General features: G+C 48.5%; 2 protein-coding genes across 2 annotated transcripts; both read right to left on the minus strand.

Annotated features, from left to right (window-relative positions):
- Nucleotides 1-5,983: 5,983 nt before the first annotated feature.
- Nucleotides 5,984-34,824, minus strand: FBXO41 (F-box protein 41). The gene is made up of 12 exons (XM_087723747.1): nucleotides 33,826-34,824; nucleotides 27,322-27,535; nucleotides 24,357-24,436; nucleotides 23,154-23,509; nucleotides 22,090-22,325; nucleotides 17,793-17,908; nucleotides 16,862-17,014; nucleotides 11,657-11,752; nucleotides 10,444-10,562; nucleotides 8,864-9,022; nucleotides 7,417-7,532; nucleotides 5,984-6,505 (listed from the first exon to the last, which is right to left on the minus strand). The coding sequence occupies exons 1-12, from the start codon at nucleotides 34,569-34,571 to the stop codon at nucleotides 6,443-6,445; spliced, it is 2,454 nt and encodes an 817-aa protein (XP_087579873.1). The 5' UTR covers nucleotides 34,572-34,824; the 3' UTR covers nucleotides 5,984-6,442.
- Nucleotides 34,825-65,713: 30,889 nt separating this feature from the next.
- Nucleotides 65,714-67,060, minus strand: EGR4 (early growth response 4). The gene is given in 3 exon segments (XM_014061174.2): nucleotides 65,714-66,654; nucleotides 66,657-66,792; nucleotides 66,794-67,060. Coding segments are annotated over 3 exon segments (1,338 nt in total). The 5' UTR covers nucleotides 67,055-67,060.
- Nucleotides 67,061-70,555: the final 3,495 nt, after the last annotated feature.

Here is a 70,555-nt window from a genome sequence, read left to right on the forward strand (position 1 = left end):
AACCCCCTCCCTCCAATAAATAAATAGATAAATAAATAAAGGTGCTCAAATCCTTGTCCTTCTTCTTCTTTCTTTCTTTCTTTCTTTCTTTCTTTCTTTCTTTCTTTCTTTTTCTTTCTTCTTGGTTCTCTGTGCATCCAGTCTTTTTTTTTCAGCTGAAAGACTGGAAGGAGGGCCAGGATGAACAGACGGATGCGATGGCTTTGAAATCAACCTCTTTCAGCTCTGGAAAAGATGAATGAGGAACGAACAGAATTCCATCCCACCCACCCCTCCAAAAAGAACCCCACAGCGATCTTCTTTTGCACCCCCCCCTGCCCTTAAAGGAAACGCCTCACTAAGGACAAAGCTTTTAGGACACATGCTTGAATAAATAAGCTTTCGGAAAACCTCTCCTGGTTTTGGTCTGCTGCTTTGAAACGCCTTCAAAACGCCACTTTCTCGCGCGGAAGGAAAAGTTTTGTTGGAATTGTCCTGCGGTTTCGGAAAGTTTGGCTCGCAGCGATGAATGCTCGTGATCCGAAACGAGGTTGGTTTGCAAATATCAAAAGGTGAAAACTCAAGAAGATGGCTTTCCCGTCTCCCTGGTTAATATCCATATATATATTTATATATATATATATATCTTTTTGCACTCTGAATTTAATATTTAATTAATTTATTTTTTTGCTGGTTTTTGAGGCATCCTTGACTCTTTCTGTAGTCCGACAACGTGGCTACCTTTTTGTGCAAACCGGAAGGTGGCTTGTATTTTTTTTTTCCTTTTTTTTTTCACCCCTCCGAAGAGTTCTCATCCCAGCACCATCCGGCATCTCGGTCCATGGTGAATTCTGGAGCTGCGTGGCCTCCTTTTCAATCCGTCTCCAGGAAGCTTCGGAGAACGTCGGCCGCTTGTGCTCCACACCCACCCGCAACAGAAGAAAGTCGAAGCGTGTGCAAGTGTGCAAACAGAAGGTACAAAAATATTTCTTTCCGGCAAACTAATTTTTAAAGAGCTTTGACGCTGATGAGGGCTGCGATTTGATGGAGGGGGGCAAAAAAATAAATAAAAAATAAAAGGATTTTGGCAGCTCTGAAACCAAAGATTCCCTTTCGCTTTTGGAGCCGATTCTGCGCGTTCTCTGCTAATATTCTGCTTTTGCAAAGAAAGCAGACTTACACCTATTAACCTTGTCTGGACTTCAACTCCCAGAATCCTCCAGGCAGCAGGGTGAAACGGGAGGCTGGGGATTATGGGGGGTGAAGCCCCAACAGGTTCTGGAGGCAGCCGATCGGAGGCCGGCTGAATAATGCACTGGGAAAGAAAAAAAACCCAAGGGGGAAATATTATTCCTGTTATTTGGCCACTAAAGTCGGCTTGCCCTCAAGTACAGGTGGTCCTCGACCTACGACCACAACCTTCTGTTGCTAAGTGAGAACCACTGAATTTTTTTGCCCCGTTCCACCACCTTTCTTGCCACACGCTGTTAAGTGGATCGTGCAGCTGTTAAGCAAGCAATTTAACGGTTGCTAAATGGATCTGGCTCCCCCGTTGATTTCTGCTTGTCAGAAAGTCCGATCATCTGACACTGCGGCCGTCGTAAATATGAAGCCGTCGTAAATATGAAGCCAGTTGCGAAGTATCCAAATTCTGATCATGTGAACCCCCACCCCACCCTTCCAGGGATGCTAGATTGGTTGCAAGAATGAAAAATGGTCATTTACGTCACCTATTTTTTTCAGGTTCGCTTGCAAGGTTGGATGGTTACTAAATGAACCGTTGTAAGTCGAGGACTACCTGTATGGGCATAAGAGAACGTTTCAGCCCGATAAATATCTCCCAAATCTCTGCCGGTGCGGCACGATTCTGCAACTCCGACGTTACGCTTTTTGAGTAGGGAAATCTGTATCCTGGCTTAGCTTTAGCAGACAAGCCAGGGATGGGTGGCTTTATTTCAAACCTGACATTCCAGGCTTAAAAACCCTGGTCTCTTTTAAAAGCTTGTCCGTGAGGATTGTGAAAGCAACTAATGAAGGTTTTAGAATAGTTGTTTTTTTAAAAAAATTGGGTCATTTTAAGATGGGGGGACTTCAACTTGCAGAATTCCCCAGCCAGCTTAGCTGGCTGGGGAATTCTGCAAGTTGAAGTCCCCCCATCTTAAAGTGATAATTATGCTAATTATTACTCTATAAATCTGCTTATGGAATCCTGGCTGGGGGACCTCAAACTCGCCTGCTAGCAAATCAACACATTTTGATGCTGGACGAGGATTTGTGACAAGTTTCGGAGCTGGGCCCAGATTTTCTCACTAAAAATCTTAAATCTCCTCTATGGAGCTAGGCCTAAAATTGAAACAAAGATCCAAAGTTTGCAATCCTTTTTTTCCAAACCGTCTCTCCGAAGGAAAACCTGCCCACAGGCTGAAGAAATTGTGCATTTGGGAATACAAAGCCGGCAACTTTTAAGGTGCATGGACGGACTTCATCTCCCAGAATCCCCCAGAATTCTGGGATTTGAAGTCCACTGCTCTTTAAAATGGCCAAGCGTGGGAAATTGTAAGCTAGCCTGTTCTTGGCACCTACTCTTTAACTTTTCTTTCGGGCAACAAATAAATAAACAAATCCCTCCAAAAAAGGAGATCTGGACAACTTCCTCAGGCTGGTTTGAAGGAGACCAGTCCGGGTGCAAATCCTCCCACCACCACCCGCTTCCAGATATACGAATTTTGCAATTGCCCTTTTCAAAAATAATAATAATCAAAAGAAATTCCTCCTGTGGTCTGAAGTGGCCGGTTTCCCCCTGGCTGTTTCTCCATTCCACTTCCAGGGGTGTAGTCAAGACTAAGCCTATCCTAGGAGACTGGACTTCTTTTAAAAACAAAACAAACCACTAGGGGGCAGCAAAGCGGTGCGGAATAATTTGCATTCTTTGCTGCCCCCTTGTGGGCATCTCAAGGCTTGCAGCTCAGATCTGGAGCTTTAATCACTTGCAGTAGCGCCTGAGGCAAACACATGAGGATGCCTCAAGGAGACATCTTCAGATGTCCTTCTGATTTTCTGAGTGCGTCTCATGGATGCAGGAAATGGGCACCTGGACTGGTCTGCTCCCAGGGCACCCCCAGCACTTTAACCAGAAGTGGGATCCACTTACGGTTACTACCGGTTCGGCCAACATCGGAAATGTCAGCGTGCATGCGCTCGTCCGAGCATATGTGCAGCAGGAGTGGGTTGCTGCCGGTGTTACAGCCACTTTGCTTCGCGTGCCAGCCGCACGTTGCTTGCGCATGTGCAGTTGCCTATAAATTATTCTGCACATGCGCAAGAACATTATAAAATAGCTAAAAGACATGCCGGCAATGGCATGGGTGACCGGGGAACCGGTTTGGGGGCGTGGCGAGCCTACCATTCCTACCTGTTTGATGACCCAGTCGCCATTTCCACTACTGGTTCGCCCGAACCAATGCGAACCGGTAACAACCCACCTCTGGTGTGCGGCATCACAAAACAAGAGCATTCGCTCGTCCGTGCCATCCGTACATGCATGCAACGTCAAAAACACAGGGATGTAAGACAGGACTGCCCTGCAGGTCGCCACTACCGGTACGTACGAACCGGTTCGAATCGGCTGAATCCCACCTCTGACTTTAACTTGATGATCAACTGGGGGGGCCCTGCCTGTCTTGGGGTCCAGAAGAGACGGCTTGCAGCTGGACTTAAAACTCCAACTCTTGATTTGCAGCTGGTGGGGGAGGGGTTGTCTCTCTTTCCTGTCTGAAGTTCCTCTTAAACCATAAAATTGGTGGTCCCTGTTTCCCCTCCACACGGACCTGAAGTGTTAAGCCAGTCATCATTTCCTTTCAAAGGCTCCTGAGAATTTTTTGTTTGGCCAGGATGCTGAGCTTCTGGTCCAAACCAACCCTGTATCCCGCGGTCCTTGGAGAAGAAGGGAATGACCGTTCAACCACTTGAGGCCTGCGGTCCAAACGAAGCCTGGACTTCAAGCTCCGTTGGCGGCTGTTGTGTCTCCTACGATGCCTTGATCATTTTGGGCGCTAAGCGGTCTCACCTGTTTAATGGAACAAGCAAAAAAGCACTTCTACCCCACCCCCCGTCCTGAACAGTGAGATTAGGACAACTAGTGAAAACGAGAGATCTATGCCAGGAACTAGGAGTTCCTACCGGCGTTGGTATCGGTTCGCTTCGCGCACGCTGCCGGTTCTGCGACCCGGGCCAAATTACCAGTAGAAACCTGCTTCTGATCTACACCAATTTAGGGGTGGCTCCTGAAAATAGACCTTAGGAGGGGTACAAAAAGGGTAAGATGGCAGCTGCACCAGCAACGCCCTGGTGAGAAGGCTTTAGTGGCGCAATCTTGACTTTTTTTTGGGGGGGGGGAATGATCCTGGCACCTGTATGCCCTTGGGACGGGGCACCTCACCTCCAATTCTCTAACCTTAGCCTGGGCAACCGTCCAGATTCAAAGGGTCCAATGGGACTCGGAGCATTTGTGAGCAGAGCTGTGTCTTTTTGTATGTGTTGTGTGTGTTTGTGTGCCACTCCCAAAAGCCAAGCTGCAAGGGAGTTCTCCTATCAGCTCCGGGCCTTGAGAACCCGATTTTCTTGGCCTCGTTTATTCTCGAGGCAGAAGGCTGAGATGATGCCAGCTTTGGCTTTGAAAAAAGAGACGGTTGTTTCTTGAAAGTTGTGAGTCACACAAGGAATAGGGCAGCCCACTCTCTTTTTAACAAGGCTCCGGGTGTGACGAGTCGACGTCGAACAGATCGGACGTCCTCCTTTGTTTTCAAGAGTCCTGAGATGTCTTGGCACAGCTGGATTTTCGGACCCAATTCTGGAGTTTGGTTGGGAAAGAGTTCTTCGAAGGCCTTCAAGTCTTCCCCCCCACAAAAAAATGGCTCTTCGTAAAAGAATAAATTTAGAGCAAAAGCTTCCGTTCGAAACTTTGAAACCAGATCACTGGGCAAGATGTGCTACTCCCGAGTAGGAGCGACCACCTTCCAGAAGTCAGCTTCCCCATCCTGACAGCTGGCTTTTTTTTGCAAGCTTCTCCTTGTGAGACCAAACCCTGTGAGTTTCGAACTCGCTCCCCTTCAAGAAATCAAAGCGATGTTGTGTAAAGGAGACGGGAGGGAAGCGATCCCCGCCTTCCTTGATCGGCGAGATCCCTCAAAGGTTGAACTAGAAGACCTCCAAGGTCCCTTCCAACGCCGTTATTTCAGTTGGCAGAAGCCAGCAAATACAGCAACGGGCTAAGATTTGTCCAGAATAATAAATTTACAGAGCTCCCAAAAAAAAATTAAAAATGGGAAGTTGGTGGATCTGGTGTCTCTTTACAAAGCCAGCCTTACTCCAGAGAGATGCCTACACCCGAGAAGGCTATTTTTTTTTCTAACACCCCTCCAGCGTCCCGGGTCTTAAATTTCACAGGAGTCCCTTGCTGAAGCTGCCATGGGGAGGGGGACCAATTTATCACAGTCTATCAAAAAAGATGAAGCGGCTGATAGAAGATAAGACGAGGCCACCAGAATGCTTGCGTAATGCTTTTTTACACCGACGAGGGGGTTGAGCACTCCGGCTCAAAAGCAGGGACGTCCGCGTGTGTGAATGTTCCCTTTGGAGAGCAGAAAAAAACATGGATTCCGTTAAGCCGTATCCCGCAACATTTCCCACGCTGCAGAGAGCGATATCCAACCTGCCCAGATGTTGGAGCGGAGGAATTCTGCTTAATTAATGCTGCTTTATCCTTTCGAAATAATAATAATAATAATAAAAAAAAACCCGACAGCGGTTAGATCCATGTCCCTTTACACCGTAGAAGCTCACCCATCCTTAAAATACATAAATAAATCCAAAATAAATGCCGGTTTGGGGGAAAAAAATATATGAAAAGCAAGCAAGAGGACAGAGGCCAGCCGTGGCGGAGTTTTGAATTGGGGGGGGGGCAGCAAGAAACTATGGTTTGTCGTCAATGCAGGAGGGCCGTCCCCCGCCCAAGTAAGGAACTACAAAAACCACTTTTCCTGCACGATCCTGGCCCTGGTGAGTTCTCGGCCTTCCGGCAGAAAACCGCTCCCAAATTTAGGCGGGAGAGGAGAACGGAAACGACGCGGCGGCGGGAGGCAGGTGGTCGCGCAGCCGCCTCCGCCAGAGGAGCGAGGGGAAAAAAAACGGCGAGGAGAATGACGGGAGGACGGATCTTCTTCTCAGTTCTCGGGTGAGTTTCGGTAGCACCGTCAGCCTCTCTGGTGTTCCTCGGCTCTTCCCGCCTCGAGAAGGAGCCCCATCTCTTCCGGAACTCAAGACCTGCTCCCAAATGAGGAGGCCTCGGATGGGCCTTGCAAAAGGAGCCAGTTCAGGAGGAACTGAAGCCGGCATCGGAATCCCGGACAGTCTTTTCGGAACGGGATGTTAAGCGACGGTCGGTCGGGCTCGTCCCTCACCAAGGTTAGCAACCGGATTCCACCTTAATGTGTAAAATTTTTGAGAAGCCCGGCCTCTTCTTCAAAGCCTGGAGAGAGAGAAGAGGAGGAGGAGGAGAAAGAGGAGGAGGAGGAGAAAGAGGAGGAAGTAAAGGGACGGTTGTCTTTGGCCGGAGTCTCTAACCTTTGGCAACTTTCAGACTTGTGGACTTCAACTCCCAGAGTTCCTCAGCCAGCAAAGCTGGCTGAGGAACTCTGGGAGTTGAAGTCCACAAGTCTGAAAGTTGCCAAAGGTTAGAGACCCCTGGTCTGCTGGAAAGGAGGACTGTGGGGTCCTTGGTGCTCTCTGAGCTCGGTGGTTTTCTTGCAAACGTTTCATGACCCAACTAGGGAACATCATCAGTGTTAGAAGGGAGTGAGGTGAGTGGAGAGGAGAAGGAGAGGAGGGGGAAAGCAGGAGGAGGAGGAGGAGGACTGTGGGATCCTTGGAGATCTCTGAGCTTGGTGGTTTTCTTGCAAACGTTTCATGACCCAACTAGGGAACATCATCAGTGCTAGAAGGGAGGGAGGTGAGTGGAGAGGAGAAGGAGAGGAGGGGAAAGCAGGAGGAGGAGGAGGAGGACTGTGGGATCCTTGGAGATCTCTGAGCTTGGTGGTTTTCTTGCAGACGTTTCATTAAGAAACTAGGTAACGTCATCCATCCACAGAGCACTGATGACGTTACCTAGTTGGGTCATGAAATGTCTGCAAGAAAAAAATTACCAAGCTCAGTGACCCGGTGAAGCCCCTTTTGGAATTTAGCAGCTGGAAATACAACATCTGCCCTCAAGCGTGTCTTTCCTCAGCCTCTTCTCGCTCCTTTTCCACACATCCCCGTCAGGTTGCACTACCTAAGTTTCTAGTCCCTGAGACTGAAGGGCTGGAGGCCTGTTATGAGGGGGACACCCGCCGTTCCCCTCCTTAAGTCAAAATGGGGTGGGGGAGGGGAAATCCCTCGTACCTGGAGTTTGTTGATCATTTCATCAAACATTTTCTTGGCCTCCGAACTATTTGGTTCCTTAAAGTAATCGGCAATCCCGACTTGGACCACAATGGACTTCAGGTTCCGGCAAACACCTTGAAAGGGGAGAGAACTTGGTTTGATCCAAGGTTCAATAAAGTCAAGATGGCGTCTGTGATCACATGATTCTGGGCGCCACCTTGGCTTTTTTTACACACACACACAAACACAACTCGCAACAGAGGGCCTAGTGGTGTTGGTGCAGCAGGAAGGAAGAGTTTAGTCAAGCAATTTTTTAAATATTATATATATATATATATTGCCTTTATTTATTTATCAGCACAAATATAACACAAACACACACATATATATATGGTCCTCGATTTATGACCACAATTGAGCCCAGGATTTCTGTTGTTAAGTGAATCACTGAGGTTGATAAATTGAACTGGTTAATCTATCTACTATCTACTATCTATCTATCTATCTATCTATCTATCTATCTATCTATCTATCTATCTATCTATCTCTATCTATCTATCTATCTATCTATCTATCTATCTATCTATCTATCTATCTATCTATCTACCATCTATCTATCTATCTATCTATCTATCTATCTATCTATCTATCTATCTATCTATCTATCTATCTATCTACCATCTATCTATCTCTCTATCTCTCTCTCTCTCTCATCTTTCTCTCTCTCTCTATCTATCTTCTATATCTATCTATCTATCTATCTATCTATCTATCTATCTATCTATCTATCTACCATCTATCTATCTATCTATCTATCTATCTATCTATCTATCTATCATCTATCTATCTATCTATCTATCTATCTATCTATCTACCATCTATCTATCTATCTATCTATCTATCTATCTATCTATCTATCTATCTATCTACCATCTATCATCTCTCTCTCTCTCTCTCTCTCTCTCTCTCTCTCTCATCTTTCTCTCTCTCTCTCTCTATCTTCTCTATCTATCTATCTATCTATCATCTATCTATCTATCTATCTATCTATCTATCTATCTATCTATCTATCATCTATCATCTATCTATCTATCTATCTCTCTATATCTCTCTCTCTCTCTCTCTCTCTCTCATCTTTCTCTCTCTATCTATCTTCTATATCTATCTATCTATCTATCTATCTATCTATCTATCTATCTAATCTATCTATCTATCTCTATCATCTATTTTATTTGATTAACGGGGCTGCCAGTTTCTAATTACATCATTGATCAAGAGCTGGCTGGGGGATTCTGGGAGTTGAAGTCCACAGCTCTTAAAGAGGCCAAGTTTGAGCATCTCCGGCCTGGCTATTTGCCGCCACCTAGTGGCTGACCCAGATGTTTTTCACAGCCACGCCCTCTCTGTCCCATCAGCCCCCCCCCACCTTCAGGCCCCCCCTCCCCCTTCCTGAGCTCCTACTCACTGTTGAAGTGCAGTAAGGCTTTCGGGGTGACCGGAGTGGATGTGAGGACCAGCATCTCCAGGCCTTTCAAACCTTCGCGACACACCTCGGCCGCCACCTCTTGGTTGACCTCCGCCACGTGATCCAGCTCCAGCACTTGAAGGCGCATGCAGTTGCGGGCTGATAGGGGGAAAAACAGAAGAGAATGGAGTGACGGAGTTGGAAGGGACCTTGGAGGTCTTCTAGTCCAGCCCCCTGCTTAGGCAGGAGACTCTATAGCATTCCAGACAAAGGGCTGACCAGCCCAAGAAAAAACATTGGAGAGTCTGACCGGCCTGGATGTTGCACCTGGATGGTCAAGAGGTCACAGTCCTTGCATACTAAACTGGTCAAAATCCCCCAGCCGGTGTGTTTTAAAGGTAGTGGACTTCAACTCCCAGAATCCCCCAGCCTCCATGCTTTAAGAGGGATGGACTTCAATTCCCAGAATCCTCCAGCTTCCATGCTTTAAGAGGGATGGACTTCAACTCCCAGAATCCTCCAGCCTCCATGCTTTAAGAGGGATGGACTTCAACTCCCAGAATCCCCCAGCCTCCATGCTTTAAGAGGGATGGACTTCAACTCCCAGAATCCCCCAGCCTCCATGCTTTAAGAGGGATGGACTTCAACTCCCAGAATCCACCAGACTCCATGCTTTAAGAGGGATGGACTTCAACTCCCAGAATCCCCCAGCCTCCATGCTTTAAGAGGGATGGACTTCAACTCCCACAATCCCCCAGCCACCATGCTTTAAGAGGGATGGACTTCAACTCCCAGAATCCCCCAGCCCCCATGCCTTAAGAGGGATGGACTTCAACTCCCAGAATCCCCCAGCCCCCATGCCTTAAGAGGGATGGACTTCAACTCCCAGAATCCCCTAGCCCCCATGCCTTAAGAGGGATGGACTTCAACTCCCAGAATCCTCCAGCCTCCATGCTTTAAGAGGGATGGACTTCAACTCCCAGAATCCCCCAGCCTCCATGCTTTAAGAGGGATGGACTTCAACTCCCAGAATCCCCCAGACTCCATGCTTTAATAGGGATGGACTTCATCTCCCAGAATCCCCCAGCCTCCATGCTTTAATAGGGATGGACTTCAACTCCCAGAATCCCCCAGCCTCCATGCTTTAAGAAGGGTGGACTTCAATTCCCAGTATCCCTCAACCAGCATGCTTTAATAGGGATGGACTTCATCTCCCAGAATCCCCCAGCCTCCATGCTTTAATAGGGATGGACTTCAACTCCCAGAATCCCCCAGCCTCCATGCTTTAAGAAGGGTGGACTTCAATTCCCAGTATCCCTCAACCAGCATGCTTTAAGGTAGGTGGACTTCAATTCCCAGAATCCCCCAGCTATGATGCTTTAAGAAGGGTGAACTTCAACTCCCAGAATGGCTGGCTGGGGAATTACTGGGAATTGAAGTCCATTCCTCTTAAAGCAACGGCCGTATATGGCCACCTCTGCCTTAAACCGTGGTCAGCCTGAAGACATGAGAAAACCGCCTTCCGCGTCTCTTTTCCTTCCTCCTTCCTGGCCCAGATAAGGTCCCAAATCTGGACTTACCTAAGGAAGCCAGTCCCTGCAGGCCGCAGCCGGCTCCTCCGACCCCCAGCGCTCTCAAGTGTGGCCAGCAACGCCCAATCATCTGCAGGCAACGGTTGCTAAACCTGGTGGGTTGCTGGCTGGAAAATATTTTTAAAAGAAGAGAGAGAGAGAGACAAAGAAAATAACTGGGAAGATCACGTCACGGAAATACAAATGAGGAAGAGAACCAGTCACCGGAGCTGCTTGGAGCTTCTTCCATAGCTCGGGGGTGTCAAAAAGACAAAAAGAGGAGACCTCTGAATCAGGGTTTCACAAAATTTGGCTACCGGTTCGGTGGGCGTGGCTAGATTGGGGTGGGGAGCATGTGACTGAGTGGGCATGGCCAACACTCAGTCACGTGACTCCCCCTCACCAAGCCATGCCCACTGAAACAGTGGTGAAAAGTTTTGATGGGGGTGGCCGTCCAGCCTGGCTGGAGCTAAGGGCGCGCCTGCAAACTCCCCAGTAAGAAAAAAAAACATCTTTTTGTTCTCCCCGGCCCTGAGGAATACTCTGCAGGGTTCAGCAGGGCTGCGGGAAGGCAAAAATGCCCCCGTTTTTGCAAAAAAATGGGCTGAAAACCGGCCGTTTTTCACAAAAACGGGGGCATTTTTTGCCTTCCCGCAGCCCCGCTGAACCCTGCGGAGTGCTTCTGGAGGTTGGGGGAAGGCAAAAACACTTCCGTTTTTGCAAAAAAAGGCCCCATCTCTGGGAGCCCTCTGGGACCCCTCTGGGACTGGGATGCCCACACTATTAAAAAGGGGGAAAATACGTTTTTCCAATGAAGATTGTTCTGCACATTTGCAGAACAGAAAATAAAGATAGCGATAGCAATAGCAGTTAGACTTATATACCGCTTCATAGGGCTTTCAGCCCTCTCTAGGCGGTTTTACAGAGTCAGCATATCGCCCCCACAGTCTGGGTCCTCATTTTACCCACCTCGGAAGGATGGAAGGCTGAGTCAACCCTGAGCCGGTGAGATTTGAACAGCCGAACTGCAGAACTGCAGTCAGCTGAAGTAGCCGGCAGTGCTGCATTTAACCACTGCGCCACCTCGGCTCTGTAAGATGGCGGTGCCCGGGATACAACTGGTACGGTCCCGTGTCCGGCTGAGTTACTACCTATTCGGCTGAACCAGTCCGAAGCTGTAGGAACCCCCCCTTTGCTGTGAATGTCCTGGGGTGCCTCTTACCAAGGGTGGAGGGGTGCCACCTGCAGAGAGATGATATCTCGGCAACCTGCTCCCAAGGCCCAGATGACTTCATGCCCCACGGGATCGGTGGAGCTCCTGGAACGGAAAACAGAAGAAGAAAAATATATAGATTATTTCTTCTAGAAAGTTGGCACAGGTGAGGTCTGGTAGAGGAGCTGCGTAGGAAAACGAATATTGATTTTTGTCTGGTTTTTTTTAAAAAAAATCACAGAATGAGGGCAGAGTTGGAGAACAATTGGTTTGCAACTTAATTTTTTGGGGGGGTCCCCAGTTGCCTGATCTGTATGTTCTCAGAGGCTGCACTTGTTTAATAAGCCAGGTGTCCGGCCTGCAATTATATTCCTTTTAGAATTTCGGCCTGCCACACTTTCTCTTATTTCATTATGCTGTTTTATTAGTATAGTTGATGGGAGGGGGGAGTAGACAGGAGTAGGATTGTGGAATGTATTGTTTTCATTCTTGTCTAGAAGCCAAGGTAATCTTTTGTCTCCGCACTTTTACACCTGACTGGGAGCAGCTGGGTGTGGATGCCAGCGTGGAAGAAGGAGATTGGACCATGTGATGGATTGTGGGTTGTGGGGACAAGATCATGAACTTTTAACTGGGTGGGATTGTGATGTCATTTCCAGAATTGGGATTAACACAGATGTGCTAAGATGTCTGCTTGATTAAATTGGAACTTTAAGGATCGTTTTGCCTTGGACTCTGATTTAATTCTACATTTGGAACGGTGACACCAGGCTTACTAGATGTTGGAGGACAGGATGGAATCGCCTTAATTGCACCACAGATTGGCAGACATCACTTTAGTTTTCCATTAGGAAGGTGGTGAGCATCCTAAACTAACCTAAATCCCCCCCCCCACAAAAAAACCCTCCAGGGGATTCTTGGAAGCCTGGCATTCAGACAAATCGGCCATCGACTGGCACATAGAGATAAACAACGGTTAGCCACCTTTCCAAAGAGACAATGAAAAAGCTAAAAAGGAATCAAGATGAAACTACCTTCTTGATGACAATCAACACACAAATAGGACAGCCATTAACACCAGGATTAAGACTAAACCCTCAACAAGCCATAAACAACACCTCAATCAAGGAACTACCATCTCCGACTACCGATCCAGCAGTAAATAATTAAGCCTAATTAAGGAATCATCAAGAATCATCAAGACTTTCAGCATCTCGCTCCCTTTTTCTTCTTCACCCAACATCCGGAAGCATGTGACCCCCCCTTTTCTGTTCGAGCCACGTGGTCCTGCCCACCATTAAACCATCTTTCCAAGCAGCCTCCATGTTTCCAGTGTCTTTTCCCCCCACTTTGAGCTGAACCCAGGTGCACATTTCTTCTGACATCGCCATGAAACGGTAAGCATTATAAATTCCCGCGCATCCCCGCCAGTCTTCGAGGTGGCAAATCAATCAATCAATAATTTTAAAAAAACAACCCAACCTTTATAAAACTAGCTTGGCCCTTTTTGTGGGTGTTGCGTGACCCAATTCCACACTAGAGAAGAGCCTAAAAATAAGCAAGCATGAATTATCTGGGGGGAAAAAAAATTCACCTGCCTCTCCAGCCCCGGGCTCTGGAATTGTTGGGCATGGCCTTAATTAAAGGAATGAGTCATCTTGACAGATTAGAAAACTGCCAAATTCTGCAGGTACATCTGACTATCCAGAGTGAAAAAGAGGGAGGGAGGGAGGGAGGGAGGGAGTGGAGGATGGGGTATTTGCACCCGGAAGGACCACAGATCTAATAGCAATAGCAGTTAGACTTATATACCACTTCATAGGGCTTTCAGCCCTCTCTAAGCGGTTTACAGAGTCAGCATATCGCCCCCAACAACAATCCGGGTCCTCATTTCACCCACCTCGGAAGGATGGAAGGCTGAGTCAACCTTGAGCCGGTGAGATTTGAACCGCCGAACTGCAGATAACAGTCAGCTGAAGTGGCCTGCAGTACTGCACCCTAACCACTGTGCCACCTCGGCTCATAATGTGGGGCATTGCTCCCAGCCAGACCGTTAAACCCGAATTAAAAAATAATCCTCGGCTTATGACTGCCATTGAGCCCAAGGTTTCCTTTGCTAGTGTGGGAAGTAGTACACCCCAAAAGGACAGTGCCAGAAACCTCCCAGCAGCAGAAACCTAGGAAAATAGTGCCACGAGATTCAAGCCAGCCCTTCTCCCTTTAAGAAAACCGCAGGCGAAAGCACCAGCTGAAAGGAAAACTCAGAGCAGCCCCCGCTAAGGACTGTTACAGAAGTAACAAAGCTGACCGCAGAAAGACTTAAGTAGAGCCATTAAGATAAGGGGAATCAGGCTAAAAAGAAACTCTCTCCAAGGTAAACTGAAACTCTCCTTTCTTGCCCCCTGACCTTAATTAATCCCTTTTATTAATTGACTGTGAATACTGCTCCTTCACATCCAGCAAAGTCTTTCGAGAGAGGATTTATAGTCACCGACCTTATCTGGCTTGGAGAGCTGCCAGGCCGATCTCTGCAAAATTTGGCCAGGAGTCTCAAAGAGTCATGAACCAATGAAGCGAACTAATGGTCTCCTGCAAACTCCACTCCCCTTTCATTCCTCTTTTATTTCCTCCCAAGTCGACCCCTGTTCTTTAGCCGTTCCCTTCGTCTGGCAGCTCTGCGCATGCGCACACTGGGAACAGGCTCCAGCTGTTCTTCTGCCTCACTGATGTCTGACTCCGAAGGCAGCTGATAACTGTCGCACGGCCCTGGCCACACGATGCCCTCTTAGATACCAACACTGAGTTAATCTCCAGGCTGGCTGGAGTATAAGAATGGCAGGAACGGAGATACCAACTCAACAGATGCCAGGGGTGTTGTGTGTTTCCTTTCACACCATCTGCTCTGGAAAATTCTGCAGTGGAGAAATTGTTCTGTGCTCTCCTCTCTCCTGCCAGCGATGTGTCCCCGGCGCCCTCTATTCTTAGAAGCGGCGTCATGTCTGAACGACACCTCGAGCCCGCGCCTCGCCGCGGCCGCCTTTGATAAGAGCCTCGTTGTCTATGCCGCTAATTTCCTCCGGCAGAAACACAACGGCACAGCAAATGAGTCAGAGAAGGTTGCAAAGAGGCACCAGCGGAGGATTTGAAATAATCTCCCACGCCTGAATCACGGATCAAACCTAAACAGGATAACAGACTTGGAAGGGGCCTTGGAGGTCTTCTAGTCCAACCCCCCGCTGCTCAGGAAACACTGAGAACGACTACAGGACGGGTGCTCCTCGGTTTACGACCACAATTGAACCCCTGCTGCTAGGAGAGGGACAGTTAAGTGAATTTTTGCCCCATTTTACAACCGGTTGTTAAGGGAATCTGGCTTCCCCCGTTGACTTGGCTTGTGAGATGGTCGCAAAAGGGGATCGCATGATCCCAGGACACTACAACCGCAGGGGTGGGTTCCGGCAGGCCGGTTCCAGTTACCCAGGCCGACAAACCACTTCCGGTTCAGACGAACCGGTATGAACCGGTATGAACCGGTACAAACTAGTACGAACCGGTACGAACCCACCACTGTACAACCGTCTTAAATACAGGTCAGTTTCTGAGCATCCGAATTTTAAGAAGGGAATGAATAACCATTGTATGGGCCAGGATTTCCTGCCTGGGCAGTGGGTTGGGCTAGATGACCTCCAGGGTCAATTCCAACCCTGTTATTCTTTGATTCTATATTTTGAGGGCTGCCCCCTCTTTTTTTCCCACTCCCCTTCCCCCGGAGACCGTCTCAATGCCTGATTCCAGCTGGGCTAATTATAAGGTGTCTCCCTTCAAGCGTGACACCACAATAACCCGTCACAGCCCACTGGGGGAGAGCCTGTCTCCTTGGCAGTGCCAACGGTGCCAAGAGCGAAGCCCTATTGAGGTGGGTGCCACCACCACCACCACCCCCTCCCCAATCTTTTGTTCCCTTGCTGCTTCTCCAGCCCCGACGGAGAGAGAGAAAAGGCTGTGATTATTTCACACCGCCTCTCCCTTCTCCGTGCGGTGCCAAGGGCTGTCTGGTTGGCATCGCTGCCAACTCCGCCGTTGTTCTCCCTTGGGGCTCACACGCGTCTCTGGGGAGGACGGCTTCAAATCCGCAGCGCTGAAAACAGAGCTGACGGGGCAGGGGGGCGGGAGGGGAGCTCCTCCCCCCCCCCGTTTCCATTTTGACTGGTCCCAAAGGACAAGACAGGTTGTCCTCAACCACCCTTGAGTCCAACATTTCCGTGGCTGTTCTGGAGGCAAATTTTTCCACTGATTAATTGTTTTAGCTGCCTGGAAATTTCTCCTTCATTCCAAGTTGCTTCTCTCCTTGATTAGTTTCCACCCATTGCTTCTTGTTCTACCCTCAGGTGCCTTGGAGAATAGCTTGACTCCCTCTTCTTTGGGGCAACCCCTGAGAGATTGGAAGATGCTTTCATGTCTCCCCTAGTCCTTCTCTTCATTAAACTAGACATACCCAGTTCCTGCAACCGTTCTTCATATGTTTTATCCTCCAGTCCCCTAATCCTCTTTCTTGCTCTTCTCTGCACTCTTTCCAGAGTCTCCGCATCTTTTCTACATCGTGGTGACCAAAACGGAATGATAAACTCTGATTTATAGCAATAGCAATAGCAGTTAGACTTATATACTGCTTCCTAGGGCTTTCAGCCCTCTCTAAGCGGTTTACAGAGTCAGCATATTGCCCCCAACAATCCGATAGATAGATAGATAGATAGATAGATAGATAGATAGATAGATAGATAGATAGATAGATAGATAGATAGATAGATGATAGATAGATAGATAGATGATAGATAGATAGATAGATGATAGATAGATAGATAGATAGATAGATGATAGATAGATGATTGATAGATAGATAGATAGATAGATAGATAGATAGATAGATAGATAGATAGCAATAGTAATAGCAATAGCAGTTAGACTTATATACCGCTTCATAGGGCTTTCAGGCCTCTCTAAGCGGTTTACAGAGTCAGCATATCGCCCCCACAGTCTGGGTCCTCATTTCACCCACCTCGGAAGGATGGAAGGCTGAGTCAACCCTGAGCCGGTGAGATTAGAACCGCTGAACTGCAGATAGCAGTCAGCTGAAGTGGCCTGCAGTACTGCACCCTAACCACTGCGCCACCTCGGCTGATTTGGTTGGAGGCCCCCCAATGCCCCCCTGCTTACCGATAGGTAACAGCTTGGAGACCTCGGCAGTAGCAGCTGGCCAGCCAGAGGGAACGATCCGTCAAAATGTTGGGGCAGTGGGAAACCCGTAGGATCAAGAGGTTACTCCCGGAGGCTTTGAGTAAGGACTCCAGTCCTGCTTCGAGGCATCCCCTAGCAAGACAAATTCCCCAAAACAGGAAGAGAAAAGTTAGAAATGATTTAAATCGATTTAGATCAGTGTTTCTCAACCTTGGCAACTTGAAGATGTCTGGGACTTCAACTCCCAGAATTCCCCAGCCAGCATTCGCTAATTGCATTTTTACCTGCTTTCGAACTGCTAGGTTGGCAGAAGCTGGGACGAGTAACGGGAGCTCACTCCGTTACGCGGCGCTAGGGATTCGAACCGCCGAACTGCCAACCTTTCTGATCGACAAGCTCAGCGTCTTAGCCACTGAGCCACCACGTCCCTCCTATAATCACATTAAAACGAAAGCCCAATGGAAACACCAAACCCTAGGCCCATGTGCCCCTGCCAGGACGACCAAGACTAGTGCCCTGTCTCTGTGCCAACAGCAGTGGCTGATGGTCTTTGGCCTGGAACATGTCAGTACCTCCTCTCCTGACCCAGGAAAAATGGATGGTACGACCAGTCTCCCCACTTTCTATCGATCTTATCAGAATTGCAGTTGGCAGGGACCTTGGAGGTCTTCTAGTCCAGCCCCCTGCTCAAGCAGGAGACCCTACACTATTCCAAACCAATGGTTGTCCCAATCTCTTCTTCTAAAACCTCCAGTGATGGAGCACCCGCAACTTCCGGTGGCAAGGAGTTCCACTGGCTAATTGTTTCCTAACTATTAGGAAGATTCTCCTTAATTCTAGGTTGCTTTTCTCCTTGATTAGTTTCCACCCATTGCTTCTTCAGATATTGGAAGGCTGTACTCTTCCTCACCGTGTGCTTTTTATGTAATCCTCCTTCGTCTCCTTCTTCCCCCTCTGCCTGGGTTTGAGATTTTGGAGGGTGAGAGAATGCGTCTGGGTGCACCACTGTGACAACATGACCAGGAACTGCGTAAGAAAAACAAAAATGGAGTCAGAGACGCCCTGCACGAAATTGTAGTTTTCTCTAAATAAATATATTTCACATGTATAGGTAGTCCTCGACTTACGACCACAATTGAGCCCACTCAGCAATGTCTGTTGCTAAGTGAAGACCTATGTTCAGTGAGTTTTGAACCAACTTTCTTGCCACCGTTGTTAAGTGAATAGCTGCAGTGGTTGAGTTAGTAACTCGGTTGTTAAGGGAATCTGGCTTCCCCCTTTGACTTGGCGTGACAGAAAGTTGCCAACAGGGATCAAGTGATTCTCCGGGACGTTGCGACCATCATAAATAGGAGTCAGTGGCCAAGCAACTGAATTTTGAGCTCGGGGAAGCTGTAATGGTTGTAAGTGTGAAAAATGGTTGCAAGTCCCCCTTTTTTCAGGGATGGGGTAACTTCCAATGGTCACGAAGGGAGCTGTTGTAAATCGAGGACCATGTGTACATATACAACAAACAAGAGAGTCAGGCACATTGCTACATTGTGAGGTAAATCGTGAGGTAAATTACAGAACAGCATACAGAGCACACAGAAGGGAAAAAAGGCGGGAAAAAAAGGAACCACCCCTTTTATACCCAACAACCAATCATAACATAGATTGCCTCATGCAGGAGCCCACACTCTCCAATCAATCAACTACAACGGTGGGTTCTGGCTCATTATACTGTACACTTCACAGTAATCTTTAATCCTTAATAAGATTAAATATCTTATCGGAGCCGCTATTATGCAAAGACACCGAAGGAAAAAGAGAGCGATGGCCTCCTGCCACATGAGCCTGCTTTGCAACCGCAATAAACTGATACAAGTAGTCCTCAATTTACGTTGTTTAGTGACCGTTCAAAGTTACAACATCACTCAAAAAAGTGATGCATGACCGTTTTCTCACGCCTACGATCGTTGCCTCATCTCTATGGCCACCTGAACAAAATTCAGATTTAGGACTGTATGCCGGGGCCGTGTGATTGCTTTTTGAGACCTCCTCCCAAGCAAAGTCAATGGAGAAGCCAGATTCCTTTAGCAACCGAACAGCTCCAGGGATTCACTTAACAACCGTGGCAAGAAAGGTCGCAAAATGGGGCAAAGCTTACTGAACCACTGTCTCACAGAGATTTGGAGCTCTGTTGTGAGTTTAGGTTGAGAACCCCCTTTACTTTGTGGAATGGAGTAGGACCCAGAAACAGATTAGCATCCGGGCTAGACTACTGCTAGGAGTTGAGCAAGGAGCTATCCTTAAACACTAACCACCAGCATCTCTTGGCATGAAAAAAGGCCACCACGTTACATCTCGACCTAGGCTTCCCAAGAGCCTGAAGCAACTCTTTGTCCCGACAAAAACCCCTTTTATGAATTGATTGTGAATTCTGCTCATTCCCATCCAGCAAAGTCTTTTGAGGGAGGATTTACGGTCACAGACCTTATCTGGCTTGGAGAGCTGCCAGGCTGATATTGGCTTCCCAAGACAGAGCATGAAGCAAACTCCTTGTCGCCCCAAAAAACTGCCCCTTTTATTAATTGACTGTGAATTCTGCTCATTCGCATCTAGCAAAGTCTTTCGAGGGAGGATTTACAGTCACAGACCTTATCGGCTTGGAGAACTGCCAGGCGGGATATCTGCAAAATTTGGCAAGGAGCCTTGGAGAGTCAAGAACCAATTAAGCAAACTGATTGTCTCCTGCAAACTCCACTCCCCCTTTATTTCCTCTGGGAGGGGCCATTCACCGTCCACCTATGGCCTTCCTCCCAAGTCAACCCCTGTTCTTTAGCTCTTCCCTTCGTCTGGCAGCTCTGTGCATGCGCACAGTGGGAACAGGCTCCAGCTGTTCTTCTGCCCCACTGATGTCTGACTCCAAAGGCAGCTGATAACTGTCAGATGGCCCTGGTCCCCTCTCCGCCTCCGACACAGAGCCCTCATCAGATCCCTCCCCAGACTCCAGGACTGGCCCATCTTCCTCCCCAACCTCCTCACTCTCCGAATCTGCTGCCAACTCCGGTGGCCACTGGCGGGCCACAACAACACCATGTCGCACCACATTGCATCCATATTGTGCACGTTGTTTGCTAGATACAATTCAAGGCCTTGGTTTTTTGGTCCCTTTGGGTCCAAAGGGCCCGTTTAAGAAATAAGCTACCTTGGAACCGAATTTGCTTTTAAGGGAGCTCTGAAGGATGCAGAGGAGAAGGCCTTGTTATCGCAATTCAAGGCCTTTTTCAGAGCGTTTGAGTTCTTTTTTTTAAATTTTATCAATTTCATATATACATTCACAATTAATAATATGTATTTATAACAATTTTTCCCTACTGTTGACAATATACTTGAAGATTGCTTTTTTAACATCCCATAGATCCATCTTATCTTACAACGGTCTTACTTCTTCTTCCCTCCCTCTTTCCTTCCCTCGTTTCTTCTCTCCTACTCCCCTTCCTTCCCTCCCTCCTTCCCCTTCCCTCCTTCGCTCCTTCCCTCCTTCCTTCCCTCCTTCCTTCCTTCCCTCCTTTCTTTTCTCCTTCTCTCCTTCCTTTCCCCCTTCCTTTCCTCCTTCCTTCCTCCTTCCTTCTCTCCTACATTCCCTCCTTCCTTCCCTCCTTTCTTCTCTCCTTCTCTCCTTCCTTCCCTCCTTCCTTCCTTCCTTTCTTCTCTCCTTCTCTCCTTCCTTCCCTCCTTGCTTCCCTCCCTCCTTCCCTCCCTCCTTCCTACCCCCCTTTCTTCTCTTTCTCCTCTCCTTCCTTCCTTCCTCCTCTCCTTTCCCTTCTCTCCTTCCCCTTCCTCCCCTTTACCCTTCCCCTCTTCTTCCCATTCCTCCCCTCTTTCCTACTCTTACATTCCCTCCCATTCTTCCTCTGCCTTTCCCTTTCTCCTATTCCTCTCCTTTCTCCTCTCCTTCCTATCTTTCCTTCTACGCGTTTTGAGTTCATGAACAGTTAATTTTAACTCTTTTTTAAAAAAAATGGGATGTTAAGTTTTGTTCTTTATGGAGAGTTGGCATGCGTTCAACGAGCAGGAAGTTGGGACAGAGCGAATAAATAAAGAAACTGGCAATTAACATAAAGCAAATATTGAATCGGGGAAAAAAAATTATAAGCCGTGTAACAAATCCAGACTCCATCAGGAAAATAAATATTCCATGCAAATCCACCTCAACCCAGCCACATTTTTCAGAATGATGTGCAAACTTTTGTGCTTTGACTTGGACGCTGGAATGACAGCGCAGGGCAAGCAGAAAAGGGAACATCAGTTCACACCACATCCAGGAGACCCTCAGAGACTCTGAGAAGCTTGTGACACAAATATCGTACAGGTAGTCCTCGACTTACAACCATTCGTTTAGTGGCCATTTAAAGTTACAACGTCCCTGGGGGGGGGGAACCGATTTACAACAACGGCCGTAGCATCCCCATGTTCACATGATTAAAAATTGAGATATTTTGGCAACTGGTATATACAGTTAGGCCGCAACTTAAATTTATGCCGCTAAGTGAGACAATGATTGAGTTTTGCCCCGTTTACGGCCTTTCATGCCACAGTTGTTAAGTGAATCACTGCTGTTGCTAAGTTGGTGACCCAGCTGTTAAGCGAATCTGGCTTCGCCGTTGATTTTGCTTGTCAGCAGGTCGCGAAAGGGGATCACGTGACCCCCCAGGGGAGCACTGCAACCGTCATAAATATGAGTCAGTTGCCAAGCGTCTGACTTTTGATCACCTGGCCATGGGGATGCTGCAAACGTCAACTCGTAAAGTTGCCATGACGAGGCAAGGGGGAGGGGGACAGCTAGAGTTGGATCTCAGATTACTACAGCAGGCTTCGGAGGGGTGCACCTCATTGGGGAATGTGATTTATGACACAGACTGAAGGGAGGGAAGGAACAGGGGTGAAGTTCAGCCATAATTCAAATAAGGCTCAGATCTGACTGCAATAGGTATTGCCAAAATGGTGCTCCTAATAAATGACTGGTTTTCTTTTGAAACTCGGCTCGAGGCTCATGAATCAATTACAGCATCTTTCGGAAACCTGACAGCAATGATCGTAAATAGGAAAAAACGGTCATAAGACACTTTTTTTGTGCCATTTTAACTTCGGTTGTAAGTCGAGGAGTACCTCTAATAAAAGCAGAGAACCTCCAATCTCGGGAGCGGAAAGCTCTGTTTTACCTTTGAGGAGACTCTAGCATTTTCCAGCAATACCCTGGTCCACACGGCGGGATGTCGCGCCACAAATTTCCAGTCCTTGCAGACTTCCGCAGCCCTGAGCAAAGTCTTGGTGTCGAGGTACGTGAAGATGCAGAAGAGGGCAGCCCGCATCTTCAGGATCTCTGGGCTGATGACCTCATTGGAACGGGAGGCGCTTCCCCTCTCCGCCCGGCCCGCTTTTCCAGCATCGGACCTGGCTGGGACGTAAAAAAATTATTAATTATATTTATATGCCGCTCATTTCATTGTCAACTCTGCGCATGTTGTGGCCCGCCAGCGACCAGCAGAGCTGGCAGCAGATTCGGACGGTGAGGAGGTTGGGGAGGAACATGGGCGAGTCCCGGAGTCTGGGGAAGGCTCGGATGAGGGCTCTGTGTCGGAGGCAGAGAGGGGGCCAGGGCCGTCCGACAGTTATCAGCTGCCTTCGGAGTCGGAGATCAGTGAGGCAGAAGAACAGCTGGAGCCTGTTCCCAGTGTGCGCATGCGCAGAGCTGCCAATGGAAGGGAACAGCTAAAGAACAGGGGTCAACTTGGGAGTAAGGCCACAGGTGGACGGTGAATGGCCCCTCCCAGAGGAAATAAAAGAGGAGCGAAAGGGGAGTGGAGTTTGCAGGAGACAATGAGTTCCGTTCATTCAGGTGAAGATCTGTTCCTGACTTCTTGCCAAGCAATTGCTGCTACAGCCTGGCGTTTGGAAGATATCGGCCTGGCCGCTCTCCAAGCCTAATAACGGTCTGTAGTTGTGAAATCTCATGAAAGACTGTTAGCCGGGACTTTGCTGGAGAGGAATTCACTTTAAATCAAATAAAAGGGGTTTTATCGGGACGAGGAGTCGGTTTCATGCTTTTGGGAAGCCTAGGTCGGAACAGCACAGTTTACGAGTATCATCAAAACAGAGGGGCAGACTTTGAGAGATTAAATACAGGTACTCCTCCACTTACAATTATGTTATTCTGTTACAGTTAACTGATGATTAACCCACTACCTTTATGGGACTCTGGTCTGCTCGGTGGACATAACCCTACCTGCCATCCTGGAATTGTGTCCTGGCCTGGAGAAATTCACCTGCTGGACCTCAGCGGGCACCCTTGGTTCCAGCTCCCACATTTCCGCCTCCGACTCGGTGGTCCGCGATCCGATATCGGAAATGTCTCCTTCCTCCCCCTCGGTGCTGTTCCGGTACGGCCGGCGGTGCCAATTCTGAATGGCCTGCCTGCGCAAAGCCGAGCTGCGCACCCCGCCGGGCCGCTCAAAGCCGCTCTCCGAGCCTCGAGACTGGTAGGAGGGCCCATTGCTGTTCTCGCCCCCGTGATAGGCTTCGGGACTGTCGCTGTCGTAGCACCCCGAACTCTGGGAGACTGCTTTGGCGCAGCTGGACGCCCTGAAATTAAACATTCAAAAATGTGGAATCCAATAAAGGAGAATATTTGCGTGTTGGCTTGTTAGCGTCCAGCAGAGCTGGCGGGAAATTCGGACAGTGAGGATGTTGGGGAGGGGAACCTGGGCCAGTCCTGGAGTCTGGGGAAGGCTCTGTGTCGGAGGCAGAGAGGGGGCCAGGGCCGTCCGACAGTTATCAGCTGCCTTCGGAGTCAGACATCAGTGAGGCAGAAGAACAGCTGGAGCCTGTTCCCAGTGTGAGCATCTGCAGAGCTGCCAGACGAAGGGAACAGGTAAGGAACAGGGGAGGAAGGCCGCAGGTGGACGGTGAATGGCCCCTCCCAGAGGAAATAAAAGAGGAACGAAAGGGGAGTGGAGTTTGCAGGAGACAATCAATTCGCTTCATCGGTTCGTGACTCTCCGAGACTCCTTGCCAAGTTCTGCAGAGATCGGCCTGGCAGCTCTCCAAGCCAGATAAGGTCTGTGCAGCTCGCGCATTACATGAGGGCGGGTGGGTGGAGCCTCCCTCAGCTGCCGCTACAAGGCTACAAGTTCTCCCGAACCAGACAGAACTGGCTGACGGCCACCTTTGTTGGGGACCCAATGTTTTAACGCTTTTAAATCTTTTTTGTTTTAATGGACTAGAATAGTGCTTCTCAACCTTGGCCCACCTGAAGATGCGCGGACTTCAACTCCCAGAATTCCCCCAGCCAGCAGAGCTGGCTGGGGGAATTCTGGGAGTTGAAGTCCGCGCATCTTCAGGTGGGCCAAGGTTGAGAAACACTGGAATAGAAAAGGAACAAGGGAAACAACCAGATGTGAGAATCGCAAACTGTGAGTTGATTCCGTACCCAGTGCTGGATGACGACCTCTGATTGGAAACGGCGTAAGAGCTGTGCGGGGTTGTGTCAGCCATCGAATGCTTCTCCCTCTGGAAGGAGAGACAACAGGGAGGTCACCCCCACATCCATTAAACCACCCGTTCCTGATGGTACCCACCCACCGTCGCAGATGTATAGATGACGACGGAGAGCAAGAATTCAAATTGGCCTTCCGAGGAGAATCCTTGCATGCGTGTAATGATTGCAAACACTTCGGGATGCTCTTTTTAACACAGCTTTGTCTCCCCCTCTCCCCCCCAACCGATCAATGAGCTGGAAAGGGACCTTAGAGGTCTTGTACTCCAACCCCCCCTGCTCAAGCCCCATTCCTGACAAATGGCCGTTCCAGCCTCTTCTTAAACACCTCCAGTGATGAACCAGCCACAACTTCTCGTGGCAAGTTGTTCCTGTTAATGATTGAAACAGGAGTTTCTTTCGTATACTTGTATTTTAAAATATTGATTTTATTGCATAACACTGGACATATCACCTATAGATTGTCTGGAGAATCCCCAATCACTGATTCAACCTTCTCTCAATTGTCCCAATATTTGAAGGACTGCCCCATAGAAGAATGAGTCAAACTATTCTCCAAGGGTAGAACAAGAAGCAATGGGTGGAAACTAATCAAGGAGAGAAGCAACTTAGAACTGAGGAGGAATTTCCTGACCGTTAGAACAATTAATCAGTGGAACAGAAGTTGCCTCCAGAAGCTGTGAATGCTCAAAACATTGGAAGTTTTGAAGAAGATGCTGGATAGCCATTTGTCTGGAACGGTAGAGGGTTTCCTGCCTAGGCAGGGGGTTGGACTAGAAGACCTCCAAGGTCCCTTCCAACTCTGTTATTCTATTATTCTGTTTATTGCTTTAAAAAGTTGTGGCTTTTGCTATTCTTTATACAAAACTGGAAGCAACCTGAGTTAAGGAGAACTATCCAAATATCTCAGGGGCTGTCCCAAAGAAGGTCAACCTATTCTCCAAAGCACCTGAGGGCAGGACAAGAAGCAATGGGTGGAAACTAATCAAGGAGAGAAGCAACTTAGAACTTGCCACCAGAAGGAAATATCTTTCCTGCTTTTTTAGTTTGGATATGTGCTGCTAAGTTCACCTTTCAAGGCCATCTGAGTTCTTTGAAACTTGATGAATTGTTTGAGGTCCACCTTCTCAAAGGCCTTGGGAAGTTCTGGGAGCTTCATCACTGAAGAAGAGACTGGACATCCACTTGTCTCGAATGGTATAGGTTCTCCTGCTTGACCAGGGGGGTACGACTACCTGACCTCCATGGTCCCTTCCAGCTCTATTCTGAATCGGAATGTTTGGATTCCTAAGAAAACTGGAGAATTAGATCCTTCTAATTGGTTCTCTTGCTCTACAGAGATCCTGGCTGCGTCTGACCATCTACTTTTAACTTGGATGAGATAGGACCACGGCAGAGGACTTAACGAAACATCCCAAATGTGGGAGGGCTGTATTTCAGGACTAGGAGCCATTTTGTTTTCAAAAGCCGTCTCCTTTCCAACATGGATGCCGAACTACACTCTCTAGATGGGGAGACACACAGCTCAGTAACTATGTGTAACTATGCAACTTGTTGTGTAACTCAGTCTCCAAGGATACAGGTTAAAGCCTGCCAATCTACCTTATCAGAGGCGAGGCTGAGAAAAGCAACGTTCCCTTTAGTCTCGCATGATTGCTTAAGAAGAAGATGAAGGAGGAGGAGGAGGAGAAGAGGAAGAGGAAGAGGAAGAGGAAGAGGAAGAAGAAGAAGAAGAAGAAGAAGAAGAAGAAGAAGAAGAAGAAGAAGAAGAAATAATAATAATCTTAGGATGTTTTCACAGATCGAAACGTAGATTTGAAGGAGCTTAGAGCAAAACCAAATGTTTGCCATGGGGTATGAATATGAGCCGAACGTTCCCCTTGGTGCAAAAGTAAGGGTCTACATTTAGGCAAAATGCACAGGTACAGCATAGAACAGAATGCAGAATAGAATAGAATAGAATAGAATAGAATGCAGAATAGAATGCAGAATAGAATGCAGAATAGAATAGAATAGAATGCAGAATAGAGTAGAATCGAATGCAGAATAGAATAGAATAGAACAGAATGCAGAATAGAATAGAATGCAGAATAGAATAGAATAGAATAGAATGCAGAATAGAATAGAATAGAATGCAGAATAGAATAGAATAGAATAGAATGCAGAATAGAATAGAATGCAGAATAGAATGCAGAATAGAATAGAATAGAATGCAGAATAGAATAGAATGCAGAATAGAATAGAATAGAATAGAATGCAGAATAGAATGCAGAATAGAATAGAATGCAGAATAGAATAGAATAGAATAGAATGCAGAATAGAATAGAATAGAATGCAGAATAGAATAGAATAGAATGCAGAATAGAATGCAGAATAGAATAGAATAGAATGCAGAATAGAATGCAGAATAGAATGCAGAATAGAATGCAGAATAGAATGCAGAATAGAATAGAATAGAATAGAATAGAATAGAATGCAGAATAGAATGCAGAATAGAATAGAATAGAATAGAATGCAGAATAGAATAGAATGCAGAATAGAATAGAATAGAATAGAATGCAGAATAGAATAGAATGCAGAATAGAATAGAATAGAATAGAATGCAGAATAGAATAGAATAGAATAGAATGCAGAATAGAGAGTGGAAGGGAAGGGAAGAGAAGAGACGGAAGGGACCTTCTCGTCCAACCCTCTGCTCAAGCAGGAGACCCCTCCACCATTCCAGTCAAGGGACTGTCTAGCGGTCCCTTCTTAAAAACCTCCAGGGATGAAGATGATTTCTGGTGTCGGGCTGTTCCACTGGTTAATTGTTCCTCACGGGTCGGAAGCTGAGCTTCCTCCCTTACACCACCGTCCCGGTCTCTTCGGGAAAACCCACCTCGCCCTTGGCTTCATTGGCGAGGCCTCGGCTGCTGTTCTTGGATCCCGGCACGCTGCCTCTTCCCAGGCTACAGTTCGGGGTGGTGCCGCAGCTGCTGCTGATGATCTGGAGCTGCTTCTCCGCCCGGTCCGCTCGGTCCAGCAGCTCCTCGATGAACTGCTGGAGACGGACTTTGGCGTTGGCTTCGCGGACGGCCGTCTCCTTCAAGAACTGGTCTATCTGGATGACCTCCCTGCGGGCGAGAAGCGGAGCATTAAGAGCCACACGGCCGGATTAGACGCTTGGCAAGCGACTTGCATTTATGACGGTTGCGGTGACCACAGGGGTCCCCTTTCATGACTTTCTGACCAGCAAAGCAACGGGGAAGCCAGATCCACTTAACGGCCCCCCATTCCTCACTTAACAACGGCACTACTACAACGGCAGCAAGAAAGGGGGCGGAAACTCATCTCACTGAGGCCTCACTTAGCCACAGAAATGTTGGGCTCAATTATGGCCGAGGACCACCCCTATTTAAGCACAGAGAAGTGCAAGGAACAAAACACAAACACACTTAACAATGGTTTTCCGCTCAGCCACAGAAATTGGGAGCTCCCTTGTGGTCGTAAGTCGAGGACAACTTGTTCAGCAATAACTCAGTATGCCTGATGACATGTGTCAATCAGCCTGCTAAACTCCTGGGCCTGAATGCCTGAACATTACATCTACTGGGGTTTTTTTTTAAAATCAAAAATTGATTATTTTAAAAATGTCTCCGCAGATTTTCTCCATCTGAAGAAGCTCAGAAACCACAAAGTGATAATAGGTATAGTTAAATAAAAATTGATAATGATAGTAATGTATACAATGTTGAGCTATTATGATAAGTAATAATTGGATATGAGAAGGGAAGGTTAGAAATATTTTTGGACTATATATAAAGATTATTAATAACAATAATAATAAAAAAACAAAACTAGATACAGTTAAGTTTTAACTAACAGGTGGAAAATGTTATGCTATAGGATATATTAAATAAAGAAAGGATAATGATAATTAATTATATACATGGAGGATTAGAAAATTTTGGTATTAAATATTATGGATGTTTAGCTAAAACAGGATATGAGGATTTAATGTTAATGGAGGATTTTATAAACAAGTAAGTGAAATGCCAGCATGTGGTTCTGTATTAAATCTTGGTATATTTTAGGATGAAGGACGTTTAAATAACTATAGTCAAATAGAAGTGGAGGCATGATGATGGCAATATAATAAATATCCGAGTTAAGATATTTGAATTAATATGAATTGTATTTGATGATGGTGGAAGAGATGCACAAAAGCCTTTTGTAACCAGCTGATACGCTTCCTACAGTATGTAAAGAAGGAGGATTTGTATGTTTGTTTTGAAAATAAAAAATTTACAAAAAGAAAAAGAAACCGCAGAGTGAAAAAAACCGACCACGCCAGAGGGATATCCCGTTAAGAAGGAAGAAGGCCGCAACGTGATAAAACCGGGAGGAGAGGCAAGGGAACAGCATTAAACCGCTAGCGAGCAGCAGGGGAACTCTGCGGATGTTAATTAAAAGCTTAGGTGAGTAAACGGGTGGCTGTGCCAGGCCAAATTGGCAGCAATAAACACAGGCGGAGGTGCCACCCAGGGAGATGGCGGTGGATGGCAGGGAGGCGGCTCAGGGGTGGGTGGGTGGGGTGGGCCAAATGCTCTCAGCCGGCTGGCTTCAGGGGAGGGGGCTGCCCCTCGATGGAAGGGGGGGGAGGACGGGAGGGTGAGAAGAAGGAAGGGAAGGAAGATGGGAGGGAGGGAAGGAAGGAGGGAGAGAGAGGGAGGGAGGAAAGAAGGAAGGGGAAGAAAGGAAGAGAAAGACAGGAAGGAAGGAAAGGAAGATGGGAGGGAGGGAGAGTGAGAGGGAGGAAGGAAGGGGAAGGAAGGGAAGGAAGGAAAGAAGGAAGGAAGGAGGGAAGGAAAGAGAAGAGGGAGGGAGGCGAGAGGGAAAGAGGCCTGGAATTTAGGAGGGATGGATGGGTGGCCTGGAGGGAGGAAGGAAGATGAAGGAAGGAAGGAGAGTAAGGAAAGGAAGGAAGATGGGAGGGAGGGAAGGAGGGAGAGAGGGAGGGAGAGTGAGAGGGAGGAAGGAAAAATGTAAGGGGAAGAATGGAAGGGAAGAAAGGAAGGAAGGAGGGAAGGAAAAGAAGATGGGAGGGAGGAGCAAGGGAAGGAGGACTGGAATTTAGGATGGATGGATCGCCTGGAGGGAGAAGGGAGGAGGGAAGATGAAGAAAGGAAGGAAGGAAAGGGAGGGAGGAAAGGAAGGAAGGGAAGGATGAGTGGGAGGAGGAAGAGAGTGGGGAGCGGGGAGGGAGGGAGTGCAGTGCAGTGTCCCAGGTGTGTGTGTGTGTGTGTGTGTGTGTGTGTGTGTGTGTGTGAAGATCCCCTTTTGCGACCTTCTGACAAGTCAAATCAATGGGAAAGCTGGGTTCACTTAACAATCGTTTTCCTAACTTAACAACCGCAGTGATTCACTTCGTACCAGTTACAAGAAATGTCATTTTAAAAAAAAACGGTGCGAAACCTCCATTTCTCACTCTGCCGCCTAAATGTTGGGGGGCGTTAAGCCGAGGACTACCGCTCATTGGAAGCCTGCCCTACAGCCACCCCCAAAACCCCAAATGAGGCCCATTATCTACGGTGTGCGGACGGAATTCGTTCCCAAGCAGCCCAGTTTGCAGAGGGGGTGGTGGTGGAAATGGTCTTCCTCTGCCCCCTCAAGGTTATTATTCCTTCTTAATAATTCAATTCCGTTTAAAAGGGGGTAAAGTTCTCGCACCTCGACTGTTTATTCCTTCTCTGTCTGTCTGCACTTTCAAACTGAGGCTGACAGTTCAAGCTTCCGCTGGGCCAAGAAAATAAAAATAAAAATTGGAATTCTTTGCTGTACTTTCAGATATGCCTCGGTTTAATTGGCACCGAGCAGACACGGAAACAAGCAAAACTGCTGATGAAATTCCAGCAGACAGAATATTTAATGGGGCTGGAATATATATACATATATATGTGTGTGTGTGTGTGTCTGTGTCTGTGTCTGTGTGTCTGCGTGTGTGTGTGTGTGTGTGTCTGTGTCTGTGTGTTTTTATTTTTTTTATTTGTGCTGATAAATAAATAAAGGAAGACTAGTATAGATCTATTTCAAGCTATTTAGCTCTCATCAGCTAGCCATACCCTTACTGGGATTCGAACCTGTGCTGTATATATGTGGAAGCAGTAAGCTTCCTCCCATATTTGGGCATACCGGGGTTGTGACACTAAATACATACCTATTTCCCTGGCTCAGCTGATAAAGGAGGAGAACCTTGTGGCTTAGTGGTTAACACATCTGCCTAAGATGCAATACAACACAGGTTCCAATCCCAGTAAGGGTATGGCTAGCTGATGAGAGCTAAATAGCTTGAAATAGATCTATACTAGTCTCCCTTTATTTATTTATCAGCACGAATACAACATATATATATATATCACGAGGAGGGAGGGAGGAGGGGTCATCTGAAAGAGGGGAGGATATGCTTGAAATGTTTAACTCCCCCCCCCCCGAGAAACCAACCCTCCACTTACTTATTTGAGGGCAGCGAAGAAGATGCTGTGCCCAGAAGCAGAACGACAGAGATTGGAGAGCTATTAGTCTGAAATGGCGGAGGGTCTCCTGCTTGAGCAGGGGGTTGGACTAGAAGACCTCCAAGGTCCCTCCCAGCCCCAGAACCCTACGATTTTCAAAGATGAACACGGCACAACCTCACCGGCGTAATTCTCTCCTGCGCTTAAAGTAAAGCTAGCCGATCTGCTGCGGGGACTTAATTGGAAACGAAGCGAAGATTCTCATCTCTATGCAAATGCCGGTGTTAAATAAAGATCAGGGAAAGGAGAGTTACTACCGGGAGCAGCTTCCAAAAAGAAAGTCTGCACTCAGGAATAGCTTTCCTCCTGAAGGCTTACTCCCACCGCTGAGCCGTCAATGCAGCCACGAGGAATGAAAAGCCAGTCTTGCAAGGAAGCAAAAAATTCAACTATTTTGCTTTGAAACACTTTAAAGTTAAAGCTAAAGGCTTCCCTTGCACATATGCGCTAGTCGTTCCCGACTCTAGGGGGTGGTGCTCATCTCCAAAGCTGAAGAGCCAGCGCTGTCCGAAGACGTCTCCGTCGTCATGTGGCCGGCATGTCTCAATGCTGAAGGCGCATGGAACACTGTAACCTTCCCACCAAAGGTGGTTCCTATTTTTCTACTTCCATTTTTTACCTAGAAGCTGGGACAAAGAACGGGAGCTCACTCCGTTACGCGGCATTAGGGATTCAAACCGCTGAACTGCCGACCTTTCTGATCGACAAGCTCAGCGTCTTAGCCACTGCGCCACCCTTCAATGAAACACGCTAGTCAATCCCAAAACGAGGGCATTTCCAATTTTCTTCCGTTCTTCTGGAAAGGGGCTCCAACCCCCTTGTGAAGCAATTCTCCTCGGCGGCTTTCCTGTTCGAAACACAACCCGACTCACAAGAGTTCATTTTGACAGTTGGAAATGACGAAGGCACTGAAAAAAAGTGACCTTATGACTGCTTCTCCGCTTGCGAGCATATCGCATGGTCAGAATTTCTAGGCCGAGTCTACCTCGAGCCGGTTAGGATCGAACTGCTGGCAGTGGCATGCAGAGTCAGCCTGCAATACTGCGCTCTAACCACTGCACCCACCAGGGCGCTGTAGGAGCAGAACTGCCACCTTCCAAGGACCCTTTGGTTGTCCCGATTAACGCCTTCTCCCTTGGAGGTGCTCTCTGGCATCGTCACTAACTACGTTCTTAAATATAACACAATTTTTAATGGTTTTATTTAACCCAGATTTCTCCAACTTGTTGTCCTTCCCGAGTTATGTGGAATTCTGGGAACTGTAGTCCCAACAAACCAGGAAGATATGAAGACGTATAATGAAGAGTCGGTTTCTGAGGGGTTTTTTTGCTAGCCGATAAAAAGTCTCTGGAAATTCTCAATCATCCAGGTCATGGTTGTCCCAAAAAAAGGCAATTGAACTTTCTTGGGTTTTTTTCCCTTTGAAAACATTTCGCTTCTCATCCAAGAAGCTTCTTTAGTTCTTCAGAACTGAAGAAGCTTCTTTGATGAGAAGCAAAACGTTTTCAAAGGGAAAAAACCAAGAAATTCCAGTCACCTTTTGGAAAAACCATGATTAGATTATTAAAAATCTCCAAAGACATTTTTTGTCAAGGAATTTGCACACCAGGTGTTCAAATGAAGTCAGGGATGCTGAAACGTAGTTTTAGATAAATAAATATATTTAACATTATATTTATATCAGTCGATAGGCAAACAGGAGCATCCTGAGGTAAAATCCACACAGGAACATCATCATGAGGTAAATTACAGAGCAGGCAGAAGAAAAAGGCGGGAAACAAAGAAACGCCCCCTTTTACCCACAGCAACCAATCACAGAGCAGATTGCCTCATGCAGGAGCCGTCTCTCTCTAACCAATCAGCTATAGCTGTGTGCTCTGACTAGTCCTCAGCGTACGACCACCATTGAGCCCAACATTTCTGTAGTTGAGAGACATTTAAGTGAATTTTGCCCATTTCACGACTTTTCTTGCCTCTGTTGTTAAGTGAATCACTGCCGTTGTTAAGATAATAACCTGTGTGTTAGGGGAATCTGGCTTTCCCCATTGAGACTTGTCGGAAGGTGGCAAAAGGGAATCACTGCAACCGTCATAAATATGAACCAACTGCCAATTTGAATTTTGATCACATGACCATGGGGAAAGGTCACAATTGTGGAAAAAAAACGGTCCCAGGTCACTTTTTTTCAGTGCCTTTATCACAACGGTCACTAAACATTGTCATCGAGGACTTCCGGTACCACCTCACGGTTCCAGCTACTAAATTTAAATACCTTAACACTTTTTGGCAGCTCTTACCTGAGAGCAGTGATGGCGAAACCTTTCGGCACTGAGTGCCAAACCAGAATGTGTGTCCCATGCGCGCGCACTGGAAACCTGAAGACCAGCTGGCTGGTGCATGCATGCCTGTGTTTGGGCCGTTTTGGGGGGCTGTTTTTGGCCCGAAAAAACGGCCCAGAAAATGGTCTGGTTTGGGGGCATTTTTGGCCCCTTTTCAAATCATTTTGGAGTTTTTCTGACTGATTCCCAGCCATTTTTGGCCTGAAAACAGCCCACAAAAACACATGAAAACACTTCAAAAAAAGGACCAAAAGAAAACAGGAAAGTTTTCGGGCATTTCTTGAGCTGTATTCAGGCAGTTTTCCAGTCTTCCAGTGCCTGCAAAGATCAGCTGGCAAAGGTCGGTGTGCCCACAGAGAGGGCTCTGTGTGCCATCTCTGTCACGCGTGCCGTATGTTCGCCATCACCGCCTTAGAGGTTGAAACTTCTTGAACAACACACGATGGTTGCCAACACAGCCCCCCCTCCCCCCGTCTGGAGAATCAACCCAAGTACTCCAAAATGAGGACTTACTGTTGCTTGCGGGTCAACTCCTGCTCCTTCAGGACGAGGTCCTGCTTGAGGGACGCCAACATCTCCACGCTGACGTCCACCTGGCGGGAGAGCTCTACCGCCCGATCTTCCAGCTCTTGTTTCTCGCGGCTGAGTTTGAGGCTTTCTTGCTTGGCTTTCTCCAGCTCGGTGGTTTTGCGGTCTAATTCCACTTGCAGCCGTCCCACTTGGGAGGCGATCTTCTGCTCCACTTCTTCCGTGAACTTCTCCAAACGTTTGTCCACTTCCAGCTTCTCAAAAGCCCGGATCTTCAAACGGGTCAAACCTTCTTCGTAAGCTGCGTCCACCGCCGCAACCGTCGCCGCGGCAGTGGCGGCAGACGCCGGAGGCGTGGCGGAGGAAGTCATGACTTTGCGGGTGAAGATCTCCGACAGCGGGATCTCGATCTCGTGGAAGTAGCGGGATGACGCGGTAGACGAGGAGGACTCCAGCTCTTCGGCCGCCAGGAGGTCGCAAGTGAGGTGCTGTTCTTTGCCCTGGAAGGAAGTGCTTTCGAAGATGTCCCGGCGGGTCGCCGGGCTCAAGAGGGCGGCGTCGGTCGGCAGGGGGAAGATGGTGGCATCGCAGATGCTGTTTGTCTTAGACAAGACGTAGAGAGTTTCATAGGTGTGATTGTACTCCAAGTGAGCCCTTAGAGAGGACAGGCTCCGGAAGCGCTTGTGTTCCCCGCAGCGCGGACAGCGGTAAGGCAGGTCCAGTGAGGCCATCCTTCAACCCAAGCCACACAACCTCTCGCGCAGCCCTCCTCCGCCGGGAACCAGCTGCCGGGACCCTGTCATGGTGTAGATCGATTGGCCAACCGAGACGCGGGACCTGGGCAGGAGGAAGGTGGTAGGAAGCGTGGTGGGACAGAAGACCAGTTCCACAAAGTCATTGCTGGCTAAGGGAGAGGAGAGGAACAGCCTGGCTGCCAAGACACAGAGGTACAGCCGGAGGATGGGCTGGCAGCGGGCACAGCTGGTAACCCTGCAAAAAGAGAGAAGATGGTCAGCACTGTCTCCTTTCCTCCCATGTCCTCTGAGGCACCCCTTCCCCATCAGGGGTCCCCTGCACATTTAGGGAAGATGCTGAGAATAGCGATAGCAATAGCAGTTAGACTTATATACCGCTTCATAGGGCTTTCAGCCCTCTCTAAGCGGTTTACAGAGTCAGCATATCGCCCCCACAGTCTGGGTCCTCATTTCACCCACCTCGGAAGGATGGAAGGCTGAGTCAACCCTGAGCCTGTGAGATTTGAACCGCTGAACTGCAGATAGCAGTCAGCTGAAGTAGCCTGCAGTGCTGCATTTAACCACTGCACCACCTCGGCTTTGGGGCGAAGCAGCCCCAAATATTTATTTATTTTTACTTATTTGTCAACAAGCACAAGGAAACGAGTAGGAAAAAAAACACATAAAAATGGCACAAATAAATGGATATAAATAAGCAAAACAGCCATAAACACATAAAAAGAGTATATATATATGGGGACAGTAGGACAGCGACGGTAGGCACACTGGTCATTTATTAGGAGCGCCATTTTGGCAATTCTTTTTTGTAGTCAGATCTGAGCCGCATTTGAATTATGGCTGAACTGCACCCCTGCTCCTTCCCTCCCTTCAGTCTGTGTCATAAATCACATTCCCCAATGAGGTGCACCCCTCCGAAGCCTGCTGCGGTAATCTGGGATCCGACTCTAGCCGAAAGTATGTGTGGAATGCGCTCCCCCCCCCACTTTCCTCACCATGGCAACTTTATGAGTTGAGCACTGCACGTGGCCCTTGAAGATTATCCTGGAGTTTCAACCGGTCCAGAATGCAACAGAACAAGCAATCACGGGAATCCCTCCGTATGTCCATCTTAACTCTTCTGTTTTTGTGATTTGTCCTGGTCGAATTGCTTCTCGCTGCACTAGGAGGTTACTTGTAAAGCCCTACGTAGCACGTGGCCTGGTTACAGGTAGTCCTCATTTTACAACATTTCATTTAATGACCGTTCAAAGTTACAGATGGCATTGAAAGAAAGCGAGTTCAGGACTGCCTATATTTGAGGGGGCTTCCTGTCCCCGGTAACATTTTCCCAGCTGATTTAGCAATAGCAATAGCAGTTAGACTTATATACCGCTTCATAGGGCTTTCAGCCCTCTCTAAGCGGTTTACAGAGTCAGCATATCGCCCCCAGAGTCTGGGTCCTCATTTCACCCACCTCGGAAGGATGGAAGGCTGAGTCAACCTTGAGCTGGTGAGATTTGAACCGCTGAACTGCAGATAACAGTCAGCTGAAGTGGTCTGCAGTATTGCACCCTAACCACTGCGCCACCTCAGCTCTTATGATTTGATGCTGTAAAAGGGTTACACTCCAGAATTCTTCAGCTGAGTTCTGACATTTATCAGTAACCTTCTCTCTTCCCAGGACTGTCCTCTGGAATGGGGTACCCTGTGTAATCCAAACAGTCCTTCTCCCCAGGTGGCTTTGAAGGGAAATCGAAGAGCTCCTCCTCCTCCTCGCCACTTCTTTTAACTTACCGTATTTTTCGGACTATAAGACACACCAGTGTATAAGACGCACCAAGATTTCAAAGAGGTAAGTCAGGAAAAAAAAGTTTTGGTCCTCCCTGGCTCCCAGAAGCCCTCTGCAGGCTTCAGCAGGGGTCGGGGAAAGCAAAAATGCCCCCCAAAATGGCATTTTCCCGCTCCCCCAGACCTGCTGAAGCCTGCAGAGGGCTTATGGGCTTATACTCCGAAAAATACGGTAGATTCTTTTTTCTTCTTCTTCCTATCACCCAGTTTATTCCGCGCTATCCATCTATTCCTCGGTTGCTTCTCCTTGGTTTTATCGCCCTGCCTTTCATCTTTTAAAGAGTTTGGAAATCACCCCCCCACCGCTGCAGGCAGTCTGGCAGGATATACATTTAAATAAGAATAATTAATAATTGCTTGATCTATCCAGTTTGTTTACTCCTCGATTTGGCAGTTAAAAAGCTATATCTGTCCCGCCTCTTAGTCTTCTTTTGCACAAAAGGAAGGGTTGATTTGAATTTCCTGCATATCACTCAAGACTTTTCAAATGCACAGCTTTGATCATCATAACAGAGGGGGGGGGGGGAACCCCAAAACAACGCACATTAACGGATTAAATAAGCGCAATTAAACAGTAGACTCAACCATCCGCCGAGATCCTGACCTCCACTTCACTATTAAGTGTTCAGATGGAAACAAAAGAACCGTTTGCTGGGAATATTTTGATCTGGATTGCTGGGTGGATGGCTGGGGAATTCTGGGAGTTGAAGCCCCAATATCTTAAAGCTGAGCAAGGTTGACAAATAATACTCGGTATATTTGATTTTTTTCTTCCTTTCCTCGTCTTACGACCACAATTCTGCTCCAAATTTCTGCTGCTAAGCGAGACCATTGTTGGGCGGATTTTGCCCCCTTTTACGACGTTCTGTGAATCACTGCGGTTGTTAAATTAGTCACAGGGTCATTTAAATCCAGGGTCAACAACCTTTCGGACCTCCGGGACCACTAAATTCATAATTTTAAATCCTGTGGATCACTAATACGATCTGCCTAATGACCGGCTGGGTGGGCGTGGCTTGGTGGTCATGTGACTGGGTAGGTGTGGCCAACTCGATGTTACTCACATCAAGGGCTTCTATTTGCCCCTCTCCTCCCAGCCCCTCCTCCCCTTCCCACCCGAGCTCCTTAGGGCCCCAACAGGAAGCCGTTGCTGGAGCTAAGTAGCCCCCAGGAGGAAGAGTTGGCAAAAGAGCTCAGTTTTAAATTGGATCTGGCCGAGAAGGAGGCTCAGCAGAAGCACCTCACTGAGGACTAGCAGCATAGGCTTTCCAAGCAGAGGGAAGACCTGAGGGAGTGCAAGGCCAGGTGCTGGCGCCTGGAGGCTCAGCGGGCTGAGATGGTCAGGCGGTTCCAGGCCATGAGGCAGTCCCACTGGAACGAGGCCCTCCGGCTCTTCGCCACCAGCGGCTCTTCCCTCCAGCCTTCGCCCAAAGCCCCCACCAGGAGGCCGAAGCAGACCCCAAGTCGGAATTTCTGCCCCCCACAAAAAAACCCCGAAGGGGGAGACTCTCTGCAGCAACACAAGCGTTCATTGCACGTATCCATCCCAGGGGTCGTAGTTTGAGGACCCCGGATTTAGTGCAATGTAAAAAATGCAAATAATTTTTCTGCGGACCACCGAAATTTTCTCGCGGACCACCAGTTGGTGACGACTGGTTTAAGTAAATCTATTCTCCCGATCGACTTTGCTGGTCGGGTTTCCAAGGAATCAGTTGCCAAGCTGAGTTTGCTTGTCAGAAAGTCGCCAAAAGGGGATTGCGTGACCCTCGGACACTGCAACCGTCATAAATACGAGTCAGTTGCCGAGGGTCTGGATTTTGAATCACGTGACCATGGGGATGCTTCAATGGTCGTAAGAGTGAAAAAATGGCCCTAAGCCTGTGTTTTCAGTGCTGTTGTAACGTTGAACCGTCATTAAATGAACGGTCACAAGTCCAGGGCAACCTGTACTTCAAAGTTCTTCCCCCTTTGTTGACATCCCCATGGTCATGTGACCGAAATTCATGTGACTCCCCCTTTGGGACCTTGTGACGAGCAAGGTGGCGCAGTGGTTAAATGCAGCACTGCAGGCTACTTCAACTGACTGCAGTTCCGCAGTTCGGCTGTTCAAATCTCACCGGCTCAGGGTTGACTCAGCCTTCCATCCTTCCGAGGTGGGTAAAATGAGGACCCGGATTGTTGTTGGGGGCAATATGCTGACTCTGTAAACCGCTTAGAGAGGGCTGAAAGCCCTATAAAGCGGTATATAAGTCTAACTGCTATTGAAAATCAGATTCGCTCAACGACGGTGTTCCTCACTTAACCCCTGCAGAGACTCACTCAACAACTGCGGCAAGAAAGGTTATAAAACTAACGATCTGTCTAACAGCGTCTCACTTACAAACTAACAACGTCTCGCTTAGCAACGGCAATGTTGGGCTCAATGGCGGTCATAAGTCAAGGACGACAGAGACCAGAGGCTGGGGGAATTGGAGGACGAGAGCAAGTCTCAGGGGCATTTCAGGACCTTGGAGAGCAGACACGAATAGCATCTTCCCAACCAGTCTATTGGCTTTCATACCTACATACCCATCATGCTCTTCCCATTTGGGGTCCTGTAGTACCACGAAAAGCACAGAAAAAGAGTAAGGAATAGTAAGAAAAAAGAAAGACAAGCCAGCGACCCCAACTTTATCCAACAATGTGTTGCAGTGCGTAATTCTACATACCACTCAAGACTCAAAAGGAACCACAAAGCCTAAAATTGGTCCTTGCCAGCACCCAACACCCAGAGGAGCAGAGATTAATACTAGATGAACAATCAGGAAGGTGGGGGGGAGGGAGGAAGGATGGATGGATGATGGATGGATGGATAGAAGGTAGGAGGGAGGGAGGGAGGGATGGAAGGAGGGAGGGAGGGAAGGAAGGAAGGAAGGAAGGAAGGAAGGAAGGAAGGAAGGAAGGAAGGAAGGAAGGAAGGAAGGAAGGAAGGAAGCCCTCAGATTTGGGATTGGTGTATGGGTGGGATGGTGGATGGATGGTGGTTGGGAGGGAAGAAAGGAGGGAGGGAGAGAGGGAGGGAGCAAGCAAGCCCTGGAATTTTGGATGGGTGGATGGGTGAGAGGGAGGGAGGGAGTAAGGAAAGAAGGAAGGATGATGGATGGATAGAAAGTAGGATGGATGGAGGGAGGGAAGGAGGCAAGCCCTGGGATTTTGGATGGGTGGATGGGTGGGATGGTGGATGGATGGATGGGTGGTTGGGAGGGAAGAAAGGAGGGAGGGAGGGAGGGAGGGAGGGAGGGAGGAAGGAAGGAAGGAAGGAAGAAAGGAAGCCCTCGGATTTGGGATTGGTGTATGGGAGGGAGGGAGGGAGTAAGGAAAGAAGGAAGGATGATGGATGGATAGAAAGTAGGATGGATGGAGGGAGGGAAGGAGGCAAGCCCTAGGATTTTGGATGGGTGGATGTGTGGGATGGTGGATGGATGAGTGGTTGGGAGGGAAGAAAGGAGGGAGGGAGGGAGGGAGGAAGGAAGGATGATGGATGGATAGAAAGTAGAATGGAGGGAGGGAGGGAAGGAAGCAAGCCCTGGGATTTGGGATTGGTGGATGGGTGGGATGGTGGATGGATGGTGGTTGGGAGGGAAGAAAGGAGGGAAGAAAGGAGGGAGGGAGAGAGGGAGGGAGGAAAGAGGAAGGGAGCAAGCAAACCCTGGAATTTTGGATGGGTGGATGGGTGAGAGGGAGGGAGGAAAGAAAGAAGGAAGGAGGACCTAAAATTTAGAATGGATGGATTGATGGTGGGAGGGAGGGAGGGAGACAGGAAGGAGGGAGGAAGAAGAGAAGGAAGGAAGAAAAGAATTGACGAAGGAAGGAAAAGACAGAGGTGTTTCCATTAAGTGCATTAATTCCCCCCCAAAGCTGTCTATATCATAACTCAGTGCTGACAAAGATGCAAACCTTCTCAGCACATGGGTTTGATTCCCCACATGTTATTATGCACCATTTTTAGATTTCATTACCCCCCCCCCCGTTCCTATTTCACCCGCTCAGCCCAGAAAGCTGCCTCGGTGCTCCCCCTCCCGAACCCCTTGGCAAAGCCCGTCATCGATCCGCGCTAGAGATTCCTATCGCATTGATGCATCTTTATATTCATTAGAGGAGCCCCCCTCCCTCCCCTCTCCTGTCCGTTCAATCCCTTGCAAATTGGAGTCCAGAAGCTCCTTTGATTTCACGGCTGGCGCGTTGATTCCGAGGCTTTTCGGGAAACAAGATTCAGTCCTGTCCAAAAAAAACAGTGGCGTGCAAGAAGAAGAGGCACAGGAAGGCCATCTAGAGTGTCCAATCTTGGCAACTTTAAGACTTGTGGACTTCAACTCCCAGAATTCCCCAGCCAGCATAGCTGGCTGGGGAATTCTGGGAGTTAAAGTCCGCAAGTCTTAAAGTTGCATGATCAACGCCCAGAAACGGTTCTTATTACCTTCCAAAGCAGAAAGCCTTTCAATTTGCAGTAGCCTCCTTGGAGAAGGGAGAAGGGAGAGAGGGAGGAAGGAAGGAAAGTCTGGAATTTGGGCTGGCTGGCTGATTGGTGAGAGGAGGGAGGGAGGAAGGAAGGAAGGAAGGAAAGGAGGAAAGAAGAGAGGTCGGAAGGAAGGAAAGGAGGGTGGAAGGAAGAAAGAGAGAGAGGGAGGGAGGAAGGAAAGAAGGAAGGAAGAAGGGAGGGAGGGAGGGAGGAAGAAGGGAAAGTGGCTGGAAGGAAGGAAGGAAAGAAAGAAGGAAGGAAGAAGGGAAAGAGGGTGGGAGGCAGGAAGGAAGGAAGGAAGGAAGGAAAGAAGGAAGAAAGGAAGGTCTGGAATTTTGGCTGGCTGGCTGGCTGGTGGGAGGAGGGAGGAAAGAAGGAAGGAAGAAGGGAGAGAGGGTTGCAAGGGAGGAAGGAAAGATGGAAGGAAGAAGGGAAAGAGGGAGGGAGGATGGAAGGAAAGGAGGAAAGGAGGAAAGGAGAAAAGAAGAGAGGGCGGAAGGAAGGAAAGAAAGGAGCGTGGAAGGAAGAAAGGAAGGGAGAGAGGGAGGGCGGGAGGAAAGAAAGAAAGAAGGAAAAGGGGAGGGAGGAAGGGAGGAAGAAGGGAAAGTGGCTGGGAGGAAGGAAGGAAGGAAGGAAAGAAGGAAGGAAACAGGGTGGGAGGAAGGAAGGAAGGAAGAAAGGAAGAAAGGAAGGTCTGGAATTTTGGCTGGCTGGCTGGTGGGAGGAGGGAGGGAGGAAAGAAGGAAGGAAGAAGGGAGAGAGGGAGCAAGGGAGGAAGGAAAGATGGAAGGAAGGAAGAAGGGAAAGTGGCTGGGAGGAAGGAAAGAAAGAAAGAAGGAAGGAAGGAAGAAGGGAAACAGGGTGGGAGGAAGGAAGGAAGAAAGGAAGGTCTGGAATTTTGGCTGGCTGGCTGGTGGGAGGAGGGAGGGAGGGAGGAAAGAAGGAAGGAAGAAGGGGGAGAGGGAGCGAGGGAGGATGGGAGGGAGGAAGGAAGGAAGGCCTAGAATTCAGAATGACTGTTGGGCGGAGGGAAGGAACGAACAAGCAAAGCCAATGGGGAAGCCAGATTCATTTAACAACCATGTTCCTAACTTAACAACAGTTAAGTTATTCACTTCATAACGGTGGCAAGAAAGGTCGTAAAATGAGGCAAAATTCACTTAACCCCCGTCTCGCTCAGCAGCAGGGATGTTGGGGCCCAACTGTGCTTGGGAGTGAGAGCCATCAACACATGGAACAGAAGTTGCCTTCAGAAGTTGGGGAAGCTTCACCCCTGGGAGCTTTCAAGAAGAGGCTGGGCTGCCCTCTGGGCGGAGGTGTGGGGGAGGGGGTTGGACTGGATGACCTCCAAGGACCCTTCCAACCCTGTCATTTGTCAAGGACTGCCTGCCTTGCCCAGAGGGTTTCCCCTGATTGCCTTCCACCCATGCAAACTTAATTTCCATGTCCAGGGGGTGGAGGAAGGAGGCCGCCTGCCGTCTTTCGCCAGACGAATATCAATTCCACCCGAAGCTCCAAGGACGGAACCTTCTCCGCTCTCCAGACTGAAATCAATGGGTGGCATCGAACGCTCCGGAGCTGCAGGCAAACGCTTGGTCTACGGTGGCACAACGGGGTGACTCCTCTGACACACAACTCAACCCTCCCTTGGCTGTCCAGTCAACAGCCCGTGAAGCCTCAGCTACTGTGTCGGAAGCCGGGACAGGAGGGTCCGTTTACCTCAGGGCTCTCCAAACTGGGCCACTTTAAGACTTGTGGACTTCAACTCCCAGAATTCCTTAGCCAGCAGAATTCTGGGAGTTTAAATCTACAAGTCTTAAAGTGGCCGAGTTTGGAGACCTCTGATCTAAATGGAGAGATTGCAGAGGAAGGGATTACAAGAGAGTAAATTATGCTGGCTGGGGAATTCTGGGAGTTGAAGTCCACAAGTCTTAAAGTGGCCGCTTTGGAGACCCCTGCTTCTGTCTGTCTATCTATCATCTATCTATCTATCTATCTATCTATCTATCTATCTATCTATCTATCTATCTATCTATCTATCTATCTATCTCCATCATCCATCCATCCCTCTGCCTTCCTCTCTTTTTCTATCTATCTATCTATCTATCTATCTATCTATCTATCTATCTATCTATCTATCTATCTATTTCCATCATCCATCCATCCCTCTGTCTTCCTCTCTTTCTCTCTATCTATCTATCTATCTCCATCCATCATCCATCCACCCCTCTGTCTTTATCTATCTATCTATCTATCTATCTATCTATCTATCTCCATCATCCATCCATCCCTCTGTCTTCCTCTCTTTCTCTCTCTCTCTCTCTCTCTCTCTCTCCATCCGTCAATCATCCATATATCCCTCTGTCTTCCTATCTATCTATCTATCTATCTATCTATCTATCTATCTATCTATCTATCTATCTATCTATCTATCTATCAATCATCCATCTATCTATCTATCTATCTATCTATCTATCTATCTATCTATCTATCTATCTATCTATCTATCTATCTATCTATCTATCTATCTATCTATCTGACCTGGCTTTCTACCAAAGTCAATAAAGGCAGTCCTTGTTTTACATCCATTCGTTTTGTAACCGTTCAAAATCACAAGGGGCCTGAAAGTGTGACTTTGTACGGTTTTCACCCTTACGACCGTGGCAGCTTCCCCGTGGTTGGTCACGTGATCAAAATTGAGCCGCCTGGCCACTGACTCATATTTATAACAGTTACAACACCCCGGGGGTTGTGCGATCTCCTTTTGTGACTGACAAGCAGGCTCAATGGGGAAGGCCGATTCGCTTAACAGCTGCGGTCATTTGCTGAAGAACTGTGGCCAAAAAAAAAAAAAAAGGTTACAAAATGCTACACAACTCCACAACTGCCTTGCTTAAGCAACCGAAGTGTCGGTCGTAAGTTGAGGACTCCCCGTACAGAAACGACTTCTCCATCAGTGCTGATTGTTGCGGTTCCTTGATTCAGGAACCTTGATTCTGGATTCAGCTGTTGTGTGTTGAGGACACTGTTCCTCTTTTGCTCCTGGGGGGGGGGGATATTTTCCCCTCCGGTTTTCATCTTCGGAGGGGCTGAACCCCCAGAATGGATCCTGGCCTGGTCTGCATGAAAAGCAGTTGCCACGGTGGCTTCGTTTCCCCGCCTGGATGAACAAGGCAGGTAAACAGAGGTTGTCATGGAAATTGTGATCGTGTGACACATCGAGAGATAAAAGAGGTTGGGGAATAAACCAGCTTTTTCCAACCGGGGGGTGGGGGAGGGGGGCTCCGACGGGTTGCAATGTTCATCTTCCCTGGGTTGCTGGGAAGACTCGCTATGGAAGCTGAGCTGGTGGGCACTCAGGATTCAGAGACCACCCTTGTCACAAGGAAGGGCTCATGTCTTTGACCCAATTCAAATGACTCCATCACTCACTCAATCATTCATTCACTCAATCATTCACACACTTCACTCAATCAATCAATGAATCACTCAATCAATCACTCACTTAATCATTCATTCATTCACTCAATCAATCAATCATTCACTCACTCACTCACTCACTCAATCAATCATTCACTCAATCATTCACTCACTCACTCAATCATTCACTCAATCACTCAATCACTCAACCAATGATTCACTCACTCAATCACTCAATCAATCAATCATTCACTCACTCAATCATTCACTCAATCATTCACTCACTCACTCAATCAATCATTCACTCAATCAATCAATCACTCAATCATTCACTCACTCACTCAATAAATCATCCACTCACTCAATCAATCACTCAATCATTCACTCACTCACTTAATCATTCATTCACTCACTCAATCACTCAACCAATGATTCACTCACTCAATCACTCAATCAATCAATCAATCATTCACTCACTCAATCATTCACTCAATCAATCATTCACTCACTCAATCACTCACTCAATCAATCATTCACTCAATCAATCACTCAATCATTCACTCACTCACTCAATAAATCATCCACTCACTCACTCACTCACTCACTCAATCAATCATTCACTCAATCATTCACTCAATCAATCAATCACTCACTCATTCACTCACTCACTCACTCAATCACTCACTCACTCACTCACTAAATCAATCAATCAATCAGAATAGAGCTGGAAGGGACCATAGAGGTCTTCTAGTCCAGCCCCCTGTACAAGCAGGAGACACTATACCATTTCAGACAGGTGGTGGTCCAGTCTCTTCTTCAAAACCTCCAGTGATGAAGCCCCCACAACCTCTGGAGGCCAGTTGTTCCACTGGTTAATTTTTGTTCCGAAATTTCTCCTTGGTTCTAGGTTGCTTCTCCCCCTAAATTAACCCCCTAAAGGAGGAAGGAAGCAACCCCCCCCCAAAAAAAAAATAAACCAAGGAGATGATGTAGAAACAAGCTGGGCCCTGGCACAACACCACAGAGGTGTAAAGTAGACGAAAAGAGCGAGAGAAAAATTTGTCAGAGGCTAAATATACGCAGCTTAACACACACCAGTCAGCTAGCAAAGGAGGAGAGGCAGACCGCAGCGAGTCCTCGCCTTACGACCACAATTGATCCACGCGTTTCCACCGCTAAGGAAGACCGTTCGGCGTGTTGCCCGCACCCCATTTCACGAACCCGTTAAGTCAACCGCTGCAGTCGTTAAGTGAACCGCACCAGTCGTTAAGCGAATCTGGCTTCCCTCCCCCATTGACTTGGCTGGTCGGAAGCCGGCTGGGAAAGTGACAAAGGGGGGGGGAATCGCACGACCCTGGGGACAACACAGCCGTCATAAGTACGAGTCAGTTGCCCGCGTTTTAATCACCCGGCACCAGTGGGGATGTGTGCCAAGGCTGTAACTGTGACAAGAGGCCATAAGAGAAGACGGCGCTGTCGTGATTTCGAATGGTCACTAAACGGGTGGTTGTAAATCGAGGACTACCTGGGCTGCCTATTGAGAACGGGGCAACAAATAATCCCGCCAACTGGACACCTCCAGAGACGGAACAAACTCTCCTTTTTGTACGTCATCAACAAGAAAGTTTACTCAGCAAAATTGTCTCGCGTCTCCTCAGGCAAGAAAAGAGGTCAGATGTGTTAATAAGGAGGAAGAGAAGGAAGAGATGGTTGCAAAAAGGCAGAAGAAATAGAAACAGCTCTTGAAAATGTCTATTTCTTTGTTTGTCAGTCTTGGCCATGCGAAGATGGGAGGACTTCAACTCCCAGAATCCCCCAGCCGGGATGCTTTAAGAAAGGTGGACTTCAACTCCCAGAATCCCCCAGCGAGAATGTTTTAAGAGGATGGACTTCAACTCCCAGAATCCCCCAGCCAGAATGATTTAAGAGGGTGGACTTCAACTCCCAGAATCCCCAGCCAGGATGTTTAAGAGGGGTGGACTTCAACTCCCAGAATCCCCCAGCCAGAATGATTTAAGAGGGATGGACTTCAACTCCCAGAATCCCCCAGCCAGAATGCTTTAAGATGGATGGACTTCAACTCCCAGAATCCCCCAGCCAAAATGCTTTAAGAAGGGTGGCAGAATCCCCAGCCAGAATGATTTTAAGATGAATGGACTTCAACTCCCAGAATCCCCCAGCCAGAATGCTTTAAGAAGGGTGGACTCAACTCCCAGAATCCCCCAGCCAGAATGATTTAAGATGAATGGACTTCAACTTCCCAGAATCCCCCAGCCCAGCATGGCTTTAAGAGGGGTGGACTTCTAACTCCCAGAATTCCCCAGCCCAAAATGCTTTAAGATGGGTGGACTTCAACTCCCAGAATCCTGAATGTTTACATCCACACATATCAACATTGCAAGATTGAAAAACATGCTCTATCTTGCTTCCAGCTTCTGTACTTTAAAGAATTTGGGCTGGGTGGGGAATGGCGTCTATTAATTGTTTCTTTTTAATTGACCAGGAGATGACACCCATTTGATCTTCAGGGTAATCCTTGACCACAACTGAGCCTAAAATTCCCTTTGCTAACCAGGAACGGTTGTTAAGTGAGCCTTGCCCCCTTTTACGACCTTTCTTGCCACAGTTGCTAAGTGAATGACTGCAGTTGCTAAGTGAGTCGCACCGTTGTTAAGTGAACCCGGCTTCCCCATTGATGTTGCAACAGTCGCCTGTTTGAAAACCCGCCATAAGTCACTTTTTTTCAGCGCCATGGCTTCGAACGGTCAATAAGCAAACCATTTTGTAAAACGAGGACTGCCTGTATTGGCCAGCCGTCACAGTGAACACCGGTTCTCCACTTCCAACACCCCTTCGCAAAACCAGCCATCCTTGACTTGTAAAAGTGAAAAATTAAAGCCTCTTTTGTTTTTAAGGAAACAGCCGATCCTAAATCCGGGCCTTCCAAACTGTGAAATTATTATTAAGTGTGAAATTATATTGCACTCCAGTGTGACATTATTATTACTGCTATTATTGTGGCTGTTCGGATTGTCACTTTTATAGCAGCTGTGGTTTTTTTTCCTAGCCTCCCACGTATCCAGACATTCCGATTGGCAGAATAAGCGTGCGATTAAATAACCTCACAACCGGCCTATTTTCCAGCCATCTTTTCTATCTGTCCGAGCACCTAGAAACCAGGCTCACAAAAGCTTAGAAAACTAGAATTCCTCTCTCCCTGTCACCAAGGACCATTCTAAAAAAGAAAAAAAAGATGGTTTGTGCGCAACCATTAAGCTCAGGATAGCGGAGCCTGGACCAAAACAGCTTTTTGTAAATAAACCCAGTTACCCAGCAAGCTTTTTTCCTTTCCAAAATAAAACTTAAGTTTTTTTCTTAAAGGATGACACCAAAGGACTCGGTGGAATTTGGAAGAGGCCGCACAGAGCAAGAAATGAAACAGCCAGGAGTTCAACTTCCCACGAATAACAGAGTTGGAAGGGACCTTGGAGGTCTTCTAGTCCAACCCCTGCCCAGGCAGGAAACCCTCTACCATTTCCGTCAAGTGGCTGTTCAGTTTCTCCTTGAAAGCCTCCAGTGATGGAGCCCTCAGAACTTCTGGAAGTTAAGTATTTCCACTGATTAATTGTTCTAACTGTCAGAAAATTTCTCCTTAGTTCTAAGTTGCTTCTCTCCTTGATTAGTTTCCACCCATTGCTTCTTGTCCTGCCTTCAGGTGCTGTGGAGAATAGCTTGACTCCTCTTCTTTGGGGCAACCCCTGAGAGATTGGAGACTGCTATCATGTCTCCCCTGGTCCTTCTCTCCCTTGGAGTAGACACACCCAGTTCCTGCAACCGTTCTCCCTATGTTTTAGCCTCCAGTCCCCCAATCCTCTTGGTTGCTCTTCTCTGCACTCTTTCTAGAACAGTGTTTCTCAACCTTGGCCACTTGAAGATGTCTGGACTTCAACTCCTAGAATTCCCCAGCCAGCGAATGCTGGCTGGGAATTCTGGGAGTTGAAGTCCAGACATCTTCAAGTGGCCAAGGTTGAGAAACACTGTTCTAGAGTCTTCTGGTGGCAAGCTGTTCCACTGGTTAATTGTTATAATTGTCAGCAAATGTCTCCTTCGTTCCAGTTTGCTTCTCTCATTGATTAGTTTCCATCCATTATTCTTTGTCTGGCCTTTGGGTACTTGGAGAATAGCTTGACTCCCTCTTCTTTGTGGCAACCCCTGAGATATTGGAAGATGCTATCATGTCTCCCCTGGTCCTTCTTTTCATTAAACTAGCCATGCCCAGTTCCTGCAACCGTTCTTCATATGTTTTATCCTCCAGTCCCCTCATCCTCTTTCTTGCTCTTCTCTGCACTCTTTCCAGAATCTCCACATTTTTTTTTTAACATCCCGGAGATGTTAACTGGATGGAATATTCCAACGGTGGTCATTTTTGCCCATTCACGAAGGGACATTTGCCACGCTTTGCGCCTGGCCAAACCGAAATTCCTAAGGCCCTGCCCGCCCCCACCCACCCCCTCAGCCGCTGCTACCAGCCATTTCTCAAAAGCCACCAGAGCCGGGAGAAACATCTCACCGCCCCTTTCCACCCAACCCACTCTTCCTCTCATGCGCAAAATAATCCAGAAGGCAAACATGCCAGGCACCGTGGTTTCAAATGAAAATTTTCACCAGTTAAGCGAAGGGGAGGGAGGGAGGGAGGGGGAAGGCGTGTGGAGTTTTCAGGCAGACCCCCCCAATATTTGCAAAAGCCAGTCCCGTCTTGCCCACTGCACAGATTTCGACCACTTCCTGGCTTCCCAAATGCACTGGCTCCGTTTCAAGACCCTCGCTGGACCAAGAGCCCCCAAGCTGGTTTTTTTTTAAAATAAAAAGGGTTTGGTTTTTAACTCCCCCAGCCTCTCTCAATTTTCTTCTTTCTAAGTCGGTAGGTAGGTACTATGTTCAATAGGAAAGTTTCCCATTTGAGAAGTCAGCCCAGGGAGATCTGCAGTCTACTTTATTTCTTTCATATTTAATTTAAAAAAAAAAAAAAAGGATTGAAGGGGCGTTTGTCATTGGGCTTCTGGCTTGGCGTTTCTAGGAGCCAGGAAAGAAATGGGAGGTGGGGGAATGGAAAGGAGTAATTGATCGGTGGGATGAAATGGCAGAAGTCGAAAACTGATAAGACACACAGCCTCTGTCTGTCTGTCTGTCTCTCTCCCCCTCTCTCTCCTCTCTCTCTCTCTCCCCTCTCCCCCCTCTCTCCCCTCTTTCTTTCCCTGTCTCTCTGTCTCCCTCTCTCTCCCTCTTTCTCTCTTTCCCTCTCTCCCTTTCTTTCTCTTTCCCTATCTCTCTCTCTTTCCCTCTCTCTCTCCCCCTCTCTTTCCCTCTCTCTCTTCCCCTCTCTTTCCCTCTCTCCCGCTTTCTCTCTCTCTCCCCTCTTCTTTCCTCTCTCTTTCCCTCTCTCTCCCTCTTTCCCCTCTCTCTCTCCCCTCTCCCCCTCTTTCTCTTTCCCTCTCTCCCTTTCTTTCTCTTTCCCCCCTCTCTCTCCCCCTCTCTTTCCCTCTCTCCCTCTTTCTCTCTCCTCTCTCCCCCTCTCTCCCTCTTTCTCTCCCCCCACTCTCTCCCTCTTTCCCCTTTCTCCCCGCCCCCTTCCTCCTCTCTCCTCTCTTTCCTTCTCTCTCTCCCTCCCTCTCTCTCCCTCCCTCTCTCTTCCCCCCTCCCTCTTTCTCCCTCCCGCATCTCCCTCGCTTCTTTCTCTCTCTCTCCCTTTCTCTTCCTCCTCCCTCTCTCCCCCTCTCCCTCTCTCCCCCTTTCTCTCCACCTCTCCCTCCCTTCTCTCTCTCCCTCTCTCCCCCTCCCCCCTTTTTTACAAACAGTCCACATGTCCGTCCCTTTCTCCAGCATGGACAGCGCTGCGAGGCTGCCATAGCAAATCTCACCGATATACCCAGTGGGAAGGGGCGGAGGGGGGCGTCTGTTTCTTCCCAGCTCTTTCAGACAGGGGAAGGGGATTGAGGGGGGTCGGAGGCGTTTCCCCTCCCCAAAATCCCCCGCAGGGTTCCTGGCACCGCTGGCTCAATCCAGAGGGGCGCGATAGGGTGGGGAGCGGGGAGAGAGAGACCTGGCCGAGGAGCCAGCATTCACGGTCTCGGGAAGGAGCCTCGGCCTCGCCACGCATAGCCAAGGAGACCCCTCCCCGATTTCTCCTGCCTTTGGACTCAGCCGAGCCTTTCCCGCCCCCTCCCCGCTCCGGCCGAGGCTTTAACCCTTCCCGGGCTGCAAAGGGAGAAGGAGGGAGGGAGGCGACCCCCATTCCCCACCCACAAAGAAGCGACCCTCCCCAGGCTGCCCGCCCGCCCGCCTCCCGCTGGCCGCACCTGCGGGTCCCCGGCGCCTTACCTGCAGCCTCCCACCGCTCCTCCGCTGGACCGGCGGGATGCGGGGATGCGGAGGGGATGCGGATGCTGATCGCTTCGGCGGGGGGCGCGGCTGGGGAGCGGCCCCGGGCCCGCGGAGGCGCCGCCCCGCCGGGGAAGGGGAGGCGGCCAGCTCCCGACCCACTGGCCGGCTGGGCAGAGACGCGGTGGTGAGGGAGGAGGAGGAGGAGAGGAGGAGGAAGGGCGCTTCCTCTTCTCTCCCCCAGGGGGCGCCCGCCCTCGGCAGCTGTGCCCGGGGAGCGCAGCTGGCGGCGCGCAAGGATGGGGAGGGGGCGCAGGAAGCCCTTTGTTGGCTTGCCCGGCTTGCAGAGAAGAGGAGGAGGAGGAAGAGGAAGAGGAGGAAGATGCTGCAGAGGCTTCAGCACCCAAAGAGGGTGGAGAGGAGTGTTGGGTTGGCAGCCCCCACCTCTCCGCGACCCCCCACCCAAAGCCGGCAGCGCTGCGGGCCACCCCAGCTGCCTGCAACTCAGCCCTCTTTAGTCCTGGGGTGAGCGGGTGGGTGGGCTGCCTGGCTGAAGCCCCCTTTCTGGGCAGGCTCCGTCAGCCGGATGACACGCGTGGCTGCCCTTGCACGCCCCCCGGCTTTCTTCCCTTCGTGCAGCAGGAGGGTGTCTTCCACTAGCCCCCCCCCCCCCGGGGCAAGGTCACCCCAAGCCGCGGTTGCTGGGAGGGAGCGGCCAGACGGGGGGGGGGGGGGGCGCACATTTTTGGACTTGGGCCCCAAAGGTCTGGCTTCCCCCCTCTCCCCCCAGCCCCACCTTGGGAAACAGCTCCGTGGGGTAGCGTGGATCAGGTCCCACCCACCCCCTCCCTTGTCTGGTGATGGAAATCCCGAGAAAGTAGGAATGGCAACCTCGGACCACACACGTGTGTAGATCAGCCCGTCTGAACCGGCGTGACTTTTAGAGGGGTGGGTTTCAATCTTGCGGGCAGGGGATTCTGGGTTGGGAGTCTTCCACCCCACACCTCCCCATCCATGGCTCAAAGTTATCTGGAAGAGATTGGATCACCCATTGGTCTGAAATGGTTTATATTATAGGGCTTCCTGCCTGAGGGGTGGGTGGGTGGGGTTGGACTAGATGATCTCTAAGGTCCCTTCCGACTCTTGTCATTCTGTTTGAAAGGAGGGGCAAACTCTGCACATCTCTGGTTTGAAACCTGGCCCCATTGGTTCTTGCCCATCGACCTGGCCAGTGACCGATAGGCTGGACCGATAACATGACAAATTCTTGCTATTTTGGGTGGGTGGGTGGGTAAATCAAATGGTGGGCGTGTCCATGACGTCACTAAGGGTGGGGCTTAGCTCCGAGAGTACTTTGCCCTATTAATTTAGAGCCAAGGTCTTCGAACGTGTCCACTTTTAAGACTGGTGGTGGACGTTTTATGCCCTTTCTTGCCACAGTCGTTAAGTGAATCACGGCCGTTGTTCAGTTACTAACATGGTTGTTAAGCGAATCGGTCTTCCCTATTGACTTTGCTTGCCGGAGGGTCGCAAAAGGGATTGTGTGACCCCTCGGACACCGCCATTGTCATAAATGCGAATCAGGCTCTGAATTTTGAAGTCAAGTGGCCAAGGAGTTGGGGCACAGTCGTAAGTGTGAAAAATGGTCCCCAAGTCACTTTTTTTCAGTGCTGTTGTAACTTGGAACAGTCACTAAATGAATGATAGAACCCTAGACACTTGAAACTTACTCATTTTCACAGAAAATACTAAGAAAATTCTCCAGAGGAGAATTCTCCAGAGGAAGGGATTACAAGAGAGTAAGATATGCTGGCTGGGGAATTCTGGGAGTTGAAGTCCACAAGTCTTAAAGTGGCTGAGTTTGAAGACCTCTGATCCAAGTGGAGAGAATGCAGAGGAAGGGATTACAAGAGAGTAAGATATGCTGGCTGGGGAATTCTGGGAGTTGAAGTCCACAAGTCTTAAAGTGGCCGAGTTTGAAGACCTCTGATCCAAGTGGAGAGAATGCAGAGGAAGGGATTACAAGAGAGTAAATTATGCTGGCTGGGGAATTCTGGGAGTTGAAGTCCACAAGTCTCAAAGTGGCCGAGTTTTGGAGACTTCTGATCCAAGTGGAGAGATTGCAGAGGAAGGGATTACAAGAGAGTAAGCTATGCTGGCTGGGGAATTCTGGGATTTGAAGTCCACAAGTCTTAAAGTGGCTGAGTTTGGAGACCTCTGATCCAAGTGGAGAGATTGCAGAGGAAGGGATTACAAGAGAGTAAGCTATGCTGGCTGGGGAATTCTGGGAGTTGAAGTCCACAAGTCTTAAAGTGGCCAAGATTGAAGACCCCTGATTAGAGGTTCTCACCATTGGCCCTGTTTGCCCTTCTCCGTGCCTAAATAGAGGTGGTGCTCGATGTACGACCACGATCGAGCCCAAAATTTCTGTGGGTAAGCGAGACCTCGGTTAAGTGAGTTTTTTGCCCCACCGTTCTTGCTGCCGTTGCTAAGTTACCAACACGGTTGTTAAGTGAATCGGGCTTCTCCACTGCTGGTCGGAAGGTTGCAAAAGGGACCGCGGGACACCCCCAACCATCATAAATACAGTCTGATTTTGATCACGTGGCCACGGGGAAACCCTACAACGGTCGTAAGTGTGGGGGGGAAATGTCCTAAGTGGCTTTTTTTCAGTGTCCTGAAATGGTCGCTAAACGAATTAGTATTTTGCCTAGCAGAAGAATGAAGGCGAACAGACCACGAAGGGATACGTACAACTCACAAGAACACCAACACCGAACCCACATCGCACACCGATTTGACACCTCGCACTACGCTGGGTTAAATAATCTGCAACCCTCTTCGCGTCAAGCCATCAATCTTGGCTTATGATCCTTAGGATGTTGTGTGCGACCGGGTGGCATAATGGGAGAAAACTGAACTGCGCCAAGGCCTGGTGTAACGTTTGAACTCTGCGTAATGCTGGGGAAAATTGGAAAGAATTGGATCTGGGTAGCCTTTTGCTTTCCTGAAAAGGATATTTCTTTCTTTCCTTCTTCTGTTCGTCTTTGCCTTCACCATTTATCTTCGTTTGTTGATGATTTAGCTTGTTTTATTATTATTATTATTTCTTTTATTCATTAAACATAAAACTCGGCCAACTGAACATTCAAAAAACGCATCACAAATACCAGTGACTGGTGCTAATGGTTGATACGGTTTGCTGCCAACGTCCTGGGTATCAACCAAGGACCTTCTTCAATATAAGTTGTTCCGAGGAGCACAGTTTTTGCAGTTCCGCTGGTGTTATAGCAGGAAGCTGCAATTTTGTTGTTGTTATTGTTATTATTATGGTTGTTGTTGTTATGTGGTTAATCTTTGGCGAGATTCACAGCCTTTGGGGCTGGTTGGTAGCTCAACAGCTCGAGTCCTAACCAAGGACCTAGGAACTTGTAAGATAACGTCGGAGGATATAAGCTGTTCCAAGTAGGGTGTTTTTTTGTAGAATCAGAATGTTCAAGTCTGATAAATTTAAAATTTCCAAATAGCGAGGTAGCCCTTTGGGTATTGCTCCAAGGGCTCCAATTACAATCGGGAGAACACACAATTTCTTTTTTGCACAGTCGCTCAACTTCAATTTGCAAGTCCCGGTACTTTGTGATTTTTTTCTTGTGGTTTATCTTCAATTCGTGCATCTCCAGGTATTGCAATGTCAATGACCCATACTTTTTTCATTACTGTTGTTGTTGTTGTTGTTATTATTATTATCCCCTCCATGGGTTTTTACCATCTTCTATTTTCAGTGTCTGTCTGTCTGTCTGTCTGTCTGTCTGTCTCTGTCTCTCTCTGTCTCTCTCTGTCTGTCTCTGTCTCTGTCTCTCTCTCTGTCTCTCTGTCTCTCTCTCTCTCTGTCTCTCTCTCTGTCTCTCTGTCTCTCTCTGTCTCTCTCTCTCTCTCTCTCTCTCTCTCTCTCTCTCTCTCTCTCTCTGATATTTAGTTGGTACAATCTGTAATTTCTGGTGTGTGTATTTTTTTTATTTAATTTTTTACAAAATGTGCTCTTCTTTGCTCTGGAAGGTTTTGAGCAGATGGGACCTTCCGAATGGCATCAGGGTGCACCAAGGCAACATTGGAAGCAGCTGAGCATGAAGAGGGAAGAAGGACTTCCAAAGATTCGAGCAGAGAAACCCAGGAGGTTTCGCCCCGAGTCTGAGCTGGAAAGGAGGCTTAAAACAGCAGGAAATCAAGGCAGGAAGGCAGGGGGAGGGGGGAGAGGAGGAGGAGGCGAAAGGGAAGGAGAAGGAGAAAGAGATGGAGAATGGGGAAGGCAGGAGGAAGAGGAGAGGGAAGAGGAGGAGGGAGGAGGAAGAGGAAGAGGGGGAAGAGGAGAAGAGGAGGAAGAAATGGAGGGGAGAGGGAAGAGGAATAGAAATGGGTAGAGTAGAAATAGGAATAGAATAGAATAGAACGGGGAATGAGAATAGAATAGAATAGAATAGTAGAATAGACTAGAAATCAGAATAGAATAGAATAGAAATAACAGGGAATGAAATGAGAATAGAATAGAATATAGAGTAGAGTAGAATAGAATAGTAGAATAGACTAGAAATCAGAAAGAATAGAGTAGAATATAACAAGGAATGATATGAGAATAGAATAGAATTCAGAATAGAATGGATCGAATATAGAATAGGAGTAGAATCAAATATAGAATAGAATAGAATATAGAGTAGAATAGAGTAGAATAGAACAGGGAATGAAATTAGAATAGAATAGAATAGAATATAGAGTAGAATAGAATAGAAATAGAATAGTAGAATAGACTAGAAATCAGAATAGAATAGAATAGAATAAAATGTAACGGAATTATATGAGAATAGAATAGAATTCAGAATAGAATGGAATATAATATAGAGTAGAATATAACAGGGAATTAAATGAGAATAGAATAGAATAGAATATAGAGTAGAATAGAATAGAATAGTTGAATAGACTAGATATCAGAATAGAATAGAATATAACAGGGAATGATATGAGAATAGAATAGAATAGAATTCAGAATAGAATGGAATCGAATATAGAATAGGAATAGAATCAAATATACAATAGAATAGAATATAGAGTAGAGTAGAATAGACTAGAACAGGGAATGAAATGAGAATAGATGAGAGAAGAGAAGAGAATAAAGAGAAGAGAGGGGACCCTGTAAGTCTTCTAGTCCAGCCCCCTCCTCAAGCAGGAGAACCCATACCATCTCAGACATGGGACTGTCTAATCACCTTTTAAAAAAAACCCAGTGATGGAGCGCCTACGATTTCTGGTGGCAAGCTGTTCCACTGGTTAATTGTCCTCACTGTTAGGATTAGAGGAGGAGGAGGAGGAGGAGGGGAAGAGAGGGAAGAGGAGGAAGAACATATCTGGCTGGGGAATTCTGGGAATTGAATTCTACAAATCTGAAACGGTTGGACACCCCTGGCCTAGGAGTGGTCTTCTACTTACGACCCATCACTTAGTGACCGTTTGAAGTTATGACTCTCTGGGCAAAGTGGGGTTGGGAGCTGATTCCAAAATTGCATCACTACCTATGAGTTCATTTAACGACCACCGGGCTTGCTTAACGACTGCTGCAAGAAAAAAGGTCCTAAAATCTAGCCAGTCACGTGATGACTCGCTTTACAACGTCGGGATTAAGGACCACAATAGGTAGGCTCCATAATGGTCATAAGTCAACAGCAAACTGTACCGCTTCATTGCTCGTCAGGAAAAAAAAATGAGCATTTCTTCTGAGCTCCACCAGGTGGCAGCACCTATTGTTTCCTGTTCTTTAGCGCCAAAATAATTCATTTTCATTTAGATTTTTTTACATTCATTTTTATAGAATTTTTTTTTTAATTTTTATTCATAATAGAATAAAAAAATTAGCTTCCAACGATCGTGCGGCTTGTTGGAAGCTTTTTAAAAAGCTTTTTAAAGCATTTCCCCGCTGCCGGTTCATCCGAAAAAATACTTTAAAAAGCTTTAAAAAAAAGCTGAAAGTGAAAAGAAGCTGGCCACGCCCAACCAGTCACATGACACCCCCTCCAAGCCACGCCCACAGAACCGGGTGGCGGGAGGGGGGGGTTAGATTTCCCCACTGCATTAGGGGGAAGCTGAGAAGCTTAGAGCAATCCTGGTTAAGTCTAAACCATGGACAGAAGCCAATTGTGTCAAAAGTCTGGATTTTCATCCTGTGACCCTGAGGGGAATCTGCGACGGTTGTAAGTGTGAGAACCGGGCATAAGTCCCCCCTTTTTTTAAAAGTGCCGTTGTAACTTCAGTTACTAAGTCGAGAACTCCCCGTTTCTCGCTGTGGTTTTACGACATTTTTGGATCCTGCACATTGGCCTGGAGTCTTTGATTTTTCTGGCCTCGTAAATCAAAATTAATCATAATTGCAACCACGAGGTCGAGGGATTCCGCACTCTGCCTGCCAAGAAGTGAACAGGAGAAAGAGGGATAAGGGTTAGACCTTCAGTGGGCTGTTATTAAAAAAATATATTGATGGTTTTTCTGCTGTAAAATAAACTAAGAATGGAGTGCCTGGATTTTGCCTTCCCAGCGGCTGGTCCAAATCTTGTGATTATAGGGGAAGACGGATTCCCATCATCCACTTCCTTAGCGGACTGGCAAATGGGCAACTCAAAATAGTCCCACCTTGGAGGTGTGATTGAAACACTGAAATTTGAGAGATATAACCCCACCCCATTCCCCCAAAGCCAGGTTTTTAGAAAGTGGACGCTTTTTGTAATTCTTCAAATCTCACTTTATTCCATTGGAGGAATAAAGTGAGATTTATTCCTCCAATGGAATAAATTTATGAAGGGAAGAAGAAAGGAGGGGGGAATGAGGAGGGAAAGGAAGGAAGGGTAAAGCAGAGGAAGTAAGGGTGGGGAATTAAGAGTAGGAGAGAGGGGAAGAAAGAGGAGAAGGAGGGAGAAGAGGGGAAAGAGAAGGGAAGAAGAAAGGAGGGGGGAATGAGGAGGGAAAGGAAGGAAGGGTAAAGCAGAGGAAGTAAGGGAGGGGAATTAAGAGTAGGAGAGAGGGGAAGAAAGAGGAGAAGGAGGGAGAAGAGGGGAAAGAGAAGGGAAGAAGAAAGGAGTGGGGATGAGGAGGGAAAGGAAGAAAGGGTAAAGCAGAGGAAGTAAGGGAGGGGAATTAAGAGTAGGAGAGAGGGGAAGAAAGAGGAGAAGGAGGGAGAAGAGGGGAAAGAGAAGGGAAGAAGAAAGGAGTGGGGATGAGGAGGGAAAGGAAGAAAGGGTAAAGCAGAGGAAGTAAGGGAGGAGAATTAAGAGTAGGAGAGAGGGGAAGAAAGAGGAGAAGGAGGGAGAAGAGGGGAAAGAGAAGGGAAGGAGAAAGGAGGAAGGAGAGGAGGAAGAAAGAAGGTAGAGAAGGGAAGTTAAGAAGAAGAAACCCACACATTCAAAGTTGCTGGAATTGGATATTGTCCAGTTTAATGAAAAGAAGGACTAGGGGAGACATGATAGCATCTTCCAATCTCTCAGGGGCTGCCCCAAAGAAGAGGGAGTCAAGCTATTCTCCAAAGCATCTGAAGGCAGGACAAGAAGCAATGGGTGGAAACTCATCAAGGAGAGAAGTGTAGAAAAAAACAACAACATCCATCTGGTTCAGTTCCAAGGTGGGAGGAAGCCTCCCCAGATGTGGCTCCTAGATCTGAGATTAGGGTCTTTGGAGCTAAACCATGGTTAGGAGGTGGCTTTGGGAGGACACCTCCCCAATCACGGCCTGGTTTGGTACCTCAACTCCAGGAAGCCGCATGGAAGAGGCGACGGCATTCATCCCTCAGTGTTTGGTTGTTATGGCAACAACTGCTCTAAATTCCTCCCGGGTAAACAAGCCACTTCTGCAGAAAGGGGGAAAGGCAGAGGAACTCTTGAGTAGCAACCCCAGGTTTACTCATTGGGTACCATGGGTTGGAAGTTCCTGGAAGGGCTTTTCAGAAGGTCCTTGATGTGGGGGAGCTTCAGACCTTGCTCCACACCTGAAGCACCGGATCTCCTCCATGGTTTCCCATCACGTCATTACGGGAGGCCACCAATTCACAAGGCAGATGTCCTAGTTAGGTCACAGATGGGCAAGTATGGTCCCTTGATACCTGTGGATTTTTCCTCACCTCCTCCTCCTCCTCCCTCTCCTTCTTCTTCTTCTTCTTCTTTTCCTCCTCCTCTTCCCCTTTCCCTTCTTCCTCTTCTCCTTTTTCCTCCTCCTCTTCCCCTTTCCCTTCTCCCTCTTCTCCTTTTTCCTCCTCCTCCTCCTCTTCCTCTTCCCCTTCTTCCTCTTCTCCTTTTTCTTTCTTCTTCTTCTTCCTCTTCCTCTTTTCCTTCCTCTTCCCCTTCTTCCTCTTCTCCTTTCTTCTTCCTTCTTCTTCTCCTCCTTCTTTCTTTCTTTTCTTTCTTTCTTTCTTCTCCTTCTCCTTCTCCTCCTCCTCCTCTTCCTCTTCCCCTTTCCCTTCTTCCTCTTCTCCTTTTTCCTCCTCCTCCTTCTCTTCCTCTTCCTCTTCCCCTTCTTCCTCTTCTCCTTTTTCTTTCTTCTTATTCCTCCTCCTCCTTTCTTTTTCTTCCTTCTTCTTCTTCTTCTTCCTCTTCCTCTTTTCCTTCCTCTTCCCCTTCTTCCTCTTCTCCTTTTTCCTCCTCCTCTTCCCCTTTCCCTTCTCCCTCTTCTCCTTTTTCCTCCTCCTCCTCCTCTTCCTCTTCCCCTTCTTCCTCTTCTCCTTTTCTTTCTTCTTCTTCTTCCTCTTCCTCTTTTCCTTCCTCTTCCCCTTCTTCCTCTTCTCCTTTCTTCTTCCTTCTTCTTCTCCTCCTTCTTTCTTTCTTTTCTTTCTTTCTTTCTTCTCCTTCTCCTTCTCCTCCTCCTCCTCTTCCTCTTCCCCTTTCCCTTCTTCCTCTTCTCCTTTTTCCTCCTCCTCCTTCTCTTCCTCTTCCTCTTCCCCTTCTTCCTCTTCTCCTTTTTCTTTCTTCTTATTCCTCCTCCTCCTTTCTTTTTCTTCCTTCTTCTTCTTCTTCTTCCTCTTCCTCTTTTCCTTCCTCTTCCCCTTCTTCCTCTTCTCCTTCTTTCTTCTTCCTTCTTCTCCTCCTCCTTCTTTCTTTTCTTTCTTCTTCTTCTTCTTCTTCTTCTTCTTCTTCTTCTCCTTCTTCTTCTCCTCCTCCTCCTCCTTTCTTTTTCTTCCTTCTACCTTCTTCTTTCTTCTTCTTCTCCTTGTTTCTTCTTGTTCCTCCTTCTCCTCCTCCTCCACTTTCTTCCTCTTCTTCTTTCTTCTTCTTCTTCTTCTTCCTCTTCTTCTTCACTTCTTTTCTTCTCCCTCCTCCTCCCTCCCCCTCCTCCCTTCTTCGCCTTCTCCCCCTTCCCCCTCCTCCTCCTCCTTCATCGTCATGGCTGCCTGGGGAATTCTGCACATTGAAGTCTACATATCTGAAAGCCACCAAGGTTGAGAAAAAACTGACTGAAAATATTCTTCAGCATGTTAAAAGTTTTACATTCATGACGAATTGTGAGACGCAGCTCGCTTAATGCCCTTCTTTGCCAGTGGAAATTCTGCTCCTGGTTGGAGTTTAACACCCAGACTTTCTGCATTTCTGTTCCCCCGGCTGTGAAATCTTTTGAATTCCTGTTTGTTGGGTCGAGACTGCGTGGCCCTCAGTTAGGACCCAGAGCCCTTCTCTCCCTTGGGGAATTCAGGGACGGTAGTCCTCGACGTACGACCCCAATTCAGCCCAGAATTTCTGTCGTTAAGTCTGACCTTAATTTTGCCCCATCGAATGACCTTCCTTGCCACGGTCCTTAAGTGAATCACTGCAGTCGTTCAATGAGTCGCCCGGTTGTTAAGTGAATCCGGCTCCCCCTATTGACTTGGCTTGTCGGAAGGTCGCAAAAGAGGATCGCATGACCCCGGGACACTACGACCGTCATAAATAGGAGTCAGTTGACGAGGGTCTGAATTTTGATCACGTGGGACCATGGTGGAGCTGCAGCAGCAGTCGTGACGGCGACAAATAGTCACAAGTCCCTTTTTCATTGCCGTTGTAACTGTGGACGGTCACTAAATGAACCGTTGTAAGTGGAGGACTCCCTGTAATTGTGACCGTGACTGTGTCACTCCTTGAAACGGGGAGAAAGCGATTGAGAAGGACCGATTGAAGTCAGAAGGACGCGAAAGCGTTTGACTCACCTGTCTGTTTTCACTCCCAGGAAACAGTCTTGTACTTAATCAGTTCTGAACGCCGGGGAAGATGACACACAGGTAAACATCCCTCGGTGTGATCTCACCGCTATTATCCTGGGCGCGTGACACAGACATTTCTGACAGCAAAGCTCTCGACTCATCAGAAGAGAGGCAGAAGGGACCTTGGGGGGTCATCTACCCCAACCCACTTCACGTGAAGGGTTAATACCACTTTATAATCCCTTGGTAAGGCCACACTTGGAGTACGGCAACCAGTTTTGGTCGCCACGATGTAGAAAAGATGCGGAGACTCTGGAAAGATTGCAGAGAAGAGCAACCAAGAGGATTAGGGGACTGCAGGCTAAAACATATGAAGAACGGTTGCAGGAACTGGATATGTCTAGTTTAATGAAAAGAAGGACCAGGGGAGACATGATAGCATCTTCCAATATCTCAGGGGCTGCCACAAAGAAGAGGGAGTCAAGCTATTCTCCAGGGCACCTGAGGGCAGAACAAGAAGCAATGGGTGGAAACTAATCAAGGAGAGAAGCAATTTAGAACTGAGGAGGAATTTCCTGACAGTGAGAACAATGAATCAGTGGAACAGAATTTGCCTCCAGAAGTTGTGAAGGCCCCAACACTGGAAGTCTTTAAGAAGATATTGGATAACAATTTGTTGGAAACAGTGTAGGGTTTCCTGCCTAGGCAGGGGGTTGGACTAGAAGACCTCCAAGGTCCCTTCCAACACTGCTATTGTATTGTATTACCAGTACCATTTCGAGGCCCTTCGATTCTTCAGGCTTCACGGATGATAACTGGCTTCACGGCCACATGCTTGCCATGCTCGCCAGAGGCCTTGGCTGCCTGCCTGCTGGCATCCCTCCATCTTGGCAGCATGGAAGGGTAGAGCAAGCGTCAAAAAAAAGCTTGCCTCATTTCTCAACCCTGGTAACTCCAAGACGTGCGGACTTCAACTCCCAGGATTCCCCAGCCGGCCGTTTCAATCACTACGTGCCCAACTGGGGGGGGGGGGATTCTGGGAGTTGAAGTCCCCAAGTCTTAAAGTTGCTAAAGGGTCTCCAACCTTGGCAGGGTGGCAGCCCCCAGGGCTTTGGTGCAGGGCTCCGGCATCTACATCCCGGGCGTATCCCACGTGGCTAATTGTTCCGTGTGGCGTAGCAGCTGAGGCAATTTCAAATTCAGAATAGAGCTGGAAGGTACCTTAGAGGTCTTCTAGTCCAGTCCTCTGCTCTGATGTGAACCCGCCAGCAGCCAGGGGAGCTGGCAGCAGATTCGGACAGTGAGGAGGATTGGGGAGGAACCTGGGCCAGTCCTGGAGTCTGGGGAAGGCTCTGAGGAGGGCTCTGGGTCGGAGGCAGAGAGGGGGCCAGAGCCGAATGCCAGTTATCAGCTGCCTTCGGAGTCGGACATCAGTGAGGCGGAAGAACAGGGGGAGCCTGTTCCCGGTGTGCGCGTGCGCTGAGCTGCCAGGAGGCAAGAACAGTTAAGGCAAAAGGGTCGACTCTGGAGTAAGGCTTGGAGATGATTGGCCCCTCCCAAGAGGAGCAAATGGGGACGTGAGCTTTTGCAAGAAGCAATTGGTTCATTCTGGTCGGTTCAAGCTCTGAGAAGTCGTGTTTGACTCTGTGCTAAGTTTGGCCTTGCAAAACTAATGGGCAGTTAGGTCTCCGGCAGCGCTTCAAGGGAGAGAAAGCCTCCAGGGATGAAGCTCCCACAACTTCTAAGGGCAACTTCTGTTCCATGGGTTGATTGATCTCACGGTCAGGAAATTCCTCCTTATTCCCAGGTTGAATCTCTCCTTGGTCAGTTCCCATCCATTCTTTCTTGTCTGGCCTTCAAAGATGCTTTGGAAAATAGCCTGACCCCCTTCTTCCACTCTGGGTCAGCCCCTCCAATATTTGGAAGATGCTCTCCTGTCTCCCCTGGTCCTTCTCTTCCCTAGACTAGCCAGGCCCAGTTCCTGCAACCGTTCTTCACATGTTTTAGTGCCCTAATCCTCTTTGTTGCTCTTCTCTGCACTCTTTCTGGAGTCTTCTGGTGGCAAGCTGTTCCACTGGTTAATTGTTATAATTGTCAGGAAATTCCTCCTTGATTCCTCTCTCGTTGCTCCTTGTCCTGACTTCAGGGGTTTTGGAGAATAGCTTGACCTTCTCTTCTTTGTGGCAGCCCCTCAAATGTTGGAAGATGCTCTCCTGTCTCCCCTGGTCCTTCTCTAATACCTGGGCAATCTCAGTAATTACAGGTAGTAGGAGGCCCCTGTGAACTCCTTTCCACACACACACACATACCCCAACTGTGAAAAGAACGGGTGTGAAGCTGTGGTTAAGGGATCGATGTAGAACTGGAGGGATTTCCATTCATGGGGCGGCGTTGGGCAGTCCCAAGGTTGGGTTCAGGAGGCTTTGGGGGTGTTGTTGTGTGTGTGTGTGTGGGGGGAAATGCACGGCTTTTAGCTTTGGGAGGAGGAATGGAATTAACCCAAAGGGGGGGGGGAAATCAATCCACACCGTGGGAGAATGGCAGAGATGCTCTTGGAGGAGAAATGGGGATTGTGAGTTGTGTGCCAAGCCAGGAAGGAAATCGTATTGTGGAGCAAAGCGGAGCAGAGGATAAACCCTGTTGATGAAGGGTGTCAAACTTGGTTTAATTGAGGACGGCATCAGGGTTGGGTTTGTCCTCGGTGGGCCGTGGTGGGTATGAGAGCAGGCTTGTATCGGGGGGGGGCACCTCTGTTGGCCAAGTGCTAAGGCAGGACTTCCTTGAAACCCTCCTTCCTTTTCATTAGAACAGTGTTTCTCAACCTTGGCAACTTGAAGATGTCTGGACCTCAACTCCCAGAATTCCCCAGCCAGCATGGATGAAAAAGATAAGGTACGTGTGGATAAACATTCTTCTGAAAGGCTGTTTACTAGCCTTGCTGACTGTGAATGAAAGAGATAAGGTACGTGTGGATAAACATTCTTCTGAAAAGACTGTTTACTAGCCTTGCTGACTGTGAATGAAAGAGATAAGGTGCGTGTGGATAAACATTCCTCTGAAAGGCTGTTTATTAGCCTTGCTGACTGTGAATGAAAGAGATAAGGTGCGTGTGGATAAACATTCCTCTGAAAGGCTGTTTATTAGCCTTGCTGACTGTGAATGAAAGAGATAAGGTGCGTGTGGATAAACATTCCTCTGAAAGACTGTTTACTAGCCTTGCTGACTGTAAATGAAAGAGATAAGGTCCGTGTTGATAAACATTCCTCTGAAAGACTGTTTATTAGCCTCGCTGACTGTGAATGAAAGAGATAAGGTGCGTGTGGATAAACATTCCTCTGAAAGGCTGTTTGCCAAGCCTCGCTGACTGTAAATGAAAGGAATTCACAGTCGTGTAAATAAAAGGGTTTTGCCGGGAACAAGACTCTGCTTCTTGATTTGAAGGAATCCTGGGTCAGAACAGCCGGCTTTGGCCCACCCAAGAGTTCAAGAAAGAGAACACTCTGTGCATGTACAGAAACTCGCTTCTCCGGTGAGACTCTCCACACAGCAGAAGAGGAAGGCAGCTATTTCCCTCTTCCTGGATCCCCTCCTACGCTTCAAGGTGGTGGTGGGTCCAATCCAACCCCCCCCCCAGCCCGTCTCCACCTGCCCTCCACAGCGCATGGCACTCTGCCATTAGGTCTCGACCATCTCCCCCCCCCCCGTCCCCAAAACCCCTGGCCACTTCAGCCGACAGTTGTACATGAAAGCAAATTTGTTTATTATTGTAAAAATAAACATGGTTTTTTTTTCTCCTCGTAACACATATCATTGGTTGTTATTTTTTTGTTCTGTTTTACAAAGGAAGAGATTTGCATTTCTTTAAAAATGAAACCCCCCCACCCCTCCCCCTTCACAATGTTTATAGCAAAAATGTTCATTGAAAGCCAAGGTTGGTTATTCTTTAAAAAAAAAAACAATTCCAAAGCAACAATTGGCATCGTTCACAAGAAGCCATTAAATCATGCTGTTGTTTTTTTAAATACATGTTCCCAAGGATGATGATTCTTCTCTCTCTCTCTCTCTCTTTTTTTTACACATCCTGCTTTTTAACACGAGGAAACATAATCATGGCATTTTTTTTGTTATTATTATTATTATTATTTTTAAAAAAATGGCCCCTTCTACGGAGGTTCGTTAAAGTGCTTATGAAAGAGAAAGGTTCTACTCATTCCAAATTATAGCGCTTCCAAGGTGATCCTGTATAAAACGTAGGCAGTTATTCACGCACACACGCACACACACGCTCACACACGCACGCACACAGCTTTAACTAAAGCTAAATACAAAAAAAAATACATTTTTCTTTGATTTTTGTTCAAAGAAAACTCCGTCCTGCTGTCTCGGAGCTGTCCACGGCTCATGGTGCTGAAATGCATTTAAAAGCTGTAACAGTTGAAGAAAACGGGCCCATACGTCACTAACGGAGGCCCACCATAGATGAACAGAGACTGAGTTTGAACTGTGGCTGGATCCCAACAAGTCCTTTTCTGCCTCTTCCCTTTCCTTTCTTCCTTCCCTCCTTCCATTCATCTTCTCCTCTGCTTCCCTTTTGCCAGTCAACCAGCTGAATGGGCTACCCTTGAGCCCATCAATGCTCATTTCCTTTCCCATGTTCCCCGTGGCGGACAGGTGGCTCCTTCTCCCCTGAGCATCCCTGCAAAGTGCTTCAAAGAATTGTCACTCCCACCCACCCACCAAAAACAGCAGCGTGTCCCCCCCTCCCCATCCCCGGGGGAGGGGCCCAGGGGGCCGTGCCATTTAGAGCGTCCCGAACGAAAGCCCCATGGTGTAAAACCCAAGTCCTTTGAGTTTCTCCTCGGCCCGCGCCTTCTGTTTCTGGTGGACTTTGCTATGCCTTTTCTTCTCGTCGCTCCGGGCGAAGCGCCGTCCACAGTCATCGCAGGAGAAGGGCTTCTCCCCCGTGTGGGTCCGGATGTGGGTCGTCAGGTGGTCGCTGCGGCTAAAGTTCCTCAGGCAGATGCGACACTGGAAGGGCTTGTGGCCCGTGTGGATCCGCAGGTGTCGGTTGAGTTCGTCGGAACGGGCAAAGCTCCGGACGCAGTTCTCCATCGGGCAAGCAAAGGCCTTCTCGTGAGGTTTGGGACAAAAGCATTTAGAAGAGCATTTCCCACGCCGTGTCTTCTTCTTGGGACCCGCCAAGCCGCCGGAGGCCCGGCTAAGCCCCAAACTGTTGGCCGAAGAACTTGGGAGGTGAGCTAAAAAGTCCGTCATGGGGACCGATGATGAGGACGGTTGGCCAGGCATCTTGAGACCGTTGGGGTTCATCAGGGTGGTGAGGACATCCGGGTGAGGGACAGGAGCTTCAAACTCTTGGCTGAAGGGCGGGGAAAGTTTAGGGGCCTTGGTGTCTACAAAGTCGGTGGGGAGTGAGCCGTGACTCAAGAACGCCTCAGCGTTGCAACCAAAATCCAAGGGAGGTCCGTAAGAGCCGGAATGTTCCGAGAGAGAGTTGAGTTCTGACTGGCAGCTGACTGTCAAGGCGTTCTCCGTCTTGGAGACCATGTGTGGAAACAAGGATGGACTGGCCTCCACGTTGGGGTGGAAGGTCTCCGAAGGGGGGACCTCGGCCGGCAGGTAATGATGAGGCTGGTTGAGGGGCTCCCAATGGGAGCAGGACGATTTGAACTTCTCGGCGGTGGGGGAGACGGAGGACAACTTCAGCTCCTGCTTCGAATCAGCAGCTTCTCGTGAAAGAGACAATGGGAGGAAGAGGTCCGAACTTCCGGAGAGGCTCGGAACGGCGGGAGGCTCTCCGGACTCGGGAAGGACGAATAGGCTTGTTCGGGCAACGACGGCTGCACGGAGATGTTGAGTTCCCGGTTGGCAGGTGGAGTAGAGGTCCAGATGGTTTTGTAGAGCTTCCGGGATGGTGTAGCTCGCCTCGGGAGGCCGCGGTTGAACTTCCGGAGCGGAGAAGGGAGAAAGGCCGAGGATCCCCGACATCAGGTTGAAGAGGGATTCCTGATCCTGGCATTGTTCTGTCTTGATGAACAGGCTGCCGGAGTAGCTGACCGGTGGAGACGCCTCTCCCGAAAGGAAGAAGTAATCCACTGGTTCGGAGTTCATCGTTGCTCCCATCAAGTCTCCTGGGGGGAAAAAAAACCAGTTTGAGTGTCAAGTAAAACTACTCCAGTTTCTAGACGTAGGTAGCATGATTTTTTCCCCCCTGCACCTGTCAAGGGAATCACTGGGGTTATTAAGTGAATGCCACGGTCGTTAAATGAATCCAGTGTCCCTAATGATGAGCCAGTTTCATCTAGTGGTTAAGGAAGCTTAGAAACTGGGGAACCGGGAGTTCTAGTCCCGCCTTAGGCATGAAAGCCAGCTGGGTGACTTTGGGCCAATCACCAGGAGACGGTGAGTTCTAGTCCCCACCTTAGCGATGAAAGCCAGCTGGGTGACTTTGGGCCAATCACCAGGAGACGGTGAGTTCTAGTCCAGCCTTAGGCATGAAAGCCGGCTGGGTGACTTTGGGCCAATCACCAGGAGACGGTGAGTTCTAGTCCAGCCTTAGGCATGAAAGCCATCTGGGTGACTTTGGGCCAATCACCAGGAGACGGTGAGTTCTAGTCCCGCCTTAGGCATGAAAGCCGGCTGGGTGACTTTGGGCCAATCAGCAGGAGACGGTGAGTTCTAGTCCCGCCTTAGGCATGAAAGCCAGCTGGGTGACTTTGGGCCAATCACCAGGAGACGGTGAGTTCTAGTCCCGCCTTAGGCATGAAAAGCCAGCTGGGTGACTTTGGGCCAATCACCAGGAGACGGTGAGTTCTAGTCCCCCCTTAGCGATGAAAGCCAGCTGGGTGACTTTGGGCCAATCACCAGGAGACGGTGAGTTCTAGTCCCGCCTTAGGCATGAAAGCCAGCTGGGTGACTTTGATCCAATCACCAGGAGATGGGGAGTTCTAGTCCTGCCTTAAAAGCTACCCCATTTAGTGACCTTCTCACCAACAAAGGGGGAAACCAGATTCGATTAGCGATGATGTTACGAGTGTAACAACTCCAGGGATTCGCTTACACATGTGGCAAGGAAAAGTCGTAAAATAGGGGGGGGGACTCGCTTAACAAATTTCCCCACTTACAAACATAAATACTAGGCTCAATTATGGTCGTAAATTGAGGACTACCTATATAAAATGAACTTCTGTGCCTTGGACCATAAATAAGAGAGATAATATTGTTAATGTCAACCCAGGTTTCTCTAGAATAGAGCAGTGTTTTTCAACCTTGGCAACTGGAAGATGTCTGGACTTCAACTCCCAGAATTCCCCAGCTAGCGAATGCTGGCTGGGGAATTCTGGGAGTTGAAGTCCAGACATCTTCCAGTTGCCAAGGTTGAAAAACACTGGAATAGAGCACCATTGCCCAAGCTTAGGGACCTTAAGATGTGTGGACTACAACTCCCAGAATCCCCCAGGCTAGAAAGTGGGAGGCCACAAGTTCTAGTCCTGCCTTTGGCATGAAAGCCAGTGGAATAACTCGGGAAAGCTGGCTGGCTGGCTTTGAGATGATCGCCAGGAGACAGAGAGTTCTAGTCCCGTCTTAGGCAGGAGAGCCAGCTGGGTTGAGCTAGATGACATCATGGGAGCCCTTCCTGATTTGACTGGAAGGGCCTTTGTTGATGCAAACATCCAGCTCCAAGCCCCCCCTTCCCCTTCCAGGGGATCTCAGCAGTAGGAGGCCCGCTTAATGACCTCTTAGCTACCCTTTAAAAACCATTCAGGGAGGATGGGAAAAATCTAGCATGGATATTATCAGGTGGGGGGGAAATGTGAACTGTTTAGCTTTAGGGGATTCCCAACGAATCCTTCTCCCAGCACCTTCCAAAGGTGGCCATCCCAAAATATTAGGGGATCAAGATAAGCCCAGCACTACCCCGCTGAGTGTGGGCAAGCGTCCCCAGTCAGCATGGCTGCTGAAAACAGGTGGCAGGAATTCCTGCCATTTTGAGATTGGCATCACCCAACTGCATTCCTCCGCTTAGGAAGAAAAACAAGGGTTTTTTTCTTCCTCCCCCCCCCGCCCCGCAGAGTCCCCCAATTTCTACCATTGCATCACACACACAGCCAGCTTCCTGCCCTCCAGCCCCCTCCTCCAAATGCTGAAGGGTACCCCCTGGCTGCCCACTGCTGGCCTAGAGAGAGAGAGAGAGAAGGAGAGAGGGAGAGAGAGAGAGAGAGAGAGAGAGAGAAGAAAGTAGACTCCATTTAGAGCCTCATCTTGAAGCTTCCCCCAAAGGGGGTTCACCTATGAAGAGCTCGCAGCCTGCTCTTCATCTCCTCCTCCTCCTCCATCCTTACCTGCGAAATAATCGGGGGCTTCTTCCCTGGGGGCTGCTGGCTCAGGAGAGGCGGCAGCTGCTCTCCTTGCTCAGGGAAACGTCCGTCTTCGACTCTCGGGGTTTCCTGGCGAGAGAAGTCCATGAGGTTCAACATATCCCAGGAGGAAGAAGAGGAGGAGGAGGAGGAGGAAGTTAGGTGGGTGGAACCAAGCCCCCTCCTCGCGACTTCCAGGGGCGCACGTGTGGCCAAAGGGGAACCTGGCGCGCTCCCCACCCGGCGTCCCTGCCTTGCTTTGCTTTGCCTTGCCTTGCCCTGGGGCGCGGGCCGGCTGCTTCACCTGCCCGCCGGCCTCACCTGGGCTGGCTGGGCTCCGCAGGTGCTGGGCTGCCTCCTGTTGTTTGTAAGCAAAGAGTCGAGGCGCTGCAGCGTGGCTTTTTATATCTGCCTCGGATCTTCCGTTGCAGCCCGGCGCTTCCATTTCTGGAGTTCCCAAGCCGGGTTTGGCTGTGACGTAAATGCCCATATATGGACTCAGGATGCAGGTTAGGGAGACCCAATAAGGAAATCTCTGCTGGTGACGTTGCTCTGCGCCCCCCCCCCCCCACTTCTCTCTCTCTCTCTCTCCTCCCGCCAGCAATTTTGGCACCTCTCTTTACCATCTCACCTTCTCTCTTTTTTCTCTCCCTCTTTCCAACGATAATTAATCTTTCTCGGTTTTTTAAAAAAATACACAAAAACCCTGGGAAATCGCTGAAGCATTAGGAAGTGGGGGGATACGGGGGGGGAGTCTCTCCCCCCGCCCCCACCCCTTGCCAAAAATCTGGGGGAAGCCAGCTGCAATCCACACATCTCCTTCCCCCCTGCTTCTGCACTGTTGCAAAGGAAGGGCAGATTTTGGGGGGCAAAGCTCTCTCTCTCTCTCTCTCCCTCCCTCCCTCCCTCCCTCCCTCCCTCTCTCTCTCTCCCTCTCTCTCTCTCTCTCACACACACACACACTCCACTGAAGCTCCCTGCTCCACTGGTGGTTTCTGGGCTCTGCGTCCATCCTCCCCCCCCACCGCCTGGGAGAAAGGCGGTATTCAGGTCAGTGGGACAGGAAGCCTTTGAATAACAGAAAGGGGGGGAAGGGTTGGAAGGAGGAGGAAAAGTGGACCAGGTGACTCTTCTTAAAGGCAGGTGAGTCATCAGGTGTTTGAATGGATGCTTCCATCACTTTTGTGCCACGTGGGATGGGCCGTTGGGGGTGTGGGGGGAGAGCCAGTGTTTTGCCATAGTGTTGTTTTGTCAGCACTATGAAGCG

This window comes from Thamnophis sirtalis, unplaced genomic scaffold (genome assembly GCF_051295495.1).
Source record: "Thamnophis sirtalis isolate CommonGarterSnake01/CBP01778 unplaced genomic scaffold, rThaSir2_p1.2 scaffold_10, whole genome shotgun sequence".
In the NCBI taxonomy this organism is placed as follows: domain Eukaryota; kingdom Metazoa; phylum Chordata; class Lepidosauria; order Squamata; family Natricidae; genus Thamnophis; species Thamnophis sirtalis.

Coding starts and splice junctions, on each gene's coding strand:
- FBXO41 (XM_087723747.1), bottom strand. CDS start 34,571: ATGGCCTCACTGGACCTGCCTTACCGCTGTCCGCGCTGCGGGGAACAC. Junction 24,437..27,321: donor AGAACAGCAGCCGAGGCCTC/GCCAATGAAGCC, acceptor CTCTCCTTCCAG/AGGGAGAAGCATTCGATGGC. Junction 17,015..17,792: donor GATTACATAAAAAGCACACG/GTGAGGAAGAGT, acceptor TTGTCTTGCTAG/GGGATGCCTCGAAGCAGGAC.